We start from the raw sequence: 72089 nt of genomic DNA, 5'->3' as shown, positions 1-72089 counted from the left end.
TAACCCATCGTTTTTGTCATTTCGTCATTTTTTTCAAATCTTCAAAAATGATGAAAAACTGCGCGCTATAGTATGCCGTACGATATGGGCTATAGCCCACGTTCCAAAATGATGAGAAACGAGGCTAACTTTTTTTTTCAAAATTTCAAAAAACATGGGCTATAACCCATCGTTTTTGTCATTTCGTCATTTTTTTCAAATCTTCAAAAATGATGAAAAACTGCGCGCTATAGTATGCCGTACGATATGGGCTATAGCCCACGTTCCAAAATGATGAGAAACGAGGCTAACTTTTTTTTCCAAAATTTCAAAAAACATGGGCTATAACCCATCGTTTTTGTCATTTCGTCATTTTTTTCAAATCTTCAAAAATGATGAAAAACTGCGCGCTATAGTATGCCGTACGATATGGGCTATAGCCCACGTTCCAAAATGATGAGAAACGAGGCTAACTTTTTTTTTCAAAATTTCAAAAAACATGGGCTATAACCCATCGTTTTTTGTCATTTCGTCATTTTTTTCAAATCTTCAAAATGATGAAAAACTGCGCGCTATAGTATGCCGTACGATATGGGCTATAGCCCACGTTCCAAAATGATAGAAACGAGGCTAACTTTTTTTTTCAAAATTTCAAAAACATGGGCTATAACCCATCGTTTTTGTCATTTTGTCATTTTTTTCAAATCTTCAAAAATGATGAAAAACTGCGCGCTATAGTATGCCGTACGATATGGGCTATAGCCCACGTTCCAAAATGATGAGAAACGAGGCTAACTTTTTTTTTCAAAATTTCAAAAAACATGGGCTATAACCCATCGTTTTTGTCATTTCGTCATTTTTTTCAAATCTTCAAAAATGATGAAAAACTGCGCGCTATAGTATGCCGTACGATATGGGCTATAGCCCACGTTCCAAAATGATGAGAAACGAGGCTAACTTTTTTTTTCAAAATTTCAAAAAACATGGGCTATAACCCATCGTTTTTGTCATTTCGTCATTTTTTAAAAATCTTCAAAAATGATGAAAAACTGCGCGCTATAGTATGCCGTACGATATGGGCTATAGCCCACGTTCCAAAATGATGAGAAACGAGGCTAACTTTTTTTTCAAAATTTCAAAAAACATGGGCTATAACCCATCGTTTTTGTCATTTTGTCATTTTTTTCAAATCTTCAAAAATGATGAAAAACTGCGCGCTATAGTATGCCGTACGATATGGGCTATAGCCCACGTTCCAAAATGATGAGAAACGAGGCTAACTTTTTTTTTCAAAATTTCAAAAAACATGGGCTATAACCCATCGTTTTTGTCATTTCGTCATTTTTTTCAAATCTTCAAAAATGATGAAAAACTGCGCGCTATAGTATGCCGTACGATATGGGCTATAGCCCACGTTCCAAAATGATGAGAAACGAGGCTAACTTTTTTTTTCAAAATTTCAAAAAACATGGGCTATAACCCATCGTTTTTGTCATTTCGTCATTTTTTTCAAATCTTCAAAAATGATGAAAAACTGCGCGCTATAGTATGCCGTACGATATGGGCTATAGCCCACGTTCCAAAATGATGAGAAACGAGGCTAACTTTTTTTTTCAAAATTTCAAAAAACATGGGCTATAACCCATCGTTTTTGTCTTTTCGTCATTTTTTTCAAATCTTCAAAAATTATGAAAAACTGCACGCTATAGTATGCCGTACGATATGGGCTATAGCCCACGTTCCAAAATGATGAGAAACGAGGCTAACTTTTTTTTTCAAAATTTCAAAAAACATGGGCTATAACCCATCGTTTTTGTCATTTCGTAATTTTTTTCAAATCTTCAAAAATGATGAAAAACTGCGCGCTATAGTATGCCGTACGATATGGGCTATAGCCCACGTTCCAAAATGATGAGAAACGAGGCTAACTTTTTTTTTCAAAATTTCAAAAAACATGGGCTATAACCCATCGTTTTTGTCATTTCGTCATTTTTTTCAAATCTTCAAAAATGATGAAAAACTGCGCGCTATAGTATGCCGTACGATATGGGCTATAGCCCACGTTCCAAAATGATGAGAAACGAGGCTAACTTTTTTTTTCAAAATTTCAAAAAACATGGGCTATAACCCATCGTTTTTGTCATTTTGTCATTTTTTTCAAATCTTCAAAAATGATGAAAAACTGCGCGCTATAGTATGCCGTACGATATGGGCTATAGCCCACGTTCCAAAATGATGAGAAACGAGGCTAACTTTTTTTTTCAAAATTTCAAAAAACATGGGCTATAACCCATCGTTTTTGTCATTTCGTCATTTTTTTCAAATCTTCAAAAATGATGAAAAACTGCGCGCTATAGTATGCCGTACGATATGGGCTATAGCCCACGTTCCAAAATGATGAGAAACGAGGCTAACTTTTTTTTTCAAAATTTCAAAAAACATGGGCTATAACCCATCGTTTTTGTCATTTCGTCATTTTTTTCAAATCTTCAAAAATGATGAAAAACTGCGCGCTATAGTATGCCGTACGATATGGGCTATAGCCCACGTTCCAAAATGATGAGAAACGAGGCTAACTTTTTTTTTCAAAATTTCAAAAAACATGGGCTATAACCCATCGTTTTTGTCTTTTCGTCATTTTTTTCAAATCTTCAAAAATTATGAAAAACTGCACGCTATAGTATGCCGTACGATATGGGCTATAGCCCACGTTCCAAAATGATGAGAAACGAGGCTAACTTTTTTTTTCAAAATTTCAAAAAACATGGGCTATAACCCATCGTTTTTGTCATTTCGTAATTTTTTTCAAATCTTCAAAAATGATGAAAAACTGCGCGCTATAGTATGCCGTACGATATGGGCTATAGCCCACGTTCCAAAATGATGAGAAACGAGGCTAACTTTTTTTTTCAAAATTTCAAAAAACATGGGCTATAACCCATCGTTTTTGTCATTTCGTCATTTTTTTCAAATCTTCAAAAATGATGAAAAACTGCGCGCTATAGTATGCCGTACGATATGGGCTATAGCCCACGTTCCAAAATGATGAGAAACGAGGCTAACTTTTTTTTTCAAAATTTCAAAAAACATGGGCTATAACCCATCGTTTTTGTCATTTTGTCATTTTTTTCAAATCTTCAAAAATGATGAAAAACTGCGCGCTATAGTATGCCGTACGATATGGGCTATAGCCCACGTTCCAAAATGATGAGAAACGAGGCTAACTTTTTTTTTCAAAATTTAAAAAAACATGGGCTATAACCCATCGTTTTTGTCATTTCGTCATTTTTTTCAAATCTTCAAAAATGATGAAAAACTGCGCGCTATAGTATGCCGTACGATATGGGCTATAGCCCACGTTCCAAAATGATGAGAAACGAGGCTAACTTTTTTTTTCAAAATTTCAAAAAACATGGGCTATAACCCATCGTTTTTGTCTTTTCGTCATTTTTTTCAAATCTTCAAAAATTATGAAAAACTGCACGCTATAGTATGCCGTACGATATGGGCTATAGCCCACGTTCCAAAATGATGAGAAACGAGGCTAACTTTTTTTTTCAAAATTTCAAAAAACATGGGCTATAACCCATCGTTTTTGTCATTTCGTCATTTTTTTCAAATCTTCAAAAATGATGAAAAACTGCGCGCTATAGTATGCCGTACGATATGGGCTATAGCCCACGTTCCAAAATGATGAGAAACGAGGCTAACTTTTTTTTTCAAAATTTAAAAAAACATGGGCTATAACCCATCGTTTTTGTCATTTCGTCATTTTTTTCAAATCTTCAAAAATGATGAAAAACTGCGCGCTATAGTATGCCGTACGATATGGGCTATAGCCCACGTTCCAAAATGATGAGAAACGAGGCTAACTTTTTTTTTCAAAATTTCAAAAAACATGGGCTATAACCCATCGTTTTTGTCTTTTCGTCATTTTTTTCAAATCTTCAAAAATTATGAAAAACTGCACGCTATAGTATGCCGTACGATATGGGCTATAGCCCACGTTCCAAAATGATGAGAAACGAGGCTAACTTTTTTTTTCAAAATTTCAAAAAACATGGGCTATAACCCATCGTTTTTGTCATTTCGTCATTTTTTTCAAATCTTCAAAAATGATGAAAAACTGCGCGCTATAGTATGCCGTACGATATGGGCTATAGCCCACGTTCCAAAATGATGAGAAACGAGGCTAACTTTTTTTTTCAAAATTTCAAAAAACATGGGCTATAACCCATCGTTTTTGTCATTTCGTCATTTTTTTCAAATCTTCAAAAATGATGAAAAACTGCGCGCTATAGTATGCCGTACGATATGGGCTATAGCCCACGTTCCAAAATGATGAGAAACGAGGCTAACTTTTTTTTTCAAAATTTCAAAAAACATGGGCTATAACCCATCGTTTTTGTCTTTTCGTCATTTTTTTCAAATCTTCAAAAATTATGAAAAACTGCACGCTATAGTATGCCGTACGATATGGGCTATAGCCCACGTTCCAAAATGATGAGAAACGAGGCTAACTTTTTTTTTCAAAATTTCAAAAAACATGGGCTATAACCCATCGTTTTTGTCTTTTCGTCATTTTTTTCAAATCTTCAAAAATTATGAAAAACTGCACGCTATAGTATGCCGTACGATATGGGCTATAGCCCACGTTCCAAAATGATGAGAAACGAGGCTAACTTTTTTTTTCAAAATTTCAAAAAACATGGGCTATAACCCATCGTTTTTGTCATTTCGTCATTTTTTTCAAATCTTCAAAAATGATGAAAAACTGCGCGCTATAGTATGCCGTACGATATGGGCTATAGCCCACGTTCCAAAATGATGAGAAACGAGGCTAACTTTTTTTTTCAAAATTTCAAAAAACATGGGCTATAACCCATCGTTTTTGTCATTTCGTCATTTTTTTCAAATCTTCAAAAATGATGAAAAACTGCGCGCTATAGTATGCCGTACGATATGGGCTATAGCCCACGTTCCAAAATGATGAGAAACGAGGCTAACTTTTTTTTCAAAATTTCAAAAAACATGGGCTATAACCCATCGTTTTTGTCTTTTCGTCATTTTTTTCAAATCTTCAAAAATTATGAAAAACTGCACGCTATAGTATGCCGTACGATATGGGCTATAGCCCACGTTCCAAAATGATGAGAAACGAGGCTAACTTTTTTTTTCAAAATTTCAAAAAACATGGGCTATAACCCATCGTTTTTGTCATTTCGTAATTTTTTTCAAATCTTCAAAAATGATGAAAAACTGCGCGCTATAGTATGCCGTACGATATGGGCTATAGCCCACGTTCCAAAATGATGAGAAACGAGGCTAACTTTTTTTTTCAAAATTTCAAAAAACATGGGCTATAACCCATCGTTTTTGTCATTTCGTCATTTTTTTCAAATCTTCAAAAATGATGAAAAACTGCGCACTATAGTATGCCGTACGATATGGGCTATAGCCCACGTTCCAAAATGATGAGAAACGAGGCTAACTTTTTTTTTCAAAATTTCAAAAAACATGGGCTATAACCCATCGTTTTTGTCATTTTGTCATTTTTTTCAAATCTTCAAAAATGATGAAAAACTGCGCGCTATAGTATGCCGTACGATATGGGCTATAGCCCACGTTCCAAAATGATGAGAAACGAGGCTAACTTTTTTTTTCAAAATTTCAAAAAACATGGGCTATAACCCATCGTTTTTGTCATTTCGTCATTTTTTTCAAATCTTCAAAAATGATGAAAAACTGCGCGCTATAGTATGCCGTACGATATGGGCTATAGCCCACGTTCCAAAATGATGAGAAACGAGGCTAACTTTTTTTTTCAAAATTTCAAAAAACATGGGCTATAACCCATCGTTTTTGTCATTTCGTCATTTTTTTCAAATCTTCAAAAATGATGAAAAACTGCGCGCTATAGTATGCCGTACGATATGGGCTATAGCCCACGTTCCAAAATGATGAGAAACGAGGCTAACTTTTTTTTTCAAAATTTCAAAAAACATGGGCTATAACCCATCGTTTTTGTCTTTTCGTCATTTTTTTCAAATCTTCAAAAATTATGAAAAACTGCACGCTATAGTATGCCGTACGATATGGGCTATAGCCCACGTTCCAAAATGATGAGAAACGAGGCTAACTTTTTTTTTCAAAATTTCAAAAAACATGGGCTATAACCCATCGTTTTTGTCATTTCGTAATTTTTTTCAAATCTTCAAAAATGATGAAAAACTGCGCGCTATAGTATGCCGTACGATATGGGCTATAGCCCACGTTCCAAAATGATGAGAAACGAGGCTAACTTTTTTTTTCAAAATTTCAAAAAACATGGGCTATAACCCATCGTTTTTGTCATTTCGTCATTTTTTTCAAATCTTCAAAAATGATGAAAAATTGCGCGCTATAGTATGCCGTACGATATGGGCTATAGCCCACGTTCCAAAATGATGAGAAACGAGGCTAACTTTTTTTTTCAAAATTTCAAAAAACATGGGCTATAACCCATCGTTTTTGTCATTTTGTCATTTTTTTCAAATCTTCAAAAATGATGAAAAACTGCGCGCTATAGTATGCCGTACGATATGGGCTATAGCCCACGTTCCAAAATGATGAGAAACGAGGCTAACTTTTTTTTTCAAAATTTAAAAAAACATGGGCTATAACCCATCGTTTTTGTCATTTCGTCATTTTTTTCAAATCTTCAAAAATGATGAAAAACTGCGCGCTATAGTATGCCGTACGATATGGGCTATAGCCCACGTTCCAAAATGATGAGAAACGAGGCTAACTTTTTTTTTCAAAATTTCAAAAAACATGGGCTATAACCCATCGTTTTTGTCTTTTCGTCATTTTTTTCAAATCTTCAAAAATTATGAAAAACTGCACGCTATAGTATGCCGTACGATATGGGCTATAGCCCACGTTCCAAAATGATGAGAAACGAGGCTAACTTTTTTTTTCAAAATTTCAAAAAACATGGGCTATAACCCATCGTTTTTGTCATTTCGTCATTTTTTTCAAATCTTCAAAAATGATGAAAAACTGCGCGCTATAGTATGCCGTACGATATGGGCTATAGCCCACGTTCCAAAATGATGAGAAACGAGGCTAACTTTTTTTTTCAAAATTTAAAAAAACATGGGCTATAACCCATCGTTTTTGTCATTTCGTCATTTTTTTCAAATCTTCAAAAATGATGAAAAACTGCGCGCTATAGTATGCCGTACGATATGGGCTATAGCCCACGTTCCAAAATGATGAGAAACGAGGCTAACTTTTTTTTTCAAAATTTCAAAAAACATGGGCTATAACCCATCGTTTTTGTCTTTTCGTCATTTTTTTCAAATCTTCAAAAATTATGAAAAACTGCACGCTATAGTATGCCGTACGATATGGGCTATAGCCCACGTTCCAAAATGATGAGAAACGAGGCTAACTTTTTTTTTCAAAATTTCAAAAAACATGGGCTATAACCCATCGTTTTTGTCTTTTCGTCATTTTTTTCAAATCTTCAAAAATTATGAAAAACTGCACGCTATAGTATGCCGTACGATATGGGCTATAGCCCACGTTCCAAAATGATGAGAAACGAGGCTAACTTTTTTTTTCAAAATTTCAAAAAACATGGGCTATAACCCATCGTTTTTGTCATTTCGTAATTTTTTTCAAATCTTCAAAAATGATGAAAAACTGCGCGCTATAGTATGCCGTACGATATGGGCTATAGCCCACGTTCCAAAATGATGAGAAACGAGGCTAACTTTTTTTTTCAAAATTTCAAAAAACATGGGCTATAACCCATCGTTTTTGTCATTTCGTCATTTTTTTCAAATCTTCAAAAATGATGAAAAATTGCGCGCTATAGTATGCCGTACGATATGGGCTATAGCCCACGTTCCAAAATGATGAGAAACGAGGCTAACTTTTTTTTTCAAAATTTCAAAAAACATGGGCTATAACCCATCGTTTTTGTCATTTTGTCATTTTTTTCAAATCTTCAAAAATGATGAAAAACTGCGCGCTATAGTATGCCGTACGATATGGGCTATAGCCCACGTTCCAAAATGATGAGAAACGAGGCTAACTTTTTTTTTCAAAATTTAAAAAAACATGGGCTATAACCCATCGTTTTTGTCATTTCGTCATTTTTTTCAAATCTTCAAAAATGATGAAAAACTGCGCGCTATAGTATGCCGTACGATATGGGCTATAGCCCACGTTCCAAAATGATGAGAAACGAGGCTAACTTTTTTTTTCAAAATTTCAAAAAACATGGGCTATAACCCATCGTTTTTGTCTTTTCGTCATTTTTTTCAAATCTTCAAAAATTATGAAAAACTGCACGCTATAGTATGCCGTACGATATGGGCTATAGCCCACGTTCCAAAATGATGAGAAACGAGGCTAACTTTTTTTTTCAAAATTTCAAAAAACATGGGCTATAACCCATCGTTTTTGTCATTTCGTCATTTTTTTCAAATCTTCAAAAATGATGAAAAACTGCGCGCTATAGTATGCCGTACGATATGGGCTATAGCCCACGTTCCAAAATGATGAGAAACGAGGCTAACTTTTTTTTTCAAAATTTAAAAAAACATGGGCTATAACCCATCGTTTTTGTCATTTCGTCATTTTTTTCAAATCTTCAAAAATGATGAAAAACTGCGCGCTATAGTATGCCGTACGATATGGGCTATAGCCCACGTTCCAAAATGATGAGAAACGAGGCTAACTTTTTTTTTCAAAATTTCAAAAAACATGGGCTATAACCCATCGTTTTTGTCTTTTCGTCATTTTTTTCAAATCTTCAAAAATTATGAAAAACTGCACGCTATAGTATGCCGTACGATATGGGCTATAGCCCACGTTCCAAAATGATGAGAAACGAGGCTAACTTTTTTTTTCAAAATTTCAAAAAACATGGGCTATAACCCATCGTTTTTGTCATTTCGTCATTTTTTTCAAATCTTCAAAAATGATGAAAAACTGCGCGCTATAGTATGCCGTACGATATGGGCTATAGCCCACGTTCCAAAATGATGAGAAACGAGGCTAACTTTTTTTTTCAAAATTTCAAAAAACATGGGCTATAACCCATCGTTTTTGTCATTTCGTCATTTTTTTCAAATCTTCAAAAATGATGAAAAACTGCGCGCTATAGTATGCCGTACGATATGGGCTATAGCCCACGTTCCAAAATGATGAGAAACGAGGCTAACTTTTTTTTTCAAAATTTCAAAAAACATGGGCTATAACCCATCGTTTTTGTCATTTTGTCATTTTTTTCAAATCTTCAAAAATGATGAAAAACTGCGCGCTATAGTATGCCGTACGATATGGGCTATAGCCCACGTTCCAAAATGATGAGAAACGAGGCTAACTTTTTTTTTCAAAATTTCAAAAAACATGGGCTATAACCCATCGTTTTTGTCATTTCGTCATTTTTTTCAAATCTTCAAAAATGATGAAAAACTGCGCGCTATAGTATGCCGTACGATATGGGCTATAGCCCACGTTCCAAAATGATGAGAAACGAGGCTAACTTTTTTTTTCAAAATTTCAAAAAACATGGGCTATAACCCATCGTTTTTGTCATTTCGTCATTTTTTTCAAATCTTCAAAAATGATGAAAAACTGCGCGCTATAGTATGCCGTACGATATGGGCTATAGCCCACGTTCCAAAATGATGAGAAACGAGGCTAACTTTTTTTTTCAAAATTACAAAAAACATGGGCTATAACCCATCGTTTTTGTCATTTCGTCATTTTTTTCAAATCTTCAAAAATTATGAAAAACTGTGCGCTATAGTATGCCGTACGATATGGGCTATAGCCCACGTTCCAAAATGATGAGAAACGAGGCTAACTTTTTTTTTCAAAATTTCAAAAAACATGGGCTATAACCCATCGTTTTTGTCATTTCGTCATTTTTTTCAAATCTTCAAAAATGATGAAAAACTGCGCGCTATAGTATGCCGTACGATATGGGCTATAGCCCACGTTCCAAAATGATGAGAAACGAGGCTAACTTTTTTTTTCAAAATTTCAAAAAACATGGGCTATAACCCATCGTTTTTGTCATTTCGTCATTTTTTTCAAATCTTCAAAAATGATGAAAAACGGCGCGCTATAGTATGCCGTACGATATGGGCTATAGCCCACGTTCCAAAATGATGAGAAACGAGGCTAACTTTTTTTTTCAAAATTTCAAAAAACATGGGCTATAAGCCATCGTTTTTGTCATTTCGACAAAATAGCCCATATCGTACGGCATACTATAGCGCGCAGTTTTTCATCATTTTTGAAGATTTGAAAAAAATGACGAAATGACAAAAACGATGGGTTATAGCCCATGTTTTTTGAAATTTTGAAAAAAAAAGTTAGCCTCGTTTCTCATCATTTTGGAACGTGGGCTATAGCCCATATCGTACGGCATACTATAGCGCGCAGTTTTTCATCATTTTTGAAGATTTGAAAAAAATGACGAAATGACAAAAACGATGGGTTATAGCCCATGTTTTTTGAAATTTTGAAAAAAAAAGTTAGCCTCGTTTCTCATCATTTTGGAACGTGGGCTATAGCCCATATCGTACGGCATACTATAGCGCGCAGTTTTTCATCATTTTTGAAGATTTGAAAAAAATGACGAAATGACAAAAACGATGGGTTATAGCCCATGTTTTTTGAAATTTTGAAAAAAAAAGTTAGCCTCGTTTCTCATCATTTTGGAACGTGGGCTATAGCCCATATCGTACGGCATACTATAGCGCGCAGTTTTTCATCATTTTTGAAGATTTGAAAAAAATGACGAAATGACAAAAACGATGGGTTATAGCCCATGTTTTTTGAAATTTTGAAAAAAAAAGTTAGCCTCGTTTCTCATCATTTTGGAACGTGGGCTATAGCCCATATCGTACGGCATACTATAGCGCGCAGTTTTTCATCATTTTTGAAGATTTTAAAAAAATGACGAAATGACAAAAACGATGGGTTATAGCCCATGTTTTTTGAAATTTTGAAAAAAAAAGTTAGCCTCGTTTCTCATCATTTTGGAACGTGGGCTATAGCCCATATCGTACGGCATACTATAGCGCGCAGTTTTTCATCATTTTTGAAGATTTGAAAAAAATGACGAAATGACAAAAACGATGGGTTATAGCCCATGTTTTTTGAAATTTTGAAAAAAAAAGTTAGCCTCGTTTCTCATCATTTTGGAACGTGGGCTATAGCCCATATCGTACGGCATACTATAGCGCGCAGTTTTTCATAATTTTTGAAGATTTGAAAAAAATGACGAAATGACAAAAACGATGGGTTATAGCCCATGTTTTTTGAAATTTTGAAAAAAAAAGTTAGCCTCGTTTCTCATCATTTTGGAACGTGGGCTATAGCCCATATCGTACGGCATACTATAGCGCGCAGTTTTTCATCATTTTTGAAGATTTGAAAAAAATGACGAAATGACAAAAACGATGGGTTATAGCCCATGTTTTTTGAAATTTTGAAAAAAAAAGTTTGCCTCGTTTCTCATCATTTTGGAACGTGGGCTATAGCCCATATCGTACGGCATACTATAGCGCGCAGTTTTTCATCATTTTTGAAGATTTGAAAAAAATGACGAAATGACAAAAACGATGGGTTATAGCCCATGTTTTTTGAAATTTTGAAAAAAAAAGTTAGCCTCGTTTCTCATCATTTTGGAACGTGGGCTATAGCCCATATCGTACGGCATACTATAGCGCGCAGTTTTTCATCATTTTTGAAGATTTGAAAAAAATGACGAAATGACAAAAACGATGGGTTATAGCCCATGTTTTTTGAAATTTTGAAAAAAAAAGTTAGCCTCGTTTCTCATCATTTTGGAACGTGGGCTATAGCCCATATCGTACGGCATACTATAGCGCGCAGTTTTTCATCATTTTTGAAGATTTTAAAAAAATGACGAAATGACAAAAACGATGGGTTATAGCCCATGTTTTTTGAAATTTTGAAAAAAAAAGTTAGCCTCGTTTCTCATCATTTTGGAACGTGGGCTATAGCCCATATCGTACGGCATACTATAGCGCGCAGTTTTTCATCATTTTTGAAGATTTGAAAAAAATGACGAAATGACAAAAACGATGGGTTATAGCCCATGTTTTTTGAAATTTTGAAAAAAAAAGTTAGCCTCGTTTCTCATCATTTTGGAACGTGGGCTATAGCCCATATCGTACGGCATACTATAGCGCGCAGTTTTTCATAATTTTTGAAGATTTGAAAAAAATGACGAAATGACAAAAACGATGGGTTATAGCCCATGTTTTTTGAAATTTTGAAAAAAAAAGTTAGCCTCGTTTCTCATCATTTTGGAACGTGGGCTATAGCCCATATCGTACGGCATACTATAGCGCGCAGTTTTTCATCATTTTTGAAGATTTGAAAAAAATGACGAAATGACAAAAACGATGGGTTATAGCCCATGTTTTTTGAAATTTTGAAAAAAAAAGTTAGCCTCGTTTCTCATCATTTTGGAACGTGGGCTATAGCCCATATCGTACGGCATACTATAGCGCGCAGTTTTTCATCATTTTTGAAGATTTGAAAAAAATGACGAAATGACAAAAACGATGGGTTATAGCCCATGTTTTTTGAAATTTTGAAAAAAAAAGTTAGCCTCGTTTCTCATCATTTTGGAACGTGGGCTATAGCCCATATCGTACGGCATACTATAGCGCGCAGTTTTTCATCATTTTTGAAGATTTGAAAAAAATGACGAAATGACAAAAACGATGGGTTATAGCCCATGTTTTTTGAAATTTTGAAAAAAAAAGTTAGCCTCGTTTCTCATCATTTTGGAACGTGGGCTATAGCCCATATCGTACGGCATACTATAGCGCGCAGTTTTTCATCATTTTTGAAGATTTGAAAAAAATGACGAAATGACAAAAACGATGGGTTATAGCCCATGTTTTTTGAAATTTTGAAAAAAAAGGTTAGCCTCGTTTCTCATCATTTTGGAACGTGGGCTATAGCCCATATCGTACGGCATACTATAGCGCGCAGTTTTTCATCATTTTTGAAGATTTGAAAAAAATGACGAAATGACAAAAACGATGGGTTATAGCCCATGTTTTTTGAAATTTTGAAAAAAAAAGTTTGCCTCGTTTCTCATCATTTTGGAACGTGGGCTATAGCCCATATCGTACGGCATACTATAGCGCACAGTTTTTCATCATTTTTGAAGATTTTAAAAAAAATGACGAAATGACAAAAACGATGGGTTATAGCCCATGTTTTTTGAAATTTTGAAAAAAAAAGTTAGCCTCGTTTCTCATCATTTTGGAACGTGGGCTATAGCCCATATCGTACGGCATACTATAGCGCGCAGTTTTTCATCATTTTTGAAGATTTGAAAAAAATGACGAAATGACAAAAACGATGGGTTATAGCCCATGTTTTTTGAAATTTTGAAAAAAAAAGTTAGCCTCGTTTCTCATCATTTTGGAACATGGGCTATAGCCCATATCGTACGGCATACTATAGCGCGCAGTTTTTCATCATTTTTGAAGATTTGAAAAAAATGACGAAATGACAAAAACGATGGGTTATAGCCCATGTTTTTTGAAATTTTGAAAAAAAAAGTTAGCCTCGTTTCTCATCATTTTGGAACGTGGGCTATAGCCCATATCGTACGGCATACTATAGCGCGCAGTTTTTCATCACTTTTGAAGATTTGAAAAAAATGACGAAATGACAAAAACGATGGGTTATAGCCCATGTTTTTTGAAATTTTGAAAAAAAAAGTTAGCCTCGTTTCTCATCATTTTGGAACGTGGGCTATAGCCCATATCGTACGGCATACTATAGCGCGCAGTTTTTTATCATTTTTTAAGATTTGAAAAAAATGACGAAATGACAAAAACGATGGGTTATAGCCCATGTTTTTTGAAATTTTGAAAAAAAAAGTTAGCCTCGTTTCTCATCATTTTGGAACGTGGGCTATAGCCCATATCGTACGGCATACTATAGCGCGCAGTTTTTCATCATTTTTGAAGATTTGAAAAAATGACGAAATGACAAAAACGATGGGTTATAGCCCATGTTTTTTTAAATTTTGAAAAAAAAAGTTAGCCTCGTTTCTCATCATTTTGGAACGTGGGCTATAGCCCATATCGTATGGCATACTATAGCGCGCAGTTTTTCATCATTTTTGAAGATTTGAAAAAAATGACGAAATGACAAAAACGATGGGTTATAGCCCATGTTTTTTGAAACTTTGAAAAAAAAAGTTAGCCTCGTTTCTCATCATTTTGGAACGTGGGCTATAGCCCATATCGTACGGCATACTATAGCGCGCAGTTTTTCATCATTTTTGAAGATTTGAAAAAAATGACGAAATGACAAAAACGATGGGTTATAGCCCATGTTTTTTTAAATTTTGAAAAAAAAAGTTAGCCTCGTTTCTCATCATTTTGGAACGTGGGCTATAGCCCATATCGTACGGCATACTATAGCGCGCAGTTTTTCATCATTTTTGAAGATTTGAAAAAAATGACGAAATGACAAAAACGATGGGTTATAGCCCATGTTTTTTGAAATTTTGAAAAAAAAAGTTAGCCTCGTTTCTCATCATTTTGGAACGTGGGCTATAGCCCATATCGTACGGCATACTATAGCGCGCAGTTTTTCATCATTTTTGAAGATTTGAAAAAAATGACGAAATGACAAAAACGATGGGTTATAGCCCATGTTTTTTGAAATTTTGAAAAAAAAAGTTAGCCTCGTTTCTCATCATTTTGGAACGTGGGCTATAGCCCATATCGTACGCCATACTATAGCGCGCAGTTTTTCATCATTTTTGAAGATTTGAAAAAAATGATGAAATGACAAAAACGATGGGTTATAGCCCATGTTTTTTGAAATTTTGAAAAAAAAAGTTAGCCTCGTTTCTCATCATTTTGGAACGTGGGCTATAGCCCATATCGTACGGCATACTATAGCGCGCAGTTTTTCATCATTTTTGAAGATTTGAAAAAAATGACGAAATGACAAAAATGATGGGTTATAGCCCATGTTTTTTGAAATTTTGAAAAAAAAAGTTAGCCTCGTTTCTCATCATTTTGGAACGTGGGCTATAGCCCATATCGTACGGCATACTATAGCGCGCAGTTTTTCATCATTTTTGAAGATTTGAAAAAAATGACGAAATGACAAAAACGATGGGTTATAGCCCATGTTTTTTGAAATTTTGAAAAAAAAAGTTAGCCTCGTTTCTCATCATTTTGGAACGTGGGCTATAGCCCATATCGTACGGCATACTATAGCGCGCAGTTTTTCATCATTTTTGAAGATTTGAAAAAAATGACGAAATGACAAAAACGATGGGTTATAGCCCATGTTTTTTGAAATTTTGAAAAAAAAAGTTAGCCTCGTTTCTCATCATTTTGGAACGTGGGCTATAGCCCATATCGTACGGCATACTATAGCGCGCAGTTTTTCATCATTTTTGAAGATTTGAAAAAAATGACGAAATGACAAAAACGATGGGTTATAGCCCATGTTTTTTTAAATTTTGAAAAAAAAAGTTAGCCTCGTTTCTCATCATTTTGGAACGTGGGCTATAGCCCATATCGTACGGCATACTATAGCGCGCAGTTTTTCATCATTTTTGAAGATTTGAAAAAAATGACAAAATGACAAAAATGATGGGTTATAGCCCATGTTTTTTGAAATTTTGAAATAAAAAGTTAGCCTCGTTTCTCATCATTTTGGAACGTGGGCTATAGCCCATATCGTACGGCATACTATAGCGCGCAGTTTTTCATCATTTTTGAAGATTTGAAAAAAATGACGAAATGACAAAAACGATGGGTTATAGCCCATGTTTTTTGAAATTTTGAAAAAAAAAGTTAGCCTCGTTTCTCATCATTTTGGAACGTGGGCTATAGCCCATATCGTACGGCATACTATAGCGCGCAGTTTTTCATCACTTTTGAATATTTGAAAAAAATGACGAAATGACAAAAACGATGGGTTATAGCCCATGTTTTTTGAAATTTTGAAAAAAAAAGTTAGCCTCGTTTCTCATCATTTTGGAACGTGGGCTATAGCCCATATCGTACGGCATACTATAGCGCGCAGTTTTTTATCATTTTTTAAGATTTGAAAAAAATGACGAAATGACAAAAACGATGGGTTATAGCCCATGTTTTTTGAAATTTTGAAAAAAAAAGTTAGCCTCGTTTCTCATCATTTTGGAACGTGGGCTATAGCCCATATCGTACGGCATACTATAGCGCGCAGTTTTTCATCATTTTTGAAGATTTGAAAAAATGACGAAATGACAAAAACGATGGGTTATAGCCCATGTTTTTTGAAATTTTGAAAAAAAAAGTTAGCCTCGTTTCTCATCATTTTGGAACGTGGGCTATAGCCCATATCGTACGGCATACTATAGCGCGCAGTTTTTCATCATTTTTGAAGATTTGAAAAAAATGACAAAATGACAAAAACGATGGGTTATAGCCCATGTTTTTTGAGATTTTGAAAAAAAAAGTTAGCCTCGTTTCTCATCATTTTGGAACGTGGGCTATAGCCCATATCGTACGGCATACTATAGCGCGCAGTTTTTCATCATTTTTGAAGATTTGAAAAAAATGACGAAATGACAAAAACGATGGGTTATAGCCCATGTTTTTTGAAATTTTGAAAAAGAAAGTTAGCCTCGTTTCTCATCATTTTGGAACGTGGGCTATAGCCCATATCGTACGGCATACTATAGCGTGCAGTTTTTCATCATTTTTGAAGATTTGAAAAAAATGACGAAAAGACAAAAACGATGGGTTATAGCCCATGTTTTTTGAAATTTTGAAAAAAAAAGTTAGCCTCGTTTCTCATCATTTTGGAACGTGGGCTATAGCCCATATCGTACGGCATACTATAGCGCGCAGTTTTTCATCATTTTTGAAGATTTGAAAAAAATGACGAAATGACAAAAACGATGGGTTATAGCCCATGTTTTTTGAAATTTTGAAAAAAAAAGTTAGCCTCGTTTCTCATCATTTTGGAACGTGGGCTATAGCCCATATCGTACGGCATACTATAGCGCGCAGTTTTTCATCATTTTTGAAGATTTGAAAAAAATGACGAAATGACAAAAACGATGGGTTATAGCCCATGTTTTTTGAAATTTTGAAAAAAAAAGTTAGCCTCGTTTCTCATCATTTTGGAACGTGGGCTATAGCCCATATCGTACGGCATACTATAGCGCGCAGTTTTTCATCATTTTTGAAGATTTGAAAAAAATGACGAAATGACAAAAACGATGGGTTATAGCCCATGTTTTTTGAAATTTTGGAAAAAAAAGTTAGCCTCGTTTCTCATCATTTTGGAACGTGGGCTATAGCCCATATCGTACGGCATACTATAGCGCGCAGTTTTTCATCATTTTTGAAGATTTGAAAAAAATGACGAAATGACAAAAACGATGGGTTATAGCCCATGTTTTTTGAAAATTTGAAAAAAAAAGTTAGCCTCGTTTCTCATCATTTTGGAACGTGGGCTATAGCCCATATCGTACGGCATACTATAGCGCGCAGTTTTTCATCATTTTTGAAGATTTGAAAAAAATGACGAAATGACAAAAACGATGGGTTATAGCCCATGTTTTTTGAAATTTTGAAAAAAAAAGTTATCCTCGTTTCTCATCATTTTGGACCATGGGCTATCCTCGTTTTTCCAGACCATGGGCTATAGTCCATGGTCTCGGAGTGATTTTCGTCCTTTTTTAAAAAAATCACATGGTTCTGAAATAAAATGGCCCATTTGGATACCACCTAAGACCATAGAGTTATACTCTAAGCCTAAGACCCAGTTAGAGGTAAAGGTGCATGAAAAAAACGTGTCCAGCTGAACTTGTACTGTTGTCATGCTATGGTGTGGTGGTAAGCCTTGTTCTGTATGATAACATTGAGTTCTCTCGATTTAGAATGATATAATTATGATGGTGTGGTGATGAAGAGAAAAATAAACAGCGGGCCGACCCACAGTTCATAAAAAGATAGCTTTATTGCACAGGGTGTTGGAGTACTCTTTTTCTGTTTTTATATGTTTTCATAGAAAAGAAAATATGTTGAGTTAAACACAAGCAATTGCAAATTGAAGCAACGATTCCTCATAAAAGTTTAAGGAACACCCTCTGCATTTTCAAAACGTTTTCAAACCCCCTTTTAATTTTGTTCAATTGTCCATTTCCCTTTTTTCTTTTAGAACCAGTAAAATATTCAGAGCATGCAATGCCGCTTGTCCTAAAAAAAAAAGTAAAAAGGGAAAAAAAAGAAAAAAGAAAATTGTCATAATAAAAATGTAAAACTAAATAAAGCAACCTGTGACAAATAAAAAAGAGAAAATTCAACAAAACTTCCCATAAAAGAGGAAATGAATATCGTCAAATCTATGCATGGTCCACTCTGACATATTTCAACCTGTCCAGAAATCAAGATATAAAGCAATGTCTGTATAATACTATATAGTTTCTCTTTTTATCCTCTTCTGTTTCATTACAATAGCTTTTAATTCAAAGTTTACATTGTGCCCTGGTTTCTTCTGAAGATGTCGAAAATAGTACTCATTTATACAAAACACTTTCCTATGTACACAGGTCTTATATCATGGGGTAGAAATTATGCTGTCTAGGGGGGGGGGGGGGGGGGGGGATACAGTGAAAGGCGGCGATCCGATTGGCCGAATAGACATGAAGTTTGGCCTTTCAGACTACGATTCAGGGTGAGTTCCCGTCCTCCCCCGGAAAAACAGTAAAGTTATTTTGGAGCAAACTGACTATAGGTAATGCATGTCACCTTTTCAAGCAGCTCCGTAAGAACCAGCTGGGAAAGCAGTTCGGGTGGGAATTCCATCCAAGGCCTATACAGTACATAACTTCATTTACGATTGGCCGGAGTCCCTGTTTGTGATTGCTTGCCTGCCTCTTCACGTGACAACACTATACTGTGTTTCTAGAAATCAACAGCTTGCATAACCTGAAAAATGAAATCCAATCTGAAAGGCATGGAAACCAGCTTTATCGACAGAAAGCAACTTCCGCTCATCTCCGGTGACACTCGGAGACATCCAGTCCAGGCCGGAGCCGCGTAGGCCGTTTCTAAACAACCGTAACCATGCTGGCCTGCAGTCGGGGAGTTTGGGTATAGGACGCGACACAAAACAAAAGTCCACGTCTGTCGGTCTGTTCGTCTTCATCTGTCTGTCTTCATGAAATAGTCCAGTGACGGCATTGAGTTGGCAAACACACCTTTGGAAGGTACAATACAACACTTTACACTATAGGCTCATTTACTGTATACTGTAGTAGACAGTCCATCTTTTCTGTTTTCAACACCACAGCTGCTGAGCCATAGACCACTGTTAAGCAAAGACACAATCTCATACAATGACTTGACTTCACTGTGCTTGTCATTTCAGCTGCTACAGTAGTACCTACTCCACACACACCTACACCCCGAGTGTTGATTTAAACTCATTTCTAGTGTTGTAGCACTCGAGTCCCGTCTCAGCCTCAAGTCCGGTCTCGAGTCCACATTTTCATTAACTCGCACAGAATTTGACATTGTCTCGGACAAAGGGACTCGGGCCTCTCCCCCCCACCGAGTCAACTCGAGTCACGAGTCACTACAATGCAATGAAATAAATGTATCATGCCCATATTATGAGGAGCCCATTCACATTAACATTATAAGAGAGCATTCTGGCGCTTATAGACAGCTATCTTGTTAAGTAACGGAGTGCAGCTGATGCACCTGCCTGCTCTTGCAGTGTTTTCTGTACCATGAGAAAAGAATAATCTGGTCTCGGTCTCGACTGGGTCTTGCCTCCCCCTCGGACTTGGTCTTGACATGGACTCGCTTTAGGTGGGCTCGACAACAACACTACTCATTTCAATAAACGCTCAGGACTTCGCAGTGCAGGCCATGTAACTGTAACATTTTCATATTCACAGAGGCTCCTTGTATCGTTTCTCAAAGCCCAGTTTTTCACAACTACATTTCTTTTTTTATCTCACACTTCCTTCTTTCTCTCCAACCTCTCTGTTTCTCTCTCTTGGCTATGCTACCCGTTTCAGTCATCATGACCTTCCCTGTTCTTTCTCTTTCTTCTTGCAGTTTTCCCCCCCTCTGAGCGATTGTCTTGAGATCTTTTAATATATATTTTCAATTAACGGCTTTATATTTCTCTGCTTTTCTTTTCTTCAATATTCATATATTTGATATATATTTGAATAGAAATATATATGTACATACTTTTGAAAACAAACATATATTTTTTATTATTTTTTTTCTATTGCGAGAGCCCTAATGTTAAGTTTTGCCATGGCGAAACATTTTGGGAGCAACTCCTTTTTGGAACGTTCTTTGTCATGGGACTATATTAAGCTTTGGGAGAATAATGGAAATAAAGTGAAACTTAATTTTTTTTAACAGATACAGTACCATGCATAAAGCTAAAATCAATTCCAGTGATGCGGATTTGGGATTTGGAGAATAAAAGAAAACACCTCATTCGTTTTTGAGAAGACTATAATGCAAACCCCTCTCATTGAGGCTGAACTCTCACCGATCCAACATCACGACCGACCGCACAATCCATCTCCCCTTTCTCTCTCTCGCTAGTGAACCCCCCGTCGATGTCTCTGTTGTTCACAGATGTGATTCACAGATCGCCTTTAACCCATTCTGAACGGGAACCCATTTTGGTGTTATAGCATCATGTTATGCTTTAGCTATTGAAAAATAGCAGATCTGGTGGCGCGCTATGAGCTTGTAGGTCTGCTATTTTTGAAAAATCGAAGAACGACTGACATTTTTTAGAATCTGATCTCAGGTCAGAATGGGTTATAATCAGACCAGTGTGTGTCCAGTGGAAACCTCGTATGAATCTGATCTCAGGTCAGAATGGGTTAAAGGGCTACAAATAGGATTCCCCTCGCCATCTCTGCATCTGTATGAACATGCTGTGAGCTCGTATTCCGCCTCCCCGCTCCATCTGTCATCAAACGGCATGTTCTGCACGTCGCACCGCGTTATATATATATATATATATATATATATACACACACACACACACACACACACACACACTATACTGTATATCTCTGCTGTCGGGAAGAAACCACCCAACTCCAAAATGTTATTAATTAAATTAAATTAAATTAATACAAAATATAAAACAAATTCAGGAAAAGAAGAAAACCGTATATATTTTGAAAACAAAGCAATAGCTGCTCTTAATAGCAGACAGTTTGAAAGGTCCAATGGAGTTAAGAGGTTTTGTCCAAAGCGATTTTTTCTTTTTTTACTATACTTTCCATTGGTTCAATATGTTCGAAACGACACACAGACGTAAAGGGGTGTTCAATAGCACTGAGTTATGCAAACAATAATAATCTAAACCCTCAAAAAATGGTAGGAGGGTTCTTCTCGACAGCAACGATATGTATATATTGTCTGTCAGTCGTCTGTCTGTGTCTGTCTAGCACAGTGTGCTAGTGCGTTGGTCACAGTGAGACTGTATGGCTAAGATGGGTATAGTATGGGATACTGGGGGGTCGTGGTGAACAAACACACCATGAGCGTCATGGCTCACCATAATGAATGATAAAAAGCGCCGGTTCCTTCATCACAAGGGAGGGTGCCAAAGATTGAAAATGGGGTTTCTTTAACCATTTAAACCCAATATACGTTTTGACCGGGGTCCCGTCCCCCCCCAGGGGCGTCTAGCTGTGCCCACCCACCCACCCCCAGAACCTTTCGTATACAGATCTCTTCGCTGAAAATACAACAAGCTACAAGCTTCGCCGTGCATCATGTTGCGACGCGTTATTATAGGGCTCACGTGGTTATAAAGGCACCCTGTTGTCTGCTTCTCAGTCCAACCCTTCTCCCCATTAGCCTCTCCTTCAACCTCACGTCCGTTGGCAACACTGTGTCACTCAAACTGACAAAAACAAAGAACGCTGATATTATGTAATAGTGTTACATTAGCATCATCATCATCATCATCATCGTCATCATCATCATCCCCATTCAAAGATACAAAACTGAACGAGGGGTATAATAGGTATGGGGGACATACGTTTACGTTTCTGCCCGAGTAGTCAGCATACAGATTGAATTTAAAAAAAGGTCCACTGCTGTGTGTGCCTGCCACATGTACACATATATACTGTATATTTACAAATATACCCGCACGCACGGACACACACACACACACATACACACACGCGCGCACACGCACACGCACGCAACGCACTCACGCACATCACACATGCAGGCTTGTGAGGGTTCCGCTATGTAAGATCCACTGTACCCTTTTCTATTAGTGCACATGAGATTTTGTTCCCCAAAAATCTGAAAACAAACAGAAACTCGAAGTAGAGTTTGGATTCATCTTTTTCCGTATTGGAAGATATGATGCTTAGACATTTCTTTTGTTTTCGTCTCCTTGTTCTCGCCATGTTGAGTCCGTTTACAAAAAGAGTCAGTTAATTAAGACTGCTACACAGTAAAATGCAGTGTTCATTTAACGCTGGGAGAGTACAAAAAAGAAGAAAAAAAAAAAAAAAACGTTTATGCCCTCTCTCCGAGTTAAATCAACCCTATGGATTTTACTGTGCACCACAATAAAATCCTCAGTGTTAATCTATTCAACTGTAGCTGAAATTGACCCAGTCCATTTGCGGCTACATTTTGTACACAACCAAAGTTGCAATCCAGAATCCATATTTTAATTCATGGCAGATTGTGTTAATAGAATACAGCTGGCACATATCTGCAGCGGCTGGAGGTGGGTCTTCTATTGAGAGCGTTAGACCACGTGGCAACGCGACTAACGGCTGACAACTAGCACTGACTCCAGTGCAATATCTCCCCTGGACGAGCGGCAGATGTTTCCTGGATGCAGGACATACAGCTTTCACAACTAAAAACTCTATTATACTTTGTTGAGTCCCTAACCTGACGCTGCCAGATGGGGGCGGTATTGGGTAACCATGTTCCCCAACACAGCAACCATCTGGGATCTCTCAGGGAGTTCAGCTAACACCGATCCGCTCCGTACCGAACCAATCAGCGTGAGCTAAGGGCGGGATATGTGCGAATCCGGATGTGAAGCTATATAGACACGTCAATATGATTGGTTGTGTTTGCACGCCCACACGGTGATAGACAGACGGTCCCATCCAATCATCTACCATGTATCTTGAAAAAAAGGAACAGCCCCGTCATCGAATTTGCTTCCGAGATCCCAGATCCCAATAAGCTGTGAAACAAATTTGTGTAGCAAGCTTCTTGGATCTGGCAGCGTCCCCCAGGGGACTACACTGGGCCCCTTGCTTTTTTCCCCCTCTTCCCCTCGACACCAAATCTCTTCGCCACAGAATAGGGGGCGCTATAGGCTTCAAGTGGTTATAAATGCACACTGAGGATGTGGACTGTGGTATGCTGTGTCGTCCGTTGTTTAGTCTAGGTAGAAGGAGATTCCCCCCCGCGGCCTTCGAGCTGTGATGTGGAGACACCTAGTCCTCCGGGCTCGTATACAGAACAAGCCTTTAGAGCCGCGGTGCAGAGAGGCCCAGGTGAAAGCAATAATGCCATGATATAATGAGCTCTGCTCTCAGCCAGAGACCAGAAAAAGAAACACTTTGGAAAGCCTAAGAAAAGTGTCTACATATACAGGTAGGTCTGTGTGTAATTCTCATACAACATAGTTCATCCTACTTCTGTCTCCATTAAAAAAAGAAGAAAGATGTAACAAGTGCACGTGGAAAGCCTTTTGCGCATAAGTACAGTGTCCTTACCGAAAAGAGAAGAAAAAAAGAGGAGAGAATAACATAAAAAGGTTCACATGTAAAGAGTATAGATGAGACCACGAGACAAAATCATTAGGCTATTTTGTGTTTTGGCAAGTGACTTCCAGGATGGCGCCAGAAGAGAGGAGAGACAGCTAGGGGCAAATGAGAGAATAAGGACAGCAAAAAAGAAAAATCAGGCCAAAAAAAAGGCAAACCCGGCCCTGTGCTGTGAAGACCCACAAGTCGACTCCGTCGTACGGTACCGTCCGTCCGTGAGGGACCCCCCCCCAACCCGGCCCTCTGCAGCCTGGCACCGTGCAGGCATTGTTGGGTAAGCTGTGTGTGTGTGTGTGTGTCCCTCGACCTCCCCCACCCTCCCCCCCAGCATCCTATTAAGAGTCGTGGTACCGCCCACCCACCCACCCCCTTGCAGGTTCCCGGGGCAGGCTTACACTAGTGTGTAGGACTTGGAGTAGGCCCCTCCGGCGGCCCCTCCTGCATCTCTATCTCGGTCCCGATCTCTATCCCGATCCCTATCCCTCTGCTGCTTCTGCAGTCTGCCGAGGCCCGAGGAGCTGCTGCTCTCCAGCAGAGAGTCTCTAGATCCCGAGGCGCCGGCGGCCGTGGCGCCTCCGGGGGTCCCTCCTCCTCCCCCTCCTCCTCCCCCTGTGGCCCCCACCGCCCCGCTGGCGCCGCCGGACGACGAAGCAGAAGAAGACGCGTCCGTCGCGGCAGCCACCGCCGCGCCTTGGCCGGCCGAGGCGGAGGAGGAGGAAGCGGGCAAGGTGAGAGTCCTCTGGGGCAGCGTGGAGCTGCTGGAGCACGCGGAGGAGGAGGCCCCTCCGACACCACCGCCGCCGCTGGCCCCGGTCGCTCCCGCCAACGAGGAGGCCCCGGAGGAGGACGTGAGGCTGGCCAGACCCGAGTGGCCCATGGTCAAGGCCTGCTGCTGCTGCTTGGCAGAGTCGGCTGCAGTCCCCCCGTGGCGGCCCTGGGTGTGGTACGCCCGCTGGGCCTGCAGGCTGCGGATGGAGGCCTCGCGCGGCGGCACCACGGGGCAGGGGTCGTGGTGCTGGTCCGACTGCTTCCGGAAGAAAGGGTCTGTTTTCATGTAGAGGGGGAGGTTGCAGTAGTCGCCTGCAATGGGGTGAGGAGGACAGGAGGAGAATATTAATATACCTGTATATATATTAAGGCTGTCACGATTCTCGATACGAATCGAAATTGAATCGAAATTGACGTTCGATTCAGTGTATCGAAATGACGCACCGTCTCGCGATGTTTTATGTTTTTACTTCCGCGAGCGGCCGGGCCATTCCGCCCATGCGAATGCATGGAGAAAAAAAAGAGACGAAAAGCCAGCTGTATCGGAGCCGTGCCTCACACACACACACACACACACACACACACACACACACACACACAGAGAGAGAGGAGTTGACAGAAGTGAGAGAATGAGACCGCTGTTGCGTTTCACCATGGCCAGTGCTGTTGTAGACAGCGGCGACGACAATGATACACGGAAATAAGTGTGGAAAAGAAGACGAGTGCCGTATCCCATTCCCAAAGGCAACATGTCAAATATGGGCCAGCATCTTAGCAGACATCACAAAGAAATCGATCTGTCCAACGACGATGGTACAAAGACAACAACACAGCCAACTATATTCTAGATTCTTATAGAGAAAAGCTCTCAGCTAATTCGCCCCGTGCAAAACAATTAACGCACGGAGTTGCGGTCTGCATAGCTGCAGACATGCGAACACTTTCAATGGTGGAAAACGCTGGCTTTCAATATTTAATGAGAGTTGCAGAACAGCAGAACCACGTTACAAAATGCCATGCAGGTCGCATATGACCACGCGTGTGTTGCCTGGCATGTATGATAAAGTGATGGCACAAATCACTGAAGGGCTGAGCCATGCAGATCAAATTGCACTAACAACAGATGGGTCTATATACTATTTGTCTTTTTTTTTCTTTCTTTTACTTACTTAGAGCTTAACAAGAATGTTACAAGTCATCTCATCTTAAAGAAACATTTAAAAAATGTTAGGGCATAAAGCCCAAAGTTGTTAAACCTTTTATTATTCTTATTCTGATTTGTTATTTATAGAAAATAAATGTGACTTATTGGGAAACAAGTGTTTTTCTTTACAAACCAAGATATTGGCCTAAATTATAATGAATATAGCCCTCAATGCTGAAAAAGGAGGTTTTTAAAAAATAGATTGAAAAAATTGAATCGAACATCGAAGCAAATCGTGAGCTTCAAATCGAAATTTGAATTGAATCGTGGACTAGGCGAATCGTTATAGCGAATCGAACATCGAATCGTGAGCTGCAAATCGAAAATTGAATTGAATCGTGGACTAGGCGAATCGTGACAGCCCTAATATATATATATATATATTTGTTTAATTATATTGTATTATATTAGTTGGACAGTTATCATAGTGAGGGGTGTTCTTATCGTCATTCGTCATTCGTTCTTATCGTCACAACGTAAAACAAAATGAAGAGACAAAATAGCCGATTTTGCTATTCTCCATTCATTATTAATGGCTTACAAAAAAAAAGACAAAATATGAGTTGAAAACAAAAATAAAAAATAAACCAATGTTATATTATATTGCATCACTTTTCCACTGGGATAGACTGAGTGTCAAAACATTATGCAGCATGGAGCGTTGGCGTTTGGAAGCGCTCGTTATGGAAAGCCCTGCGTAGCGCCTACCACCTGTTTCTAGATGTTACATAAGGCAGCAAGAGGTTGTCTTATTGAAAACGAGCGCTTCCAAACTCCAGTGTTGGGTCAGCTACATGTAGCTTATAACTTACACTGCAGATAACAATGAGTCATAGCCAATAGGCCTATTAATTAACTTTAAAAGACCTATTGCTTACTCCACTATACGTGCAGGTACTGTATTCGAGCCTCAATTCTTACTGAAAAACAAATAATGAAATAACTAAAAGGAATAATTAAAACCAGTGTAGCTGACCCAACACTGCCAAACTCTGACACTTATTCACAGACAAATAATCACCTGCACGGATAAGCTCTTGACAGAAAGTAGCTCATAACATGTCTACTTGTCTTTGCGGATAGAAAGAGGATAATTCAAGCTTTCCATACAGCTGCAATGTTGGTGAGTTTAACGTTGTTTAATTAGTACAATAGGACTTTTCTGTTTGGATGTACAATGGCTGTTGAGGCCAGAAAGTTGTTTTTTGCGACACATACAATGATGTCACGCTTGTAGCCTCTATATAATATTATTTTGCAAGCGTAAGTCACAGATTATTATTACTATGAAAACCTGCAAAACATGTCAGTCCGTCAGTAAGTAGGCCTATACCTCACGCCACCATATTATGGCCGTCAGTCTGTCACGCCACCATATATGGCCGTCAGTCCGTCACGCCTCGTTACACGCTCCATATATGGCCATCTCCATATGAAGATCACGACACTGACCTCATCAAACCCTGGGTAGCCACACATGGAGAAGACTGGATCATCACCTAGATCTGCATAATATGGAGCTGGCCAGCAGCTATACATCTACATCTGACCTCAAACCTCAAACTCTTAGATCTCCATATATGGAGCTGACCTGTTTTCCGACATGCCATATTGATCCCACCCCACCCGTCCTTCCTCGTCGACGTCTCCCTTTTTACACACCTGTCCATTCAAACTCCAGACGGGCCTCGACCCAAAGTTATTATTATTATTATTATTATATTATAAGTTATTAGAGCGACGGCGTCCGGCGAAAACGAGAGTTCTCAACAGGCTCCGACAATTAAGGCCCTTTAGGTTTAGGGTAACCTGACGCTGCCAGATGGGGGCAGTATTGGGCATGTTCCCCAACACAGCTTCCATCTGAGATCTCTCAGGGAGTTCAGCTAACACCGATCCGTTCCGTACCGAACCAATCAGCGTGAGATAAGGGCGGAACCGGATGTGAAGCTATATAGACACGTCAATATGATTGGTTGTGTTTGCACGCCCACACGGTGATAGACAGACGGTCCATCCAATCATCTACCAAGTATCTTGAAAAAAAGGAACAGCCCCGTCATCGAATTTGCTTCCGAGATCCTAGATCCCAATAAGCTGTGAAACAAATTTGTGTAGCAAAGCTTCTTGGATCTGGCAGCGTCAGGTTAGGTTTAGGGCGTCTTACTTGGTATTATAGTCTTGATATTTTGGGACTCACTCTTGGCGCGGTGCGGGATGGGCACGGCTACATTCTTGCCGCGGTCGTAGTCCTGGGGCTTGGGCGGCGAGGCGGTGAAGCGGCAGATGCCCGGCTCCGAGGGCGTGCTCATGGACGTCATGCTGTCGGCGTTGTCGTTGGTGCCCGTGGTCATCTGGTCCGACGAGCTGTCCGAGATGAAGCACTCGGTGATCTCAAACTTGGCGTGCTGCAGGTGCTCCTCCAGCTTGGCGTGCTCGTACGCCCGCGCCAGCTCCTCGTAGGTGGACGACGCGCTCTCCGTCGACACCATGCTGTTACGACCCTTATCTATGTTACACGGAGACGTGTAGGTTGAGATTACTATAGGAGCAGTGGTTCTCAAACATAATATGTGACCAAACTTGAGACACAGTAAAGTCATTGGATTGTTTTGTGTCATGTAATATGAAAGCAGGGAATCATAATGGTTTGAGAGGAGAAAAATAACCCTTACCCCAAATGAACCCTTACAGGTCCATTTGGTTTAATTTTTACACTCTCAAGAGTTAAATTATTATCTGCATGACTTCATTTAAAATAAGTCTACACAATTACATAATGTAGAAGAACCGTTATTTTGATCAACGTTTTCCTGTTTCCTGTCCCTCTATGGTAGCCTTGAGGAACCCCGGGGGCCCCTGGACCCCACTTTGGGAACCGCTGAGAGGGTCTAAGAAGTGGTTAAATTGAAGTGTCATCGATACATTCCAAGTGTTATCAAAGTATCTGGAGGCACCCTGCATGGACTTGCGTCAAGGCAGCCACTTTGAGAAGCCCTGAAATAGGATACCGGTATAAGAAGATTTACTCAAAAAGAAGTCTCTTGATCAGCATGAATGGCTTCTATAGTGTCACTATCCAGATAGACTGGAACTTTATGCTTTCTATGGCATAGGGCCGGGAGAAACTAGACACAGCTGCAGGACATGAGACTAATTAATAACAGCGACAGAGAGAGAGAGGAGTGTGTGTGTGTGTGTGTGTGTGTGTGTGTGTGTGTGTGTGTGTGTGTGTGTGCATGTGTGTGTGTGTGTGTGTGTGTGTACGTGTGTGTACGTGTGTGGCGTCTGCGTCAATTTAACAAAGGTGCCGACAATCAGAAATGAGCAGAGATACAGCGACCTTTGCGCTACTGTATGCCGAATAGCAGTGGACTCGATCGACCCAGACTTTTTCTTTGGAAATAAAACGTCTGGGTTTATTCCGAGGCTATATGCTATGCTATCCCAGATGCCAACCTGTGTCCTGCGAGAGGCTGGCGCTGTAGCTGTCGCTCTCCGTGACCGTGATGCCGTGCTGCGAGCCCACCGTGCGCCAGTCCGAGGTGAGGGTGCGCGCCGGCGTGGACGCCTGGCACTTGGTGAGCGTCCACTGGCTGGAGTAGCGGTTCCTCGTGCTGCTGTGGGCCGACTTCACGCTCTTCCTCGACACGGGATCTGGAGCAGGAAAGTCATGAGACCGAAAATTCCAGGCTGTGCGCACAATGTAAATTAAGGGCATTGTGTTATTGATTTGCATATCGCTGTTGACGAATTTAAAACATTATATATGGACCGTGATGGAAACAACGTATTCAATCAATCAATCAATGAAAGGGCAAATATGATGACCATGTTTGGCTCTTCTCTCACTTAAAGGGACACTTCACCCTTTTTGCAAAAAAATATATGTTAATGACGTTTAGAAGCTTTAGAACACTTTCCTGGGGGTCTTTATGTGTGTAATATAGTGGTTTTAGATATTTTAGATTGTAGCAGTGAGCCTGTTGTCTCTGATGTCATGGACACTGGTCTCACTACCTTCCTGGACTACAATTCCCATAATTATTTGGTGCACTGCTCCTCCTTGTGGATAGGGGGGAGAGCTGTCTTACTGAGACAACATGTAGTCCAGGAAGGTAGTGAGACCAGTGTCCATGACATCAGAGACACCGGGCTCACTGCTACAATCTAAAATATCTAAAACCACATATTACACACATAAAGACCCCCAAAAGGAAAGTGTTCTAAAGCTTCTAAACGTCATTAACATATATGTTTTTGCAAAAAGGGTGAAGTGTCCCTTTAAACCCTAAATACTTTGTTGACCTAAGTCTCCCAAGGGTCTACAAGTGTGAGTGCAGTGCCCACACCTTTTTGACTTTTAAAATGACCAGCTCAACAACACAATATATTTAGATATACGCCAAACACAGCTGGAATTGAAAATAGTGGGGAAATGTTCGGTATATATCCTTGCCTCGCACATGTTCATAATAACTTTGTAATGCTACTGAAGTTTGCGCGCAACCCTCTTGAAAAAAAAGCGTTGCATTGTGGGTTTTTACTACAAGACGCCAAGGGAGCCGCCAGGCCAGCAAATTTAGATTTTAGTTTTAGTCATAAGTCTCTTCAATAGTTTTTATTTAGTCTTAGTCACATTTTAGCCACCTGGAATGTATTAGTGTTAGTCTAGTTTTAGTCGACTAAATGTCATAAGATTTCAGTCGACTAAATCTACAGTTTATTTAGTCGATTAAAATGTATGTTGGGCGGGCCATGATGTTGTCGAAATGACTGATTTTACAATCGCTGAAAATAGCCGATCTACAAGCTCACAAGCAGTGAGATTGTAGATCTGCTAGTTTCAGCATGATGCAACCAAGTGTAAAATGACCTAAAATGTTAGTTGTTGACAAAATTGTCAATATATTTAGTCTTAGTTTTAGTCATCATAGCTTATAGTTTTCATTTAGTTTCCGTCAGTGAAAAAAGGCAGTCGGAAAACATTTTTTTGTCATAGTATAATACAAAAACAACACTGCGTCAGGCGCTTAATTCTCTCTATATATGCACCCTAGAGGAGCAAAGGGCTTAACCCATTCTGACCTGAGATCAGATTCATACGAGGTTTCCACTGGACACACACTCGTCTGATTAACCCATTCTGACCTGAGATCAGATTCTAAAAATGTCAGTCGTTCTTCCATTTTTCAAAAATAGCAGACCTACAAGCTCGTAGCGCGCCACTCGGTGGCGCGCTATGAGCTTGTAGATCTGCTATTTTTCAATAGCTAAAGCATAACATGATGCTAACACCAAAATGGGTTCCCGTTCAGAATGGGTTAAATCAAGTAAGTCATGTCTACCATTCATCGTTTCTGACCAAAAATCTAATACAAAAAGAAAGATATAAATGAACAGAGAATTAAGGCAGACTCACTGGTTCCTGGCCTGATGTCTGACATGTCGATCAGAGGACCGGTGTTCTGTATCAAGGCAGGGTGGTGTACAGACACACCGGTGCAGAAGCTCTGAGGGTTGCCCGTTTGGTTGAACTCCGTGTCCGTCACAGGTATGGTGGCTTTGTCTTCACCTAGAGAACAAAATGGTGCACAAAAATGGTCCACACACATCACCATGTCTCTTTATGACCGCAAAATAGTATCTATACAGTATGTTGAATGGGCTCTATATGCACACGTGCCATTTTGGAAAGTACTTGGGCCTCCCTTTCCCTACTTCCTTCACAGGTGATACCACTGATACTACAAATCCCTCCATGCCCTTGCCCCACAGTATTTGACTGACCTCCTCAAGGACTACACCCCTGAGCGGAACCTGAGGTCTTCAGAAATGGAACTCCTCACCATCCGTCACGCAAAACGGCGGACTCTCGTCGATAGAGCCTTCTACGTGGCAGCCCCTGCCCTCTCTCCCCTTGTAGATCCATAGAGCCTTCTACGTGGCAGCCCCTGCCCTCTCTCCCCTTGGAGATCTATAGATCCTTCTACGTGGCAGCCCCTGCCCTCTCTCCCCTTGTAGATCCATAGAGCCTTCTATGTGGCAGCCCCCTGCCCTCTGGAACTCTCTCCCCTTGGAGATCCGCCAGACTCCCACATTGAACACTTTCAAGTCTGCACTGAAGAGACATTTGTTCACTTTGGCTTTTGGCAACTAGTTTAGTTTTTTAGTGTTTTGTCTTGTAAAGCGTCCTTGGGTTTCTTGAAAGGCGCTATATAAATCCAAGTTATTATTATTATTATTATTATTAATGAAGGCTCTGTTCCATTCTGGTCAAACAGAGTGTATAGGGTGCTGCTATACTGTGTGTGTTGGCTCACTGGAAACACTATATGCTACACCCAGTGGGTCTCAAAGTGTCCTTGAGTGGGTCCCAAATGGCCCCGTCGGTGTGGGTGTGTATATATAACTGTCAGAGTTATGGGGGGTCCTTGAAAATAAAACATTTGAGAACCACATGCAGTGGCTACACTAACCCATTCTGACCGGGCACCCATTTTGGTGTTGGCATCACGTTATGCTTTAGCTATTGAAACATAGCAGATCTACAAGCTCATAGCGCGCCACCGAGTGGCGCGATACGAGCTTGTAGGTCTGCTATTTTTGAAAAATTCGAAGAACGACTGACATTTTTAGAATCTGATCTCAGGTCAGAATGGGTTCATCAGACCAGTGTGTGTCCCGTGGAAACCTCGTATGAATCTGATCTCAGGTCAGAATGGGCTAAATGGAACAGAGCCTTCATTAGTGTCATCGGTAACACCTGTGAAGGAAGTATAGGGAAGATCTGTGTGCATATAGCCCATAGCAGCACAATAGCATGCGCCCACGCACGCACACGCACACACACACACACACACGCACACACACACACGCACACGCACACACAGCAACATACTAACCAATTTGCTTGATGCCTTCCTTGTCCTCGATGAGCAGCTGAACTCTGGGGATGTCGATGTGCAGCCGTGGCCCCTGAGGGGGGCCCTTCACTGGGGTGTCAAAGCTCCGGTTGTTCTTACTGCTCAGGGTAGACATGGTACGCACATACACACACGCACACACACACGCACACGCGCACGCGCACACACACGCACACGCACACACACACACACACACACACACACGGAATATTTTTAGTGTTTTTCTTTTCTTTCTTTGATTCTTTTTTAATCAATTACACCAGGTCACTTTCATTTAATGGCCTAGTAGCTATTACTTACAAATAATGACTTAAATGTTTTACCTGATCAGCATCTCAGCCAGGCTTTTGGCATCTAGACAGGGCAAATGTATGATGGGGAGAGAGAGAGAGAGAGAGAGAGAGAGAGAGAGAGAGAGAGAGAGGGAGAGAGAGAGAGAGAGAGGGACAGACAGAGAGAGAGAGAGAGAGAGAGAGAGAGAGAGACAGAGAGAGAGAGAGAGAGAGAGAGAGAGAGAGAGAGAGAGGGCAAAACATGCTTTACTATACAAAAAGCCAATTCTTACTCATACAACATCATTCTAGAGTCATTTATTATTATTATTATTATTATTATTATTATTATTGTTATTACTATTCCGTTCCTGCCGTGTGCTCCTCTTCAATTTACAATTTAGGCATTTAGCAGACGCTCTTAATCCAGAGCGATTTACATTAAGCAAGAACAAAAGCATGGGAATACATCACATAAAAAAAAGCATTTATCATGAAACATGCGTAAGCTAAGAAAGTAATAGTGGAATATATATATATATATATATATATATATATATATATATATAATGAATGAAACTATACATATAAACTATACATATATACAACTATGCTATACATATGTACTATGGCGTGCTATGACTACATACAATGCAATTATAGTGCTGTCTACATAACATGCTATAAGTCTGTATCAAATGCTATCTAAGTCTACAGAGATGCTGTCTCACCTCTCAGTCTCTTGAGCCGTTTCTCTTTGCGTTTCTTGCGGATGATGAAGAGGAGGGCGACGCCCAGAGTCACCAGGATGACGGGACAGCCAATAGAAAAGAGCTTCTTCACGTCGTCGTTCTTCTCCAGGGGCGACTTGATTGGCGGGATGGTACCTGCGAAAACACGGAACATGGAACGGGGCGGACTCAGTTATTCTGTGTGCAAACGGCTAGATAGATCCAAGGTTATAATAGTTAACCCATTCTGACCTGAGATCAGATTCATACGAGGTTTCCACTGGACACACACTGGTCTGATTAACCCATTCTGACCTGAGATCAGATTCTAAAAATGTCAGTCGTTCTTCGATTTTTCAAAAATAGCAGACCTACAAGCTCGTAGCGCGCCACTCGGTGGCGCGCTATGAGCTATTTTTCAATAGCTAAAGCATAACATGATGCTAACACCAAAATGGGTTCCCGTTCAGAATGGGTTAACTAAAACTATAACTAAAAAATGAAAACTAGAATTAAAAAGGTAACTGACACTAATAAAAAATAAAAAAAAATAAAAAAACGATAACTAAACTGTAACTGTATTGTGTGTTCACGAAATGAACTAAAACTAACTGAAATTATAGACCAAATACCCTAAGTTTTAGTTTTTATCAATATGTATATGCCTTTCGGATATTTATAATATTAACCTTTTAAATTCATTAGATTAATTTCCTCATTTCTCCAACAAGTTTTACGGCAGTTTCCAGCACCGTACGGCAGCATGTAGCCACGTTTTACGTCGCTTGTTTACATTCTGCACTGCCTGAAACTGACTGCATGTTACTTGGAGAGAGACGCAAGGAAGAGCCTTGTGGAAAAGGCTGATCATAAAATACGCGGAGCTGTTGCCCCCGCGACCCGTCTATGGATAAGCGGTTGAAGATGGATGGATGGATGGAGGGACAGTAAAACCCAAGGTGCTAAATGAACACCCACTAGGGCAGTATCTGTTCCGTTGGGCGCCGTCTATATACTCACTGCCATCGTAGTCCAGCGTGGCGAACTGGGAGGTCTGGTTTCCACAGCCGGCGCTGTTACACGCCTTCATCTTCAACTCGTACCAGGTGGCCTCGCGCAGCTCCGCCAGGAACACGTCTGAGGTGGCGTTGGTGCGCACGCTTTGCCACGCCCACGTACCTGGATGGGGGGACATGACACATGTCGTTACGTACATGCACCTGGATGGGGGGTGCATGTAACATGTCGTTACATGCATGCACCTGGATGGGGGGTGCATGTAACATGTCGTTATACATGCACCTGGATGGGCGTGCATGTAACATGTCGTTACATGCACCTGGATGGGGGGGGCATGCCATAACACACCACCAGGTGTAATAATTACCAGTGGTCTTTGGGGGGGTTTTAGGTGGTCCCCCAGCTAAATGATAGATCTTTAACTCTTGAGAGCGTGAAATGAAACCAAATGGAACCCGTATTCTTTGTTCTCTCTCATAATGGGACCACATCAATATACAAGCATGTAATTGTGGGAAGAGAATCTTCCAACGACAATAACATATTCTTTGTAGTTTTGGGTCTGAGAGGCAAAGGGCTGTATTTTGCGTGTCTTAAGTACCAGGTCTTATTCCCTAACTTAAGTAAACTAAAGACCTGGAGGCGTGGTCAATGCCATTTGGCTATTCTGAGTGGCCAAAGAGCATTGATCACGCCTCCAGGTCTTTAGTTTACTCAAGTTAGGTAATAAGACCTGGTACTTAAGACACGCAAAATACAGCCCTAAAGGTCATCAAATGGTGGGTCAGCGTGGCTCAAATGACTGAATAAATAATGGGATTTGACGTGGAAAAAGGGGTTGAAAACCACATTTGATTCAGGGAGATGATAATAAAAAGGCATTTATTTTTTTCTTTTCAGAGCAGATCCAAAGTGAACCAAACCTTTGGGTCTGAACTCCAGAGTGACCGCGCTGATGGGACATCCTCCGCTGGCCCAGCCCTGCAGGTTGAGCCGCGCGTGGCTGGAGTTGATGTGAGTGAACACCGGCTGGTCCTTGTTGAACTGGGGCTCTGTTCACAGGGGAGGGAGGGAGGGAGGGACACCAGAGGAACGTTACGCCACCGTGTGGTTTCTGTGTGTGTCTCAGACAGCTTTATTTCCAGCAATTGATATTAATAATAATAATAATAATAATAATAATAAAACTTTATTTGTATAGCACCTTTCATGACATGAAATGCAGCTCAAAGTGCTTTACAGAAAAATGGAGAATAAAAGAAAAGCAAGGCAACAACATTAAAAACAAGCAGTAATGCAATACAGTGAGGACATGAATAACAAAAATAAAAAATAAAAGATCAATTAAAAGCACTGTTGTAGAAGTGGGTCTTGAGCTGAGCTTTTAAAATGTCTACAGAGGCTGCCTGACGAAGGTACAGTGGGAGCTTGTTCCATGCCGACGGCCCGTAGAAGCAAAAAGCTGCTTCCCCGTATTTTTTAGTTGCCATTTTTTTTGGCAACGCGAGCAGGCCAGCAGTGGACATGTCGTTACATGCACCTGGATGGGTGTATATATACAAGTCAGAGCAGAGCAGTGATTGCCTCGTTGTCTTTTGTACAGGTACATATTGTATATATTGTCATTGACTTCCTATTTCATACTGGCTTTGAAAGCGCAATTGATATTGTGGAAAACGTATATATATACAACTAAGTCAGAGCAGAGCAGTGATTGCCTCGTTGTCTTTTGTACAGAATAAATCTACTCACTGCTGAGATCCTATGGTCTATATGGTGCTACATAACACAACGCAAGATCACGTCTGTTACACGAGCGCACTGTGTGAAGGACACCCCCGTTGAAGTCCAGAGACTAGGGGCCGATTCATACTCCTATTTTAGAGCCGAATAAAAGTCGGTTCGGCGCTGTAGAGCCTACAATGTGACGTCATTTGGCTCTGTAGCGCCTACAATGTGACGTCATTTGAGGTTCGGGGGGGCGGGTTCCGTCCTAAAGTCGGCTCTTCGGTGCTACTGAAATTTTCTGACGAGCCGAAATCATTTCGGCACTACAGCGCCGAAACAGTGGTAAGATAGGAGTATGAATCGGCCCTAAGTCCCGTGACGACGACCCTAGAGCACCACCGTGTGGGAGGAAAGAGGAACTGAACTAAGTGTCTTTAAACTGCCCTCACATTGACATTACATGAAAGTGGTTGAGAAACCAGCTGTTTTGTTGAACCGACTTCTGTGATTAAACGCCTTGGAATAGGCAAACGTCTTTCCGTCTCCTGGGTGTGTGTGTACCAGTCGCCACAACATCTGGCTTAGTTTTAGTCATCATAGCTTAGTTTTAATTTAGTTTCCATTTAGTTTTCGTCAGTGAAAAAAGGTCTTCTTTCGTCTTAGTTTTAGTCGACAAAAAACAACACTGCAGCCAATCTCCACATAAGAATAACGTTAGTTTCTCTCTCTTGCTATGCTTTTCATTAGAGCGGTGGGGTCTCCCAACGTTTTCATGTCCAAGGACCCACAAATCAATACATATTAGTCTTTGAAAATAGAGGCCATGCATTAGGGCCGGCCCGAAAGGCAGGCGAAACAGTTCTCCGCCTATAGGGCGCCAGGTTGGCTAGGGGCGCTGTGTGTAAAAAAAAGAAATCACACAAAACCTCCAAAATAGCTCCAAAAACAGCACAAAACCTCAACATTTTCACCTGCCTTTGGGCTCTGAGGGCATTGTAACTGGCACTAGGATGCCAGGAACCATTATAACGGGGACCCCAATTAAATACATTTTTATCTCTGGGACTGGGATCTCAATGTATAGTACACTCTAAAATATGTGAATTGTAAATGTATTTCACCGTGAGAGTGTTGAAATGGACCTGTAAAAGGTCCATTTGTTTTGATGAAAAACGCAATCTGGTAAAAGAATCCGAGATAAATGGATTTAAAAAAGAAAAATCTGTTCTACTGGAGGTGAGCTACAGAATATTACATGCGCTGATGAAGAGCGCGATCAGACGCAATCAATAAACACATCACAAAGACGAAGTGGCGCGGGTGAGAGATGAGTTATGGACCCCTGGGGGGTCCCCGGAACCCAGAACACACTTTGAGAAGCTGTGTTTATAGGCATGTCTTACCTCATCCATGGGTTTCTATAGGCATGTCTTACCTCGTCCATGGGTTTATATAGGCATGTCTTACCTCGTCCATGGGTTTATATAGGCATGTCTTACCTCGTCCGTGGGTTTATATATAGGCATGTCTTACCTCGTCCATGGGTTTATATATAGGCATGTCTTACCTCGTCCGTGGGTTTATATATAGGCATGTCTTACCTCGTCCATGGGTTTATATATAGGCATGTCTTACCTCGTCCGTGGGTTTATATATAGGCATGTCTTACCTCGTCCGTGGGTTTATATATAGGCATGTCTTACCTCGTCCATGGGTTTATATATAGGCATGTCTTACCTCGTCCATGGGTTTCTATAGGCATGTCTTACCTCGTCCGTGGGTTTATATATAGGCATGTCTTACCTCGTCCGTGGGTTTATATATAGGCATGTCTTACCTCGTCCATGGGTTTCTATAGGCATGTCTTACCTCGTCCATGGGTTTCTATAGGCATGTCTTACCTCGTCCATGGGTTTATATACAGGCATGTCTTACCTCGTCCGTGGGTTTATATATAGGCATGTCTTACCTCGTCCATGGGTTTATATATAGGCATGTCTTACCTCGTCCATGGGTTTATATATAGGCATGTCTTACCTCGTCCATGGGTTTATATATAGGCATGTCTTACCTCGTCCATGGGTTTATATATAGGCATGTCTTACCTCGTCCATGGGTTTATATATATAGGCATGTCTTACCTCGTCCGTGGGTTTATATATAGGCATGTCTTACCTCGTCCGTGGGTTTTGGCTTCGATGATCTCGCTGATGCGTCCGGCGCCCACGCTGTTTTTGGCCGCCAGCTTGACCTTGTACCAGGTGCCACAGCGCAGGTTGTCCAGTTTGAACGACCGCTCGGTGGAACTGATGAACACGTCCCTCCACTCCTCGGTGTTGTCCACCGAATACTGCAGCACGAAGCCTGCACGCACGCACGCACACACACACAGACACACAGACACACACACACACACACACACACACACAAGACACACACACAGACACACGTCAATGTTTAAGCTCATAAACTCCATATGAACTATACACGTCTGTCGTGCTTTCTGTACTAGCCTGATTAATGCTGTTCTAGATGTACATACTTTCGGCATCGCCGTATAATAAATGCATACCATAAAATAAATGAGTATTATTGCCCTGAAGCTTTGGAAGAGTTTACCTGGTCTTCCCCTTCTATTGATACCTTTAGTAAATGGAAGAGTTTACCTGGTCTTCCCCTTCTATTGATACCTTTAGTAAATGGAAGAGTTTACCTGGTCTTCCCCTTCTATTGATACCTTTAGTAAATGGAAGAGTTTACCTGGTCTTCCCCTTCTATCGATATACCTTTAGTAAATGGAAGAGTTTACCTGGTCTTCCCCTTCTATTAATACCTTTAGTAAATGGAAGAGTTTACCTGGTCTTCCCCTTCTATTGATACCTTTAGTAAATGGAAGAGTTTACCTGGTCTTCCCCTTCTATTGATACCTTTAGTAAATGGTCTGCATTTATGCAGCGCCTGAGAGCACTTCACAACGTGCACATACATTCAACCGGGCACGCACGCACGCACGCACGCACGCACGCACGCACGCACGCACGCACGCACGCACGCACGCACAGCAATGGTGGAGGCGACCATGCAAGGAGGAGGCACCATCCTTCCAGAGACCATATTACACCTGTCCTCCGTGACCTTCACTGGCTACCGGTTAAACAAAGAATCCACTTCAAAACACTCCTGACCACCTACAAAGCACTAAATAACCTGGCTCCCCATACCTCTGTGACCTCCTCAAACGCCATGCCCCCTCTCGCTCCCTCAGGTCTGGTGATGCAAACCTCCTCGATGTCCCCAAAACCAAACGCTGTACGTGGGGGGACAGAGCTTTCGCCTTTGCTTCCCCAACCCTGTGGAATGCCCTCCCTAAGGCACTCAGAGATGCCACCACCCTTCAAACCTTCAAATCCATGCACCCTCAAAACCCACCTCTTCAAAATTGCCTTCCCTAGCTAACCCTTTTCACTGTCTTTTAATGTTCTTTAGCTTTTAGTGTTATTTTTCCTTTTTCTATTAAAGTTTTTTTAATCTGTTGTTACCTCTGTAAAGCCCCCCCATGTAAAGCGTCTTTGGGTACTCAGAAAAGCGCTATATACGTTTGAGATATTATTATTATTATTATTATCCTGCTCATCAGAAATCTTGTTCAAGGACAAGTATTTGTCTCGTGTTTAAATGTGTGCTTAAGGTCGAGGTACTTATATTACAAAAAGGTTTAAAACGCGTTTTTCACCTTTTTAGTAATAATAAGGTACCTTGACTTTGCGGAATTACAGCTGTGCTTTTTTTTTTTTTGTGCTCGTATCGCTCCTCTCATTTCAAGTGTGATTCCCGTTGATCACTAGAAGCACCAGCCTACCTTTTCAGACTCCATTGAGCACCTATAATTGGTCTCTCTTTTCTCCTGGTATACAGTACATGTTTTCAACAGAACAAAAACACTATAAAAACTCTTCCTCCTCACCACCAGATGGTGATGTGGAGCTGTGCTTCTCCTCACTTGGGACCCAGATGGGAGGTGGAGATTGGCTGTGCTTTATCTGTGCCACCATTAGTTACCCACAAACCCCCAGACTGAGATGGCGCTGACTGAGCATCTATGCAAATGAGGGGTGTGCAATATGGTGACTGTTTTCATAATCAGCTGCCTTTGGATAGCGAGCTCTGTTGAGGTCTTTTCAGCTAGAGCCTCTTAACCCATTCTGACCTGAGATCAGATTCATACGAGGTTTCCACCAGACACACACTGGTCTGATTAACCCATTCTGACCTGAGATCAGATCCTAAAAATGTCAGTCGTTCTTCGATTTTTTCAAAAATAGCAGACCTACAAGCTCGTAGCGCGCCACTCGGTGGCGCGCTATGAGCTTGTAGATCTGCTATTTTTCAACAGCTAAAGCATAACATGATGCTAACACCAAAATGGGTTCCCGGTCAGAATGGGCTAGAGCCACTTTCCTCTCCTTCTCCCTCACAGATATAAAGGGCTGAAACTAAGCAGGGTGAAACTGCCAAAGACCCACAGCAAAGCCTGCTTTACATTGTCTCTGTTTCTCTTTTTCTGTCTTTGACTGAGTGGACGTTTAATATTATGGAATGAAACAAAAAAAAAGGAGAACAAAATAAAGACCAGAGCTCAATGTCGAGCTATATCGACAGAAAAGCACATATCATACACATCTCAGACACATCTCATACACGGAGAAATGTTTGTGTGACATTTTCTCATCTCAATAATGCCTCTTGCACTTCTGCTTCAGAAAGACTGGGCTGCAGAGGCCCTATAGCTGCTGCAGTGCTAATACTAATAGTCTATTGCCTACCAGGGCTTTTCAAGGCGCGTGTGCGCGTATAGCGTATAAGCGAGCCCGCAGCACCGCACACGCACTTTTAGGGTCCAGACTCCGGTCCAATTTGAAACTCTGCGAATGCGGAGCTCGCGCTTGTGAGCGTGGGCACATTATGCGACCGAAGAATTAAGCGTCAAGATGCCGCCTAGAGCAGTCTCTTCCTGTTTTTTTTAGACAGCTGGTGGATGGAAATGAAGGTAGATTGAATATTTGTTATCCCAGAGAACATCATGTATAGCTTAACCCCAAAATATAATGGTGGCAACTGGTGACTATGAGAAACTCAATGTACTTTCTGTGTGCTTTCTGGAGGCTGGAGGAGAAAGGACTTCTTGTTGCCCCCTGAAGTCAAAATGGGGTGTGTATCATTGTATGAAGCAAACAGTACAGTTTACAACAGAACAGACAATGTGACACGGTGCACTGGCAGGTGCACTAGTCTAGCAAAAGGAAAAAAACATATTATTTTGCGGCTCCAGACAGATCTTTAATACCTTTTTGGGCCAAAAATGGATCTTTTGATTTTAACCCATTCTGAACGGGAACCCATGTTGGTGTTAGCATCATGTTATGCTTTAGCTATTGAAAAAAGCAGACCTACAAGCTCATAGCGCGCCACCGAGTGGCGCGCTACGAGCTTGTAGGTCTGCTATTTTTGAAAAATCGAAGGAGGACTGGCATTTTTAGAATCTGATCTCAGGTCAGAATGGGTTAATCAGACCAGTGTGTGTCCAGTGGAAACCTTGTATGAATATGATCTCAGGTCAGAATGGGTTAAAGGCTGGCTACCCCTGGTCTAAGGTGACCTATAGGGGAATCCACAGAAGGCTGTCCTCATGGGCGCGGCCATTACTGAGGTGTACCGTTAACTGATTAGATACACCTGGCCTACAGTGCACTGCTCCATGGAGCAGTGCACTCCACCTTGCCATCGAGTGTTGAGAAGGAAGGAGGTTCATCAGCTCAGCTGCCACCACCAGCGTCTACTGTCTAGACTCCAATGCTCCAATGGGGAGGGGGTTCTCCCTATTAAAAGCTAATCCTATCCAATAAATGCAATTGGGAGTCTAATCGCCAAAATAATGCTCTGCCATAATTTTGCCATTTGCTGTTTGCCATTTTGCTAAACTCCTGCCAAATATCTACTTGCTAAACTGCTGCCAAAATCCTTCCAATAAACATTCGCTTATCCCATATTGGTGTTGTGTTCTCTCCTTTATTGAATGGACGCTTGGAGATGCTCACGGCATCAATAAAAGTTAATCCAAAATGTTTAGTGTTTGGTTCAGTTCGCGGATCTTTATCAGCACCTCTTTAGCCGTCTAAAGGGCCACCATGCAGACGTGAAGCGAGTCTCCTCCACCAGGTCTGTTGAAGAGGTGGCGCAACAACGCAAGCGTAGGAAAAAAAAAAAGCTAAACAGAATCCAGGTCTGGTGAGCCGCGGAGGGGCGTGTGCTGCGCGGAACAAGCACACGCGCAACAAATTCACGGGACGGCGCTCACTCTGTGGCGCGCTATGAGCTTGTAGATCTGCTATTTTTCAATAGCTAAAGCATAACATAATGCTGACACCAGAATGGGTTCCCGTTCAGAATGGGTTAATGCATTCCATACATTTTTTTTTACAATTTAAAGCCCTTTATCTGGTCCATAATGGCCAGCGTTGGTCGTACCTCTGATGGAGCTGCCTCCGTTGTCGCCCGGGATCCAGGCCAGGGTGATGGAGGAGGTGGAGGTGGTGGAGACGGTTAGACGGGGCTGGTCCGGAGGGACTGCAGGGAAACGCACGCACACACGCACGCACGCACGCACGCACGCACGCACGCACGCAAGCACGCACACAGACACACACAGACACACACACACACACATGCACACACACACACACACACTGGTAACCAGTCCACAACCTAATACTTTATTTCAAAACAACGGAGTCGGTTGGTTATCGTTAATTGAACTTTAATCCAAACTGGTGTTATAATCTCAATTTAAGTTGACTATAATGATTGAGATGGAGTGGTTATTCAAGTCGACCTTAAATTGTAAAATTGAGAGTGATAGGGCTCCATTTTCGTCACCGCTAAACCCCTTATCCCTAAACTTCTTTGCCTTTTTTTTTTTTTTTTACTATTTTGCAAAACATTTTTGAATAGTTAAAATGGCCAGTCTATACAAGCTCACAACGTGTCAATGTATAGATTGGCTAGTTGAACTATTCAAAAATGTTTTTCAAAATAGTAAAAAGCGGTGACGAAAATGGATCCCTATATTAACTATATTAATAAGAATCGTGAAAAGTGACACGTAAAGTGTTCGAGAACGACTGACATAGAAAAACTGCTTTTTCAAGAAAACAGTCAGGATGTAGTCGAATACATTTGCAGAATTGTTCCCGGGTCAAAATGGGTTAAAACTCCAGACGTGACTCTAAAAAATGTCTGTCTGTGAGTCCTACATGCGTGTGCGTGTATCGTTGACATCCTCTCGTGCACTCACCTTGCACGAGGAGGTTAACTATGATGGTGTCGAAGCCCAGCGTGTTGGTGGCCGTGCACGTGTAGTAGCCGGAGTCTTCGGCCTTGACCGAGCGCAGCACCAGGGTCCCGTTGGCCAGGATGACACGCTGGCCGTCCTGAGACAACAGGGTGGCTGTGTCCTCACTGAGAGAGAGAGAGAGAGAGAGAGGGGGAGGGAGAGAGGGAGGGAGGGAGAGAGAGGGAGGGAGAGAGGGAGAGAGAGTTTGTGTTGATTTTGACAGCACATTTTGAGTTAGTTTTACTTATAGTTGTAGCGCCTAAATCCCTATATTAGGTGCTACCGTATACTGGCTGCTGACGGTTGAGGATGAAGTTTAGATGTGTGCTGAAAGAACTGAGGTCCAAAATGTGCGTTGTTGAGTGGATATTAAATTATATTTATTTACTGTCCAGAATCCTATATACTTTGAATGCAAATAACATAAGTAGCACACAGTCAACGTGGTGAATGCAACAGTCCCCTGTGTCTGCACAGTCAGAAAACAGTTTGCCTCCTATCAACAACACCTGCAATTCATTAGGGACAGGGTGTAACTATGGCAACCTGAACTTGACCACAATTAGGAGACTCAAATGGCGCTTACAATAGTATTTTGAATACAATTTCAATTAACATTTCAAGTCAACTGAAATGTTTCAGTGTTAAGTCTAGTTTTTAGTTGACTTAAATATCGTAAGATTTTAGTCGACTGCATCTACAGTTGAAATATAGTCAAATACAATTGTTTTTGGCAGCTGGCCTTGATGGCATCGTGATAATTGGCTGATTTTGCACTTGGTTGCGTGCTGAAAATAGCCGATCTACAAGCTCACAGCTTTTAGCAGCATGGGCATTTTGTTTGTATGCATGCGCCACATATCAGGGGGAAAAAACTTCCACAAAACCGCAGGTCTGTATGCTCACATTCTCAGATCTTCTGAATCAAAGCCGAAGACTGTTTGCCACTGCCTTTTATCTTGTGCTGCACAATACAGTAACTTTGTTCTTGTTCTCTTAATTTTTTTTTAACTGTTTAATAATAATGTAATTGTATTCAAATGCCTTTTCATAATGTATTTTATTTTGTCTTTTATGCTCTTGGTGTTGACTAGCAAACCAAGATTTTAGCATTCGAAATGAATAAAAAAAGAGTCAATGCGTGGCTCGAGGAAGTTTAGCGTGAACAGGGGCGTACGGTATAGCATCAAATTCTGGGCCCTCGGAAAAGCAATCCCTGTGGACCCCCCCCCACATGTGTGATCCCCCCCCCCCCACATTCTGGGGCCCTAGTAAGTGTGTCCCACTTGGTAACACGACTACTCGCCCCGTTTCTATTTCCTCCCAGAATTTTTCCTGGACTTTGAATTTCTCTAACTATAAACTTTCATGACAGCAGAACAGCCTAAGTACAAATATAATGTATGAAAAGCTACTACAGTGAAGTCTGTTCACAGAAGATAATGTGGGGATTATCTGACGAGGTACCATTTGAGGGGGCAAAACCTTACATAATACTAAATAATACAAAATTGTTTATAGGTTCAATATAAGTCAAATAATATAGCCTTTCCACAGGAGTATCTTTTTATATTTTTCCAAAAAGAATACAAACAGCCAATAGCATATTACAAAGTTATCCCCCTCACTGGGGAAAATTCCGGAGGAAAAACGGTCAAGCACCGGGGCGAGTATAGTCCAGTGTTCTCCCACTTCCCCCCACAGTCCGACGCCTGCCCCGAGTCAAGTGTGAACAAATGGAGTAAAGCACGACATAACATATAACCGTATTAGGATGACACGTCGTGCATCATCACCATAACGTCTGTATCTCAGTGTTTTCTGAAACATGTTCATGTCAACATCACCATAACGTCTGTATCTCAGTGTTTTCTGAAACATGTTCATGTCAACATCACCATAACGTCTGTATCTCAGTGTTTTCTGAAACATGTTCATGTCAACATCACCATAACGTCTGTATCTCAGTGTTTTCTGAAACATGTTCATGTCAACATCACCATAACGTCTGTATCTCAGTGTTTTCTGAAACATGTTCATGTCAACATCACCATAACGTCTGTATCTCAGTGTTTTCTGAAACATGTTCATGTCAACATCACCATAACGTCTGTATCTCAGTGTTTTCTGAAACATGTTCATGTCAACATCACCATAACGTCTGTATCTCAGTGTTTTCTGAAACATGTTCATGTCAACATCACCATAACGTCTGTATCTCAGTGTTTTCTGAAACATGTTCATGTCAACATCACCATAACGTCTGTATCTCAGTGTTTTCTGAAACATGTTCATGTCAACATCACCATAACGTCTGTATCTCAGTGTTTTCTGAAACATGTTCATGTCAACATCACCATAACGTCTGTATCTCAGTGTTTTCTGAAACATGTTCATGTCAACATCACCATAACGTCTGTATCTCAGTGTTTTCTGAAACATGTTCATGTCAACATCACCATAACGTCTGTATCTCAGTGTTTTCTGAAACATGTTCATGTCAACATCACCATAACGTCTGTATCTCAGTGTTTTCTGAAACATGTTCATGTCAACATCACCATAACGTCTGTATCTCAGTGTTTTCTGAAACATGTTCATGTCAACATCACCATAACGTCTGTATCTCAGTGTTTTCTGAAACATGTTCATGTCAACATCACCATAACGTCTGTATCTCAGTGTTTTCTGAAACATGTTCATGTCAACATCACCATAACGTCTGTATCTCAGTGTTTCTGAAACACGTTCATGTCAAGGACCCCCAAACAGTCCTCCCCGTCCCCTCCCACCTGTTCCAGGCAGAACGATAAAAAAACAAAGCTTTTGCACACCTATACAGGCGACAGGTGCGTAGAGGAGAGGGCACGGTGCATGCCCGACAATGAAAAAGGAACAAACACCGGGCGCACACTGTCTTCAAACGCTGCAGTGAACCAACTTTAATAGGGAAACAAAACAGCAACGTTCCGGCCTATATTATGCGCGCCTTCATGGGAAACGTTGCCGTTTTCCATATTAACCCATTCTGACCTGAGATCAGATTCATACGAGGTTTCCGCACTGGACACACACTAGTCTGATTAACCCATTCTGACCTGAGATCAGATTCTAAAAAATGTCAGTCGATTTTTCTAAAATAGCAGACCTACAAGCTCGTAGCGCGCCACTCGGTGGCGCGCTATGAGCTTGTAGATCTGCTATTTTTCAATAGCTAAAGCATAACATGATGCTAACACCAAAATGGGTTCCCGTTCAGAATGGGCATTTGAAGACAGTGTGCGGGTGTTTGTTCATTTGTTCCAGGCAGAACAAAATGTGTCTAGATTTTAGTCTGATGATTTTTTAAACAGCTTGAATTATAAAATAGGGTAAGAATGCAAGCCCACTGGGTCCAGACCAGAACCCCACTGTAGAGTGGTTCCAGTCTTCGTGAAACCATCCCTCTGTAATATTATGATCAACAAGTACAGCCTGAAGCCGTTCCACTGACGGGGGTGAGTATGTTTGTGATTCGTACGCCCACTCCATGGAAGCTGCACAGTCACTCTCGTCTGTCCACCTCCTGTGAGTATAATCCTCCTCACTGCATGGTGGCGTGGGACTTATTCAGGATGCAGAGCCAGACAAAATGTGTCTGATTCAGTGATTCCTATACCTGGGTGGTACGTATAGGAACCGGTGTTGTTTTCGTCGACTAAAACTAAGACGAGAATTGTTCACCGACTACCTTTTTTCACTGACGAAAACTACTTGGAAACTAAATTAAAACTAAGCTATGATGACTGAAACTATAAGACTAAATATACGGACGATTTTGTCAACAAATAAAAACTAGGCCAAAATGTTAAGAAGGGACTGTCACTAGTGGACAAGAGATCCAGTATAACTGATTTCACACTTCGTTACATGCTGAAAGATCTACAAGCTCTTGTAGATAGCTACTGTATTTGTAGAGCGGCTATTTTCAGCAAGTGTAAACAGTCATTACGACGGCATCAAGGCCCGCCAAAATGCATTTTAGTCGACTAAATTAGATTAGATTTAGTCAACTAAAATCTTATGATATTTAGTCTATACACTAAACACTAAAACATTCCAGGTGACTAAAATGTGACTAAAACTAAATGAAAACTATTCAAGAGTCTATGACTAAAACTAAAATAGAAATTTGCTGCCAAAAACAACACACATTGGGGGGGATAAGATTTAGAAAGACATTTTCTTTCCGATGTCAGGTCTCAATGGGTTAAGTGGTTCTTCTGACCTGTCTTTGGTCCATTTGATGGTGGGAGTGGCTTCTCCCACTGAGCTACAGGGCAGTCGGACCTCCTTCATCCAGGGTGTGGTCACTGTGCCCCCGAAGGACAGGATCTTAGCGGGAGCTGATATGGAGGAGACATAGAAAAGAGAGAACTGGTTGGAATAACGTGTTCCTTCCACGCGCTACGTCCAACCAGGGAAACTCCCCCCTGTCAGGTTGTAAAGGAGCAACTTGGACACTTCAGGCATGAAGGGAGCATGAGTTAAGTCCGTTGCTCTCCCCAGGTTGGCGGAGGGTGCAGAGCCCAGGATCACAGTAGATGATTGGCACAGGGGTGAAAAATGGGTTACAAAATCGTGGGATAAAAAATATATAAAAAAAAAAGAAAAGAAAAGAGAGACGTAAACTACATGGAAATTAAATGAAAACTAAGCTACGATGACTAAAAATAAGGCAAAAAATGCTGACGATTTCGTCAATAAAAAAATTAATAGATTACAATGTTAGGAAGGGACTAGTGGACAATACATCCAGTATAAGTCTGTCTGTCTGTCTGTCTGTCTGAGCAGGGCCTGGCTGTAAACAAGTTCTTGAGCTTAGTCCAGTTACCCTGAGTAAACATAGTAACTTTCCTTTCCTTTCTGTGTCTGTGTCTGTGTCTGTGTCTGTCTCTCTCTCTCTCTCACCCTTGGCAGCGGGCTCCACGGTGACCTTGTCACTGACGTTGCCGCGGCCCGCGGTGGTGACGGCGGCGGACCAGATGAGGTACTGCTGGCGGTGGTTGAGGTGCGTGATGCGGTAGAAGAGCAGCTCCGGGTTGGCCTCGTACTCGCTGGGCATCTGAAGGGTTAACACACAGGAGGAGGGGGAGGGGCGGGGCGGCCGCACGGTGAGCACAGGGTATGAACTGGAATGTGTAAATAATATACATAAAGTCTCCATTTAATCCATTCAGGCCTGACAATTGTTTTGCATTCGACTTACTTTTTGCCATAGAGCAATTTGTTCGGGCATATGTCTTTCCCATTGAGGCCCATTGAAATCTCCCAGTCATAGTGCTGGCACTGTTTTACTCTTGCACAGCTGAGACATATAACATAAGGGCCTAATCAGGGCTGACATTAGAGTTACAAGATCTCGATGAGTTGCTCTGCGAAACGTTGTGAGCTTGTAGATCTGCTATTTGTGCAATGAGGCTCTACACACACAGACACACGCATGCGCGCGCACGCACACATGTGCACACGCACACACACACACACACACACACACACACACACACACACACACACACACACACACGACTCACTTATGAGTAAGAACGTGTATACAGTCGACAGGCACAAATAGGCATCTGTAACTCAGAGAGTGCATATACGTGGAACCAAATGGACCCATAAGGGTGCGAAGACTCTGAGAGATTCTCACTGTGTGCATGTGTGCGCGTGCGTGCGTGCGTGTGCGATTGTGCGTGCGTTATGTGTCAGCCTGCAGAACGGTCTATTCTGGGATAAAATGACATTGGGGGGGTATTCATGTTGATTTTCACATTCATGAGCAGGCAGGCAGTCAGGAGGAGCATTCCAGCGGGTCTTTCCCTGTGTGTTATTATTCTATATTCATATTCCCTCTCTCGCTGCTTCGTTCGCCCCGTTCCTCTCGTCTCACTCCGTTCTCTCCCTCCTCTCCTCGCCGCGTTCTCTGTCTCCACCTCCTCCTCCTCCTCCGCGTCTCCTCGCTGCCCCGCGTTCCTCCTGCCAGAAGCAGCTTTTTTCTTTTCCTCTTTTTTTTTTTTTGGGCCAATTCCTCTCATCTCCAGCATACTGTATGCTGTACTATATCCACATACTGTACATATTGTATACAACAAAATAACGAGTATATAGCTTTGTTAACCCATTCTGACCTGAGATCAGATTCATACGAGGTTTCCACTGGACACACACACTGGTCTGATTATAACCCATTCTGACCTGAGATCAGATTTTCAAAAAATGTCAGTCGTTCTTCGATTTTTCAAAAATAGCAGACCTACAAGCTCGTAGCGCGCCACTCGGTGGCGCGCTATGAGCTTGTAGATCTGCTATTTTTCAATAGCTAAAGCATAACATGATGCTAACACCTAAATGGGTTCCCGTTCAGAATGGGTTAACCCATTTAGACCTGAGGCCGAATCAAAATAAAATAATAATGCTTCTAAATCCTATACCAGTTTTCTGAAAAACCCTATGTTTCTGTCAGTGGCGCTCAACCTTTTTCACGTCAGGGAACACCCAGAATTGTCTGTACTTGGCCGCGTACCATCTGAAAATATGTCGTTCCAGGGACGACGCCACAGAAGCAAAGATTCGAGTTAAAAAACGTTCGCTCTGCAAGAATATATTATATTATTCAAAGATTTGCGCTAACATTTTTCACGTCGCTTGTGTACAGCATGAACAATACCGGTGAAATCTCGCTCCCTCGCGGAGCCCCCGTGTTGGTCGTAAAGATATTGCTTTATTCACCTTGACCTGTTGTACCCGCTCAGTCAGGAATGACTCCACCCACCTGATGATATTGGTGTTAACACCCATATCAAAGAGTTTCCTCATCAAAATATGAGGTCTCATTGTGTTAAACGCAGAGGAGAAGTCTACAAAGAGTATACTCGAGCATATCGTTTCTTTTGAGGTTTATCTTTCTAGATGGTAGTAGATTTTATTAAGCATAAGAAGAAGAGCATCATCAGTGCCCCTCCCCTTTCTATATGCAAATTGCAAGGGGTCCATTTCATGTTGCACATTATTAAGGAGGTTATTTAAGATAATGCGCTCCAAGCTTTTTTATTAACAATGATGTCAAGGCAACTGGCCGATAGTCGTTAAGGACTTTGGGATTAGACATTTCCGGCACTGGAACTATAAGCGAGGTCTTCCACGCTTTTGGTATATAGTGTGTATCTAGCGATATACCTGGAACATGTGTCTCAGTACAGGGCTGAGCTGCTCCCTACCTGGAACATGTGTCTCAGTACAGGGCTGAGCTGCTCCCTACCTGGAACATGTGTCTCAGTACAGGGCTGAGCTGCTCCCTACCTGGAACATGTGTCTCAGTACAGGGCTGAGCTGCTCCCTACCTGGAACATGTGTCTCAGTACAGGGCTGAGCTGCTCCCTACCTGGAACATGTGTCTCAGTACAGGGCTGAGCTGCTCCCTACCTGGAACATGTGTCTCAGTACAGGGCTGAGCTGCTCCCTACCTGGAACATGTGTCTCAGTACAGGGCTGAGCTGCTCCCTACCTGGAACATGTGTCTCAGTACAGGGCTGAGCTGCTCCCTACCTGGAACATGTGTCTCAGTACAGGGCTGAGCTGCTCCCTACCTGGAACATGTGTCTCAGTACAGGGCTGAGCTGCTCCCTACCTGGAACATGTGTCTCAGTACAGGGCTGAGCTGCTCCCTACCTGGAACATGTGTCTCAGTACAGGGCTGAGCTGCTCCCTACCTGGAACATGTGTCTCAGTACAGGGCTGAGCTGCTCCCTACCTGGAACATGTGTCTCAGAACAGGGCTGAGCTGCTCCCTACCTGGAACATGTGTCTCAGTACAGGGCTGAGCTGCTCCCTACCTGGAACATGTGTCTCAGAACAGGGCTGAGCTGCTCCCTACCTGGAACATGTGTCTCAGAACAGGGCTGAGCTGCTCCCTACCTGGAACATGTGTCTCAGTACAGGGCTGAGCTGCTCCCTACCTGGAACATGTGTCTCAGTACAGGGCTGAGCTGCTCCCTACCTGGAACATGTGTCTCAGTACAGGGCTGAGCTGCTCCCTACCTGGAACATGTGTCTCAGTACAGGGCTGAGCTGCTCCCTACCTGGAACATGTGTCTCAGTACAGGGCTGAGCTGCTCCCTACCTGGAACATGTGTCTCAGTACAGGGCTGAGCTGCTCCCTACCTGGAACATGTGTCTCAGTACAGGGCTGAGCTGCTCCCTACCTGGAACATGTGTCTCAGAACAGGGCTGAGCTGCTCCCTACCTGGAACATGTGTCTCAGTACAGGGCTGAGCTGCTCCCTACCTGGAACATGTGTCTCAGTACAGGGCTGAGCTGCTCCCTACCTGGAACATGTGTCTCAGTACAGGGCTGAGCTGCTCCCTACCTGGAACATGTGTCTCAGAACAGGGCTGAGCTGCTCCCTACCTGGAACATGTGTCTCAGAACAGGGCTGAGCTGCTCCCTACCTGGAACATGTGTCTCAGTACAGGGCTGAGCTGCTCCCTACCTGGAACATGTGTCTCAGTACAGGGCTGAGCTGCTCCCTACCTGGAACATGTGTCTCAGTACAGGGCTGAGCTGCTCCCTACCTGGAACATGTGTCTCAGTACAGGGCTGAGCTGCTCCCTACCTGGAACATGTGTCTCAGTACAGGGCTGAGCTGCTCCCTACCTGGAACATGTGTCTCAGTACAGGGCTGAGCTGCTCCCTACCTGGAACATGTGTCTCAGTACAGGGCTGAGCTGCTCCCTACCTGGAACATGTGTCTCAGTACAGGGCTGAGCTGCTCCCTACCTGGAACATGTGTCTCAGTACAGGGCTGAGCTGCTCCCTACCTGGAACATGTGTCTCAGAACAGGGCTGAGCTGCTCCCTACCTGGAACATGTGTCTCAGAACAGGGCTGAGCTGCTCCCTACCTGGAACATGTGTCTCAGTACAGGGCTGAGCTGCTCCCTACCTGGAACATGTGTCTCAGTACAGGGCTGAGCTGCTCCCTACCTGGAACATGTGTCTCAGTACAGGGCTGAGCTGCTCCCTACCTGGAACATGTGTCTCAGTACAGGGCTGAGCTGCTCCCTACCTGGAACATGTGTCTCAGTACAGGGCTGAGCTGCTCCCTACCTGGAACATGTGTCTCAGTACAGGGCTGAGCTGCTCCCTACCTGGAACATGTGTCTCAGTACAGGGCTGAGCTGCTCCCTACCTGGAACATGTGTCTCAGTACAGGGCTGAGCTGCTCCCTACCTGGAACATGTGTCTCAGTACAGGGCTGAGCTGCTCCCTACCTGGAACATGTGTCTCAGTACAGGGCTGAGCTGCTCCCTACCTGGAACATGTGTCTCAGTACAGGGCTGAGCTGCTCCCTACCTGGAACATGTGTCTCAGTACAGGGCTGAGCTGCTCCCTACCTGGAACATGTGTCTCAGTACAGGGCTGAGCTGCTCCCTACACTCCTTAAGCACATATCCCCTTATCCCATCGGTACCCGGTGCTTTGCGTGGGTTAATTCTATTGAGGGTTCTACGCACCTCCTCCTCTGTAATAGTAATGGACTCACTACTGCTGAATTGTTCCCTTAACAGATTGCGTTCAGTGGAAAAATCAAAAAGTATCAAATCTGCCATAAAAGGTATTTTAGCTCATTGGCAAAAGACATATCATCACTAGTGTTGATGTGTTTATTCCTACCATTGTATACAACCCCTTCCAGGCTTGACGTACATCGGTATCCCTCATTTGCCTCTCAATTTTAAGTTTGTAGTTATGTTTACATTCACTAGTTATCCGTTTGATCTCTTTCTGAGTTAATTTCACTTGAACTAGATCCCCTTGTTCAAAAGCACGTTTTTTTTGTCCTATATAATGCTTCTTTCATTTCCTTATTCATACATGGTTTGTCATTTGGAAACACTTTGATCCGTTTGGATGGTATAACGCTATTTATACAAAACTGTATGTATTGCGTTACAACAGAGTTAAGTTCATCAAGATCAGCACATGTGTCATTAAACATAAAGTGCAATCAAAACACCCCTTAAAGGACCACTTTTCAACCTATCTTCATATAATAGGTCCTCAATAATAATCATGATAAAATGGCACGATTTCTTTCTACTCAGTTTGTGTCTCAAAGGAGGGCTGTGGGCAGTTTAGAAACCGTCCTCTAGTGACATCATCATTAGGCAGATTTTTTTTAAACAAGATTTTTTTTACAAAAATGTTTAGATTTGTATTATCGTGAGAACGATGGCTTCCATTTTCGCATTGCAACTTTTCAGGACTAGAAAGCCTGCAGTTTCTATTAGCTTGTATTCCCCATCGATGATGTCACTGGAAGACGGTTTCTGAACTGCCCACAGCCCTCCTATGAGACACAGACTGAGTAGAAAGAAATCGTGCCATTTTATCATGATTATTATTGCCCCCCTATGAGACACAGACCGAGTAGAATTTTTTCCCAATTTTTTCATGATTATTAGTGAGGACCTATTATATTAAGATAGGTTGAAAAGTGGTGAAGTGGTCCTTTAAGACAGTCAAGTGACTCCTCACTCCACTTCAGAATGTCTTTCACTTCAGGTGTGCTTGTTTTGAGTCTCTGTTTGTAACGTGGGAACCAGGTGGACCGCATTATGATCGGAACTCCCGAGCTCCATTTTTCGGTGGCTATACCGTATACGCGTCCTTTATATTTCCAAAGCATAAATCAAGAGTCACGTTTTCACGTCTTGTTGGGCATTATGTCACGTATTGGTAGAAACTGGGCAGTGTCTGTTTTAAGTGAGCATCCGTTGGAAGAACTTGGATGAACTTGGGGCGAGTCAGGAGAGATATTCTCCTGTTTGGATATTGTCTCATATAATATTACCCCCGCGGCTGCCTTCATATTCGGGTAACAAGACTACTCGCCTCGTTTCGGTTTTCCTCCCAGAATTTTCCCCAGTGAGGGGTGGGAGAGGCTGGACAGTGAATTTCTCTAACTATAAACTTTCATGACAGCAGAACAGCCTAAGTACAAATATAATTTATGAAAAGCTACTACAGTGAAGTCTGTTCACAGAAGTTGTTGTAGGATAATGTGGGGATTATCTGACGAGGTACCATTTGAGGGGGCAAAACCTTACATATACTAAATAATACTAAATTGTTTATAGGTTCAATATAAGTCAAATAATATAGCCTTTCCACAGCAGTATCTTTTTATACTTTTCCAAAAAGAATACAAACAGCCAATAGCATATTACAAAGTTATCCCCCTCACTGGGGAAAATTCCGGAGGAGGAAAAACGGGCAAGCACCGGGGCGAGTAGTCCAGTATTCCATATTCGCACGGGGATGAATGACCAGTGTAACGAAAACGGGTCCACTTCTCTCTCTCTCTCTCTCTGTCAGCGCATCTATTATCTGCTCATCAACCACCATTTTGTTTCTTCTTGTCGTATCTAAATCCCGCATCCCTCTCCTTCCTTCCCTCTCCTTCCCTATACTTATACCATTAGGAAGCCATAATCTCAGGTGTGTAAGCATGAGACAGATGGGTTTTCTCATCTCATTTATTTATTTATTCCGAACATATATATAAAATATACACGAGAGGGTGGGTGCATGCATACAGTATTATGTGTGTGTGTGTGTGTGTGTGTGTGTGTGTGTGTGTGTGTGTGTGTGTGTGTGTGTGTGTGTGTGTGTGTGTGTGTGCGCATGTGTGTGTGTGTGTGTGTTTTGGGGAGGGGGGGGGGGGGTTACATGGTGTGTTTTGCTGTAACGGATATTAAAATATTCCTCCGGCGTGGAGATAGCAGCGATCCGGGGAACGATAGAGCGAGATAATGAAACGAGGAACAAAAGCACCCCCCCCCCCCCCCCCCCACACACACACACACACACACACACACACACACACACACACACACACACCCCTTCTCTCTGGTCGTACTCATTTACATAGTAATCATCCTTCTCTCTACATGGGGGCTATGGAGAGAGAGAGAGAGAGAGAGAGAGAGAGAGAGCGAGAGAGAGAGGTGTAATTTGTGAATGAGGAAAACTGAGTGCATGTACATTTATGTGGTGTTTTATAGTGCGTGTGCGTGCATGTGTGCTTGCGTGTGTGTGTGTGTGTGTGTGTGTGTGTGTGTGTGCGTGTGTGTGTGTGTGTGTGTGTGTGCGTGTGTGTGTGCGTGCGTGTTCATTGCTTGTTTTCTCCCCGCGTTGATGAACAGATGAGGTTGTCCTGGCAACGTGATGAGACGCAGATATGCAAATGAAGCTGGAGGGTAAAGCTTGCACGCACACACACTGCAGTATGAGAGAGGGCTCATTTAACACACACACTCACTCACACACACACACACACACACACACACACACACACACACACACACACACACACACACACACACACACACACACACACACACACACACACACACACACACACACACACACACACACACACACACGCGCACACACACACTTGCAGCCTGCTGAGACTGCAGCACTAGACCACACACACACACACAGAGAGAGAGAGAGAGAGAGAGAGAGAGAGAGAGAGAGAGAGAGAGAGAGAGAGAGAGATCCAAATCAAATCAAAGTGCTATTCTTATCGTGTCAGATAAAATGCGACAACGCGATGCGTAACAAAAAAAAGAAGAGAAAAACAACCTGGCCACCCTTTTCACAACCATGTTTATGAGCTTCCATCTTTACCGTGTTCCTCCATGTCCTCTATAACCAGACTGTTCATCTCTCTATAACCAGACTGTTCATCTCTCTATAACCAGACTGTTCATCTCTCTATAACCAGACTGTTCATCTCTCTATAACCAGACTGTTCATCTATAACCAGACTGCTCATCTCTATAACCAGACTGTTCATCTCTCTATAACCAGACTGTTCATCTCTCTATAACCAGACTGTTCATCTATAACCAGACTGTTCATCTCTATAACCAGACTGTTCATCTCTCTATAACCAGACTGTTCATCTATAACCAGACTGTTCATCTCTATAACCAGACTGTTCATCTCTATAACCAGACTGTTCATCTCTATAACCAGACTGTTCATCTCTCTATAACCAGACTGTTCATCTCTCTATAACCAGACTGTTCATCTCTCTATAACCAGACTGTTCATCTCTCTATAACCAGACTGTTCATCTCTCTATAACCAGACTGTTCATCTCTCTATAACCAGACTGTTCATCTCTCTATAACCAGACTGTTCATCTCTCTATAACCAGACTGTTCATCTCTCTATAACCAGACTGTTCATCTCTCTATAACCAGACTGTTCATCTCTCTATAACCAGACTGTTCATCTCTCTATAACCAGACTGTTCATCTCTATAACCAGACTGTTCATCTCTCTATAACCAGACTGTTCATCTCTCTATAACCAGACTGTTCATCTATAACCAGACTGTTCATCTCTATAACCAGACTGTTCATCTCTCTATAACCAGACTGTTCATCTCTCTATAACCAGACTGTTCATCTCTCTATAACCAGACTGTTCATCTCTCTATAACCAGACTGTTCATCTCTCTATAACCAGACTGTTCATCTCTCTATAACCAGACTGTTCATCTCTCTATAACCAGACTGTTCATCTCTCTATAACCAGACTGTTCATCTCTCTATAACCAGACTGTTCATCTCTCTATAACCAGACTGTTCATCTCTCTATAACCAGACTGTTCATCTCTCTATAACCAGACTGTTCATCTCTCTATAACCAGACTGTTCATCTCTCTATAACCACACTGTTCATCTCTCTATAACCAGACTGTTCATCTCTATAACCAGACTGTTCATCTCTCTATAACCAGACTGTTCATCTCTCTATAACCAGACTGTTCATCTATAACCAGACTGCTCATCTCTATAACCAGACTGTTCATCTCTCTATAACCAGACTGTTCATCTCTCTATAACCAGACTGTTCATCTATAACCAGACTGTTCATCTCTATAACCAGACTGTTCATCTCTCTATAACCAGACTGTTCATCTCTCTATAACCAGACTGTTCATCTCTATAACCAGACTGTTCATCTCTATAACCAGACTGTTCATCTCTATAACCAGACTGTTCATCTCTCTATAACCAGACTGTTCATCTCTATAACCAGACTGTTCACCTCTCTATAACCAGACTGTTCATCTCTCTATAACCAGACTGTTCATCTCTCTATAACCACACTGTTCACCTCTCTATAACCAGACTGTTCATCTCTCTATAACCAGACTGTTCATCTCTCTATAACCAGACTGTTCATCTCTCTATAACCAGACTGTTCATCTCTCTATAACCAGACTGTTCATCTCTCTATAACCAGACTGTTCATCTCTCTATAACCAGACTGTTCACCTCTCTATAACCAGACTGTTCATCTCTCTATAACCAGACTGTTCATCTCTCTATAACCAGACTGTTCATATCTCTATAACCAGACTGTTCATCTATAACCAGACTGTTCATCTCTCTATAACCAGACTGTTCATCTCTCTATAACCACACTGTTCACCTCTCTATAACCAGACTGTTCATCTCTCTATAACCAGACTGTTCATCTCTATAACCAGACTGTTCATCTCTCTATAACCAGACTGTTCATCTCTCTATAACCAGACTGTTCATCTCTCTATAACCAGACTGTTCATCTCTCTATAACCAGACTGTTCATCTCTCTATAACCAGACTGTTCATCCCTGCCCTCTATAAACATGAAAGGACTATAGCCATCTGAACCAAAAATGTATCGTTAATATCATATAGAAACCTCGTATGTCCAAAGCAAGTATACCAACGAATCGACACTAAACAAATATTATATGATTGTTTTGTTCTTTTATATAATTGACTGAATCAATTGGTCTGATTAACCATGGAACTCTGTATCATACCTGGCGTACTACAGTAGCTAAAATAGACGATCTTCATGCTCACAACTCGCAGTGTGGCACGTTGTGGGCTTGTAGATCTGCTATATATATATATATATATATATATATATATATATATATATACTGTATATATTTCTCATTGTTAATCATAATCAAAACAACAAATAACAGCCAGAACCAGCAACTGCATTTACTTAATCACATGAGAAAAATGTGGTTTACAATATGTCGGTGAGACAGGTAAAACAATAGGTACTAGGCTGGGACGACACAGATACAATATTAACAATGCCAAAAAGACAACCACAAGATTTGTGCAACATTTCATGGCTCACGGCATTGAAGCTCTAAAATGCGCTGGACTTCAACACAACCCCAACTGGACAGTAGGACAAAGACGTTTTAATGAAAAACAGTGGATTAAGAACATCAACACGGATTTTCCTGGAGGCTTAAACATGCCTAAAATCAGATCTTGAACACAACAAAACTTAAACTCAGGATTAAACTGGAGAAATCTAAAAGTGATTGGATCAGACTTCCTTCGGATACATGGCGAATGCATTTATTCCTTGCATTGTGCCTACAAAAGTTTTTTAATTCCCCCATGGTAACTCACCGGTTGGCCCGACCCGGGGCTGGAGCAGTAGATGGTGTATTTGCGGATGATTCCGTTTGGTTTGTGCGGGGGGAGCCAGGACACCACCACGCTGCTGGCGGAGGAGGGCACGGCTTTGATGCCCGCGGGCGGTCCGGGGTCTGAATCACAGAGAGAGAGAGAGAGAGAGAGAGAGGGTGAAAACAATGAGTGACAGGTGTTTCAGGGCGTGTAGAAGGATCAGTTAGTGGATGTCACTCGGACAAAATATTGACAATAATAACCCATTTTGGTGTTTTAAGCATTAGGTTATCCTCTAGCTATTGAAAAAATAGCAGATCTACAAGCTCGTAGCGCGCCACCGAGTGGCGCGCTACGAGCTTGTAGGTCTGCTATTTTTGAAAAGTCGTGAAAATGTGGCGCAAATCTTTGAATATATATTTCAGCGCGAACGTTTTTAACTAAAATATTGGCTTCTGGGGGGGGGGTCCCTTGAACTACATATTTTGAGATGGGGAGGTCCGTGGCCCAATAGAGATAATTCTGGGGGTCCTTGACATGAAAAAGGTTGAGCACCACTGACATAGAACAACATGGGTTCTTCAGAAAAATGTAGGATTTTGAAGCCTTTTTTTTATCGATCTCAGTCCAAAATGGGATAATAATAATAATGGATGGCATTTTCATAGCTCTTTTCTATGCCTACTCAAAGCGCTTCACAATGGGTCCATTCATTGGTACATTGGGAGGTGAAGCGGCGTCCTCACCTCCCACGTTCACACACCAACGGTGGCGACCACTGGAGGCATGAGGTGGGGTTCAGTGTCTTTGCCCCCAAGGACACTTTGACATGTGGACAGGAGGAGGAGGAGGAGGAGGAGCCGGGATTCGAACCGACGACCCACGGATCGCTGGACGACCTGCTCTTTTACCTCTTGAGCCACAGCCGCCCGAGCACTCCACCGTCAAAGAAGACCCTTTTCTTCTGTGTACGTGTGCGTGTGCGTGTGCGTGTGCGTGTGTGTGTGCGTGTGCGTGTGTGTGTGTGCGTGTGCGTGTGCGTGTGTGTGTGCGTGTGTGTCTGTGTGTGTGTGTGTGTGTGTGTGTGTGTGTGTGTGTGTGTGTGTGTGTGTGTGTCTGTGTGTGTGTGTGTGTGTGTGCGATACGCGCAGGCGTGCGTGTGCGTATAGTGCAGAGGGATTGGAGGGTCTTACAGAAGTGTTTGTGTGCAGATTTACTCGTCATAGATTCCCATTAAATAAGCTCAATTGACTTAATGCCCCCAGCAGCGGGGAAACAGAGGAGGGAGACAAGGACAAGGGCAAGGGGAGAGAGAGAGGAGGGGGGGGGGGCCTGGCCATATGTCAAACAATACAGGCCATATGTGTGTTTACATGCTTACAGGCTGAAGTGAAGTGGCTTCATAACGGACCATGAACACACGAGGATAAGGTCAGGGCACCGGCCCTGACAACCACAACAAAAACGTCTCAATTAGATGCAAATGCACCATGTGTAAATGTCACACAAGCACACACGCCCCCCCCCCCCCCCACCCACACACACACACACACAGGCGCGCACACACACACACAACAATAAGCATATTCAAAGCCTCCACGAGCTTTGGGTCCCCAAGAGAGTGAGAGGCCTTGGAAAGGACATGAAAGAGGTGTACGAGTTTCTGTCTCTCTTCCTCTCTCTCTCTCTCTCTCCGTTTGTGTTTGTACGTGCGTGCGTGCGTGCGTGTGTTTGTACGTGCGTGCGTGCGTGCGTGCACGCGCCCAGCGTGTCCTGGGCATGGCGTTAAACTGCTCCGTTGTATAACTACCATCGTCAACGTAGTAGGTGCATGGACGCATTTGAAATTTCTATGGACTATATGTAACTTGCATACAAGAAGGCACCATATTCACCAGTGGAATCTATACCAACAGCCAACGCTACCTGACGGCCCCTCCCATGAACAGCTTACTGGGAAAGAGAGGCAACATAGACTCGGCGGACTTCCATTAGTATGTCCGTCCGCTGTCGGACTAACCCCGGAATAGCAACGGGTGGACTTCCAGGCACTTGCATGAGAACAACTATACAGAGAGCACTTTAACCCATTCTGACCGGGCACCCATTTTGGTGTTGGCATCATGTTATGCTTTAGCTATTGAAAAATAGCAGATCTACAAGCTCATATCGCGCCACCGAGTGGCGCGATACGAGCTTGTAGGTCTGCTATTTTTGAAAAATTCGAAGAACGACTGACATTTTTAGAATCTGATCTCAGGTCAGAATGGGTTAATCAGACCAGTGTGTGTCCCGTGGAAACCTCGTATGAATCTGATCTCAGGTCAGAATGGGTTAACACCAAGCAACAGTGCAAGACTATAAGAACTTTGTTTCCTACGGTGATCCAGCCTATAGGACATATATACCCACGGACTGGTTGTCTGGAGGGTTTCCACAACCTGGGATGCTTTGCCCAAAGACAAGGCAACACGCAAGGCTGGCAAAGTGTGCCATGGTTTCCGCTGCCCTTTATGGCGGAGCTGCCACAGGCTTGTGCCCTTAACCCATTCTGACCTGAGATCAGATTCTAACGCACAGAAGAATGGTGGTTCTTTAACGCATTTTGAACTGAGATCAGATTCTAAAAATGTCTTCTAAATCCTGACAGTTTAAAAAAAACAGCAGACCTACAAGCTCGTAGCGCGCCACTCGGTGGCGCGCTACGAGCTTGTAGATCTGCTATTTTTCAATAGCTAAAGCATAACATAATGCTAACACCAAAATGTGTATTATATCATGAGGACATACAGTATCCATGAGTTTATGAATGTAACCTTTACTGCACCTTAAAATATTTGTGTTCCTGTATATGCTTTCCCTGTGTGTGTGTGGACATAAATAAATTGTTAAACTGTGTACGCTAATTCATACTCAATTGAATGACTGTCTGTTGTGCGTTTATACGTTTTTTTACTACATGGTGAAAAAAATGCAAATGCCACTCCTTTCCTTTCCATGTCATGCATATATATACCGGAACGGCAGCATTCAGGAGAATTACTTTTTTTCCGAGGTCTCCTGAACTTGAACACAGTATTTTGAGTTGAACAAATTTTGTTTGGAAGCCCATGTCGTTACACACACACACCGCATCTCCACTAGCTAAAGAGTGCTGGGATGCGCCCCGAAAATAGCAGATCTACAAGCTCTCAACGCGCCGCGCTGCGACGCGTTGAGAGCTTGTAGATCTGCTATTTTCGCAACTTTCGTCCAAAAGTGCCCTCTCACGGGATTTCAGCCCCTGCCACTTTCTGCACGTCTCATACTGCTAGTAAAGTCCGTGCACGCGCACGTGCACATGAACGGATTCGGCCCGTTTCTTCCATGGAGCCTATAGCGGGGGCGCTAACAACGACGCTAAGAAAACAACAGGTGGCCTATGTTGACGAGAGCACAGAAACAACTCTTCTCATATGGTCTGATTACAGCGAAAAAACTAATTCTGACACACTGGAAGAAGGAAGAGGCTCCTGCATTTAAGCACTCATGGTTAAATGAAATGACTAGTACACTTCATCTTGAGACAATAAGGTATTTCCTGAGAAACAGGGAGAGACAGTTTGATAAGGTTTGGCTGCCCCTTTGTCCATTACCTGAGTAGAAACGATTAATAGACAGGATACCATTGATATGGTTGACTGTATACGCCATTTTCTTTTCAGATGTTTTCCATGAGCTTTCTATCATCTTATTATATAGTATGCAATGTCACTGAGCAGTATGGGTGGGAGAGGGTTAAGGGATTTCTTTATCTTTTTTGTCTTTATTTAAAAAAAAATCTTTCATTTTTGTTTCATAAAAAAAAAGTATTTCATATCATATTGTTTGTAATAATTTATAATCTGTTCAAAAAAAACATATTTGACCAAAAAAAAGAAAACAACAGGTGAATATATATAGATTTTAAACAATGCGGATGAAGGCTGAATGAACGGAAAGCCGTCTGTATGTCTGTGTCTATACCTGGACCAAAGGTATAGATTTAACTCGGGCCATACTGTACGTCTTAGGCATCTATTAGGAAGTCTTTAGACAGATATACAGTAGAATGTGTAGATCATAATGCAGGGTATATCTTGGTGGTGTAGCGAATCTTATGTGTGGACCACCAGACCCATTGAATCTTATGTGTGGACCACCAGACCCACTGAATCTTATGTGTGGACCACCAGACCCATTGCAAGTCTGTCTGTCTGTCTGAATCAGAGACAGACAGACGGAGAGAGTCCAGACAAAGTGACAGACTGAGGATGCTCTCTTTGCACGAGACCTCATTCACTGTTACATACAGTAGAGAGAGAGAGAGAGAGAGAGAGAGAGAGAGAGAGAGAGAGAGAGAGAGCCTCTGGACATTGTGTCAACACGCATCAGAGAATCAGAAAAAGAGAAACACTTAGCTTGGCACATCAACACACACACACACATGCATGCACAAAGTCATGAATCACGCACGCACGCACGCACGCACACACGCACGCACGCACGCACGTGAATCCCTTTATTCCTTCAAAACCGCTCTCAAAGAGCACCCACGGACGGCTGCAATTCTAAACTGCAAACTGTAAATAAAGTCTGCCACACACACACACACACACACACACACACACACACACACACACACACACACACAGACACAGACACAGACACACACACACACACACACACACACACACACACACACACACACACACACACACACACACACACACACACACACACACACACACAGACACACACACAGACACACACAGACACACACACACACACACACACACACACAGACACACACACACACACACACAGACACACAGACACACACAGACACACACACACACACACACACACACACACACACACACACACACACACACACACACAGTCACACACACACACACACACTCCCTTGAGGAGAGAGAGAGGGGAGGATATATGGATGTAATCCACAGCCCGCCCCTGTAAGCACAAAATTAATTCACTCTAATCCACAAAGAATTAATCCCGCTCCTTGTGCTGTGTTCTGAGCCGGGGGGCTCACGTGCACACGCACACACACACACACACACACACACACACACACACACACACACACACGCACACACACACACACGCACACACACACACACACACACACACACACACACACACACACACACACACACGCACACGCACACACACACACACACACTTCTTAATTCTCATTAGCAGTGTTAATGGCACATCAGAGCACAAAGAGGCTTTAATCAGCCAGCTCAGCTTTCCAAGGCCCCGTCTATGTATGTAGGCCTCCAGACCTCCTCCACTGTGGTCCTCCTGACTGTCTGTAGACCTCCAGACCTCCTCCACTGTGGTCCTCCTGACTGTCTGTAGACCTCCAGACCTCCTCCACTGTGGTCCTCCTGACTGTCTGTAGACCTCCAGACCTCCACTGTAGTCCTCCTGACTGTCTGTAGACTGTCTATAGCCCCCCCCCCCCCCCCTTATATTACCATGGGGTGCCAAGGAGGTGTTCAACTTCAAATATGTGACACACACAGAAAGGATTGACTTTCTTGATGTAACAATCTTCAAGGGCCCACACTTTAACACAAATGGGAAACTAGACACTCACGCCCTGGCCCCTATTACACAAAATGTCATTCCACCCGACACACTCCTACACAGGAATAGTCAAATCACAACTACTAAGCTAAAATAAATCAACACACCAGCACGCCAGGGACCAGAATACTTCAAACCCAAACAATTAGTAAAAAATAGAACCACAAAACGCGTTTTAGAGATTAAACAACAAATAACAGCCAGAACCAGCAACTGCATTTACTTAATCACATGTGAAAAATGTGGTTTACAATATGTTGGAGAAACAGGTAAAACAATAGGTACTAGGCTGGGACGACACAGATACAATATTAACAATGCCAAAAAGACAACCACAAGATTGGTACAACATTTCATGGCGCACGGCATTGAAGCTCTAAAATGCGCTGGACTTCAACACAACCCCAACTGGACAGTTTTAGGACAAAGACGTTTTAATGAAAAACAGTGGATTAAGAACCTCAACACGGATTTTCCTGGAGGTTTAAGTTTTGTAGTGTTCAAGATCTGATTTTAGGCATGCCTAAAATCAGATTTTGAACACTACAAAACTTAAACTCAGGATTAAACTGGAGAAATCTAAAAGTGATTGGATCAAACTTCCTTCGGATACATGGCCAATGCATTTATTCCTTGCATTGTGCGACCTTCGGTCGCAACAAAAAAAAAAACAGCCTGTTTTTCTTTCCCCCCCAGTTTTGGTCCCAGTCAGTCCTATAGATTTCACAGTCAAGTGTTCTATATATATATAATATACTCACAGTCTTCTAGTGTTCTATATATATATATAATATACTCACAGTCTTCTCGGGTCTGGATGTAGAGCACGTTGGAGCGGACTCCGTCCCCGGCCTGGGTGTAGGCCAGCACCTGGATGCTGTAGTTGGTGAACTTCTCCAGGCCTCGGAGCTCCACCTGCTCCTTGACCGTGGTGATGTTCTGCATCTCCCCCACTCTGAGGGACAGAAAAAGTGGGTATTGGGTAAGACTGACGTTATGTATCTTTCAGGACCTTTCACTGCTTCGTCTCAACCATTACTCAATGGCTCTGGTCTCAGCCACCGCGGTGGATATTTTGACATTCCGTTTTTTCTTTTCTTTTTATGTTGCCACTACTGTTGGAGCAGCCATAAACTACACAGGTTCATCCCGATGTTCTGGGCATCTTTGTAATGTTAGTGTTAGTAAAAAGCAGGTAAAAGAGTAAAGTTTGAGGCAGACTAAACATCAGTTTAAACCCCGCAGCTACGTCGAGTCCGCCGGCGCCTACAGAAAATACGTAAGCTGCGACCATGAGACCCGTTCCTGGATTCGTCTATATATAGAAGTGTCAATTTGTACGTTTCTAAATGTTTTGATGTATTGAACAAGGTGGACCCTCTTGTAAACAAGTGTAATGCTTTATGTGGTGTCGTCCACTCACAGTTAACAGTCTTTGTATTGAGTTTGTGCTTGAAATGTACTGTAATTCTGCAAACTGTTAATAAATACTTCAATCAATCAATCAATTAAAGTAGTGGACTCATAGATTATGTGCCATAATATCGTAGTATACATCATTGTCATACATATTTAAAATAATGGCCCAGGTTGAGGAGCCGTGCACGCACGCACGCACACACACACACACACGCACACACACACACACACACACACACAATCACACACACACGCACCTCCGTCTGGAAAGACGGCCCAGAAGACGACGCGGTATCCCTTGAGGACGCCGTGCAGGGTCATCCGGGGCGGTTCGGCCCAGGTGATCACCGCCTCGTCTGACGTCACAGAGATGGCACGCACGTTCTGGGGCGGCTGGCTGGGCACTGTGGGGAGAAACACCAGGGTCCACCGGGAAGTTAGTTTAACCCATTCTGACCTGAGATCAGATTCATACGAGGTTTCCACTGGACACACACTGGTCTGATTTAACCCATTCTGACCTGAGATCAGATTCTAAAAATGTCAGTCGCTCTTCGATTTTTCAAAAATAGCAGACCTACAAGCTCATAGCGCGCCACTTGGTGGCGCGCTATGAGCTTGTAGATCTGCTATTTTTCAATGGCTAAAGCATAACATGATGCTGACACCGAAATGGGTTCCCGTTCAGAATGGGTTAACCCATTCAGACCTGAGATTTATATATGTGTCAGTACTGGTGCTGCTCAGTAGAGAAAAAAAGAATCCCGTCTTCACTTGAGTTAGAATGTATTGACAGTGGCGTGCACAGATAGACACTAGGGGGTGCTAAAGCGTATACACACCCTATACTAAAAGTTCAGCACCTCCTACTGTAAACATTCCATGTTCAGCAGATCTACAAGCTCGTAGCGCGGTACCCGGTGCCGCGCTATGAACTTGTAGATCTGCTGTTTTTTTTTTACTATCCTTCAGTTCAGTTCATATTGTAAATGGTTCGGGAGGAGAAGGACACGATACAAATGATCTCACAGACGTCGTAGAGATTCACCGTTTGTAAAAAATATACGCAGAATCAATTCGGTGGCAATGCTGGTAAACACCTCCCAATGTTTGCCTTTCGTCTAAATAATTAGGGTCCTGGGGGAGGGGGAGGGGGATGCATCTCTGGAAACCTAAATCACATTTCCATATCAAACCTGGTGTTTGATAGGCTAAAGGCTAGTGATAGATAAAAGGCCCACGCTGTTTGTCCTGTCTGATGTATAGAAGCATCTCTCTCTCTCTCTCTCTCTCTCTCTCTCTCTATACAGGCCCGTCTCTGTTCACTACCAGGCCAGGTGCCTGTTGGACTTGGCCCGTAAACCACCCTGGGTCCTGCACTGACCAATGGGCTTTGAGCTCTGTGAATAACCGCACTGTCTGCTCGCTATGCAGACCAATGGGCTTTGAGCTCTGTGAATAACCACACTGTCGAGGACAAACAGGAGACAACTTGTGAGGGGGAAAGGAGAGGCGAGGAGAGGAGAGGAGTATACAGGAAGGGAGGAAGAGAGAGAGAGAGAGAGAGAGAGGGGGGGGGGGGGGGGCTGGTTGAAAGACTGAGGGGCCATGAAAGAGAGAGAGAGAGAGAGAGAGAGAGAGAGAGAGAGAGAGAGAGATTCTGCGGGGGCCAATCGCACCAGGGCGTCGCTCTGCAGCTGGCGAAGACAAGGAGGAGGAGGGAGGGATGGAGGGAGGCAGGGAGGGGTGGGAGGGAGCGAAGAGGAGTGGAGAATGGAGGAGGGGGTTTCATGTGAATCATCGTCCCGCCGCGGCTCCATCCATGCAGCGATGTGAAATTTAAATATTTCACAAAACAGAATCCCTTCCGTGGTGGTTCCCGTTGCCCGTTGTCGCGTTCGCAACTTCAACGCGAGGCGACTGGGAGAGTGAACGAGGCCGTATACCGCGCGGTGCCGCACGGTAACAGTAAGGGAGTCGTGATCAGAGACGTGCAGAGAGTGTCCCGTAAGAGGGCACTTTTGGACTAAAAAAATCGTGAAAATAGCAGATCTCCAAGCTCACAACGCGTCGCGCTGCGACGCGTTGAGAGCTTGTAGATCAGCTATTTTTGGGGCGCTAGCCCAGCACTCTTGGAGATGCGGCGTGTATAACGACATGGATTTCTAAAAAGAAATTGTTCGACGGAAAATACTGTGTTCAAGTTCAGGAGACTTCGTATAGCCCTGAATCGCTATAGCCACGCCCATTAAGAAAATATCTTCTGGCGGTTCAGGTCTGGTGACTCTCTGCCTACGGCGGCGTTAGTGTCGTTTTGAAAATCCGATCGCAGCAGCTGATTGGCCACAGCGTCAGACAACTAGACTTGACTCTCGACCGTATCAATCGTATCAATCGACGTACGATAAATAAAATAGTTTCTTTACAGAAACGACAGGTTTTATAAACATCATCATCTGACATATTTTACCGCTTTTGTTCACATCGTTGGCTGTGTTTGTTTGGTTAGCGAACGGGTTAGCCATAGCCTCGTGATTGACAACAACGTCATCTGCTTTCTATTCCTACTATTCTGACCAAAGACAACGACGGCCATCCCATAAACTGCTGCCGTGGTGGAGGGCTTCCAGTGAAGTGAAGCTAAATGAAACTTTAGACTGAATGTCAGGCTATATAGAGACTTCGGGAACAAAAGCAATTCTCCTGAATGCTGCCTTCCGGTATTATGGCATGGAAAGGACAGGCATTTACATTTGTTTCACCATATAGTAAACGCTGCATTCGTGGTCTGCATGGAGAGGGCGGTCTCTCAGTTGTTTTACAGACAAGTAAAAGGGCAGGGGCTGAAGCCCCCTTTGATGTCGATGTGTGTACTGGCCTGCAGGTCAGGCTTAAACAGGGGAGAGGGTTGGCCTGGGAATTAAGGAGACGGTTTTAAACAATACAATTAGGAGTGGTTATATAGTATTCCGGTGGACAGCAATGTGTTTAGAATAGCGAACAGAAGCATAGATGTAGACAAAATGCAGGAGAGAAATGAGGGAAGGAAAAAAAAGGGGGCTTAAATTAAATGTGGTTTTGGACTGAGGGGAGGGGAGAGGGGACTGGGCTGAGGGGAGAGGGGACTGGGGCTGAGGGGAGAGGGGCTGAGGGGAGAGGGGAGAGGGGACTGGGGCTGAGGGGAGAGGGGCTGAGGGGAGAGGGGCTGAGGGGGAGAGGGGACTGGGGCTGAGGGGAGAGGGGCTGAGGGGAGAGGGGAGAGGGGACTGGGGCTGAGGGGAGAGGGGCTGAGGGGAGAGGGGCTGAGGGAGAGGGGACTGGGGCTGAGGGGACTGGGGCTGAGGAGAGAGGGGCTGAGGGGAGAGGGGACTGGGGCTGAGGGGGAGAGGGGACTGGGGCTGAGGGGAGAGGGGCTGAGGGGAGAGGGACTGGGGCTGAGGGGAGAGGGGCTGAGGGGAGAGGGGAGAGGGGACTGGGGGCTGAGGGGAGAGGGGCTGAGGGGAGAGGGGACTGGGGCTGAGGGGAGAGGGGCTGAGGGGAGAGGGGAGAGGGGACTGGGGCTGAGGGGAGAGGGGCTGAGGGAGAGGGGCTGAGGGGAGAGGGGACTGGGGCTGAGGGGAGAGGGGCTGAGGGGAGAGGGGACTGGGCTGAGGGGGAGAGGGGACTGGGGCTGAGGGGAGAGGGGCTGAGGGGAGAGGGGACTGGGCTGAGGGGAGAGGGGCTGAGGGGAGAGGGGACTGGGCTGAGGAGAGAGGGGCTGAGGGAGAGGGACTGGGGCTGAGGAGAGAGGGGACTGGGGCTGAGGAGAGAGGGTCTGAGGGGAGAGGGGACTGGGGCTGAGGAGAGAGGGGACTGGGGCTGAGGGGAGAGGGGCTGAGGGGAGAGGGGACTGGGGCTGAGGGGAGAGGGGACTGGGGCTGAGGAGAGAGGGGACTGGGCTGAGGGGAGAGGGGACTGGGGCTGAGGGGAGGGAGAGGGCTGAGGGGAGAGAAGGGACTGGGGCTGAGGGAGAGGGGACTGGGGCTGAGGGGAGAGAAGGGACTGGGGCTGAGGGGAGAGGGGACTGGGGCTGAGGGAGAGGGGACTGGGGCTGAGGGGAGAGGGGCTGAGGGGAGAGGGGACTGGGGCTGAGGGGAGAGGGGACTGGGCTGAGGAGAGAGGGGACTGGGGCTGAGGGAGAGGGGACTGGGGCTGAGGGGAGGGGAGAGGGGCTGAGGGGAGAGAAGGGACTGGGGCTGAGGGGAGAGGGGACTGGGCTGAGGGGAGAGAAGGGACTGGGGCTGAGGGGAGAGGGGCTGAGGGAGAGGGGACTGGGGCTGAGGAGAGAGGGGACTGGGGCTGAGGGGAGAGGGGACTGGGGCTGAGGGGAGAGGGGCTGAGGGGAGAGGGGACTGGGGCTGAGGGGAGAGGGGACTGGGGCTGAGGAGAGAGGGGACTGGGGCTGAGGGGAGAGGGGCTGAGGGGAGAGGGGACTGGGGCTGAGGAGAGAGGGGACTGGGGCTGAGGGGAGAGGGGACTGGGGCTGAGGGGAGAGGGGACTGGGGCTGAGGGGAGAGGGGACTGGGGCTGAGGGGAGAGGGGACTGGGGCTGAGGGGAGAGGGGCTGAGGGGAGAGGGGACCTGGGGCTGAGGGGAGAGGGGACTGGGGCTGAGGGGAGAGGGGACTGGGGCTGAGGGGAGAGGGGACTGGGGCTGAGGGAGAGGGGCTGAGGGAGAGGGGACTGGGGCTGAGGGGAGAGGGGCTGAGGGGAGGGGAGAGGGGCTGAGGGGAGAGGGGCTGAGGGGAGAGGGGCTGAGGGGAGAGGGGACTGGGGCTGAGGGGAGGGGAGAGGGGCTGAGGGGGGAGGGCTGAGGGGGGAGGGGCTGAGGGGAGAGGGGCTGAGGGAGGGGAGAGGGGCTGAGGGGAGAGAAGGGACTGGGCTGAGGGAGGGGAGAGGGGAGAGGGGCTGAGGGGGGAGGGGCTGAGGGGGGAGGGGCTGAGGGGAGAGGGGCTGAGGGGAGGGGAGAGGGAGAGGGCTGAGGGGGGAGGGGCTGAGGGGGGAGGGGCTGAGGGGAGAGGGGCTGAGGGAGAGGGGAGAGGGGAGAGGGGTGAGGGGGAGGGGCTGAGGGAGAGGGGCTGAGGGGGGAGAGGGACTGGGCTGAGGGAGAGGGGCTGAGGGGAGAGGGGCTGAGGGGGGAGAGGGGACTGGGGCTGAGGGGAGAGGGCTGAGGGGAGAGGGGCTGAGGGGGGAGAGGGGACTGGGGAAACGAGGGACAGAGGAAGAGCAGGAAGAAAGGAGGAGAGTTGAAAGGAAGGGGAGCGAATGAAGGGCAGGAGAAAAGATGAAAAGATGGAGCAGGGAGACAATGCGCTCAGCTGTGGATAATTACAGGAGAGAGAGAGAGAGAGAGAGAGAGAGAGAGAGAGAGAGAGAGAGAGAGAGAGAGACAGAGAGAGAGAGAGAGAGAGACAGAGAGAGAGACAGAGACAGAGAGAGAGAGAGAGAGAGAGAGAGAGAGAGAGAGAGAGACACAGAGAGAGACAGAGACATGAGACAGAGAGAGAGAGACGAGGTAAT

General features: G+C 43.2%; 1 protein-coding gene across 1 annotated transcript; it reads right to left on the bottom strand.

Moving 5' to 3' along the window:
• Positions 1–24269: 24269 nt before the first annotated feature.
• LOC308312120 (cell adhesion molecule DSCAML1-like) lies at positions 24270–70722 on the bottom strand (the record flags this gene model as incomplete). The annotated part of the gene is made up of 20 exons (XM_080794515.1): positions 24270–24958; positions 28051–28359; positions 29310–29507; positions 31273–31425; positions 32756–32874; positions 33100–33130; positions 33780–33935; positions 34800–34958; positions 35723–35851; positions 38703–38891; positions 43053–43151; positions 43879–44042; positions 48185–48302; positions 48868–49021; positions 59473–59612; positions 65913–66065; positions 66789–66935; positions 67916–67998; positions 69799–69906; positions 70529–70722. Coding segments are annotated over 20 exons (3492 nt in total), but the record flags the coding sequence as incomplete, so codon positions are not given.
• Between the last annotated feature and the right edge of the window lie 1367 nt (positions 70723–72089).

This window comes from Protomyctophum bolini (assembly GCF_963924005.1).
Source record: "Protomyctophum bolini genome assembly, contig: SCAFFOLD_320, whole genome shotgun sequence".
In the NCBI taxonomy this organism is placed as follows: Eukaryota; Metazoa; Chordata; class Actinopteri; order Myctophiformes; family Myctophidae; genus Protomyctophum; species Protomyctophum bolini.
Note: the sequence above shows the minus strand (reverse complement) of the source record. Positions and strands in the feature narration are given on the sequence as shown.